The 62,708-nt window shown below is 42.2% G+C and overlaps 2 protein-coding genes across 8 annotated transcripts; one reads left to right on the top strand and one right to left on the bottom strand.

The window, feature by feature from the left end:
• Positions 1-8,055: 8,055 nt before the first annotated feature.
• Positions 8,056-37,201, bottom strand: LOC119740727 (D-glutamate cyclase, mitochondrial-like). 6 transcript variants are annotated; one of them, XM_038216119.1, is made up of 12 exons: positions 36,876-37,021; positions 36,138-36,139; positions 34,858-34,973; positions 34,068-34,224; positions 33,291-33,489; positions 29,573-29,723; positions 16,697-16,819; positions 14,553-14,744; positions 12,660-12,920; positions 10,651-10,908; positions 9,073-9,347; positions 8,056-8,231 (listed from the first exon to the last, which is right to left on the bottom strand). In XM_038216119.1, the coding sequence occupies exons 3-12, from the start codon at positions 34,964-34,966 to the stop codon at positions 8,088-8,090; spliced, it is 1,869 nt and encodes a 622-aa protein (XP_038072047.1). In that variant the 5' UTR covers positions 34,967-34,973; positions 36,138-36,139; positions 36,876-37,021; the 3' UTR covers positions 8,056-8,087. The 6 variants fall into 6 exon arrangements, with proteins under 6 accessions (XP_038072047.1, XP_038072043.1, XP_038072045.1 ...); XM_038216115.1 differs by lacking the exons at positions 36,138-36,139; positions 36,876-37,021 and adding an exon at positions 37,056-37,201; XM_038216117.1 differs by lacking the exons at positions 36,138-36,139; positions 36,876-37,021 and adding an exon at positions 37,085-37,201.
• Positions 37,202-40,216: 3,015 nt separating this feature from the next.
• LOC119740728 (lysocardiolipin acyltransferase 1-like) lies at positions 40,217-54,347 on the top strand. Of its 2 annotated transcripts, XM_038216121.1 has the most exons (7): positions 40,217-40,356; positions 42,826-43,088; positions 44,698-44,707; positions 46,536-46,724; positions 49,074-49,205; positions 52,878-53,009; positions 53,491-53,990. In XM_038216121.1, exons 2-7 carry the CDS (start codon positions 42,879-42,881, stop codon positions 53,988-53,990), a joined length of 1,173 nt encoding a protein of 390 aa, XP_038072049.1. In that variant the 5' UTR covers positions 40,217-40,356; positions 42,826-42,878. The 2 variants fall into 2 exon arrangements, with proteins under 2 accessions (XP_038072049.1, XP_038072050.1); XM_038216122.1 differs by lacking the exon at positions 40,217-40,356 and having other exon boundaries at positions 42,879-43,088; positions 53,491-54,347.
• Positions 54,348-62,708: the final 8,361 nt, after the last annotated feature.

The raw sequence follows: 62,708 nt of genomic DNA, 5'->3' as shown, positions 1-62,708 counted from the left end.
TTTTGGCCTTAGCGGGTCGGTTTTTTTTTCATCATCGGAACTTTTTCAAGGTGTCAAAATGCCACTTATAAACGGACGAGCCATCGGCTGATATCACGCTGCCTAGCTGCTGGGTCGTGGCCCACAGGGCTTCCCACACTCCGAGGACTCCAACAATAACTGCTTTATACCATATTCATAAATACCTCAGACAGTTTAGCTATTCCTATTGGTCGAGAGCCCGTCACGTGGCCGGTCTTAAACGGATGATAAAGACATGGCTAGCTGGTCTTAAACACTTTTCCAGTGTCACAATAAAATGTGGACTCCTAAAAATCCAGTGCCTCTTAACGTTTCATTGGTTGAACGTTCACAATCCTCACGTAGGCATGCGCAACACTACCAGTGAGTCAGAATTTTATGGATCAAAATTCCAAACGCAACGCCCCAGGTGCGTTCTGCGCGACATCGCGCAGAACATGCCACGCGCGCGTCAATCGCCATAAAAGGGTTGTTTACATCTTACTCGCCAGCTGAACACTCCATTATTTTGCCAGAGGGATGTTTCAAAAAGCATGAAGTGAACTTGTTGAACAAAATTGGGATTTTTTGAACGAATTATTCGATATTTTTTAACCGAAAAGGTATTTATGAATGAGAATAAATATGTGCTCGGTCGGTATTTATCACTCTGTTTAAGACCGCTTGGAGTCTGGGCGCTGATAATTACCCTCGCCTCCGGCTCGGGTAATTATCAGCACCCAGACTCTAAGTGGTCTTAAACAGAGTGATAAAAACCTCTCGAGCACACATTTATTCCCTTATTTCATTCTTTCATTCTACATGAGCTACAGAAACTTCATTAGGGTCAAAATAGTGAAGTCAACATCTCAATTCATATCAATTTACCAACTTACGTCAGAGGCGGATCTACAGTAACTTTTGCTGGGTTAGGGGTTGACAGGTGGGGGAGGGGGGTTCAGGCCCGTCAGATACAGGCCCGTGAGATACATAATAACTGCTGAAGAATAGCTTAAATTTTTTGTGTCAGAGCAGGGGAGGGGTTCGACCTCCCAAAACCTCCTCTTGATCCGCGCCTGCATGTTATTCACAGTAAAAATGCAAGTCAGTAAAAGCCCCATGTAACTGATTTTTTCCAATTCAATCCTTAATGTACATTCTTGTATTCCACTTGGCTTTGTTTTTCATTTTGTATTTCCAGTTGTAAGGGTGATGGGCTTTGTTATCTTGCGTTTTTTCCCCTATTTTGCGAATTACTATATTTGTTGGGAATGTTCACAATTAAAGAAACGTTATTTGAAAGATGCAAATAATGTTTATATTACAATGTACATCTTAATTTTTTTCCGGTATAATATGGCGTTTCTTACGTCTATTGGAAATTGCGCCATTAATAATGATAGTCATATTGATCGAACGAAACTCCGTTTTAATTATAATTAATTATGATTCATTGATTCATGACATAGACCTCTGTTTCGTTTTCAAAACTACCGTACATCTGCCGAGCAGATGTAAATATCAAACTAAAAAAACTAAAAAAAGTATAAAAGATGGAGGATAAAAAAAAATCCATAGAAATTCATGAAAAAATGCGAACCCCCCCCCCCCCCTGCTCCGACACTCCAATTTTGTTTGGAAATAATAATGTCCACCTTGCACCAAATACGTACAGAACCAGCTTGTTTCGGTGGTATAATTATGTACATTATTCTGAGATATTGTTAATAATCGTCGGATTTGAACAGCGACCCCATTTAAAATATGGTACAAGCCCCCCCCCCCCCCCACCCCCTTACCCCGCTTTATGACCTTACGGAGGCCGTAAGTGACCTTACGGATCCTCGATCCGCCCCTGAAGCCTGTTGTGATCCACGCTTGGCGGGTCATTTATATTCATGCAACCTGTGTCAAAATGCCACTTATAAACAGACGAGCCATCAGCTGACTATCACGCTGCCTAGCTGCTGCAGGGACGTGGCCTCCCTCACTCTGCCCCCCCCCCCCCCCCCCAGTCATCGGTCAAGCTCCCGCCCTGGTGGTCTTTCGACCACCGGCGCGGTCATCCTGGGGTGATCAACAATGAAAAATCGACAAGTCGATATCACAATTCATAATAATGTTAACCAACTTACGTCAGAGACGGATCTATAGGAACTTCTGCCGGGGGGGGGGGGGCTCAGACTCGTCAGATTCAGGCCCGTCAGACGCAAATAACCGCTACAGATTAGCTTTACTTTGCCTTGTAAGAGCAGGGGAGGGGTTCGAATCCCCCCCCCCCAAAAAAAAACACCTCTGGATCCGCGCCTGCATGTCAATGACACTTAATTCTATTAAGCCCAATTTGAAGGCATTTTAGAACTCAATCCTTAATGTACATTCTTGTGTTCCACTTGACTTTGTTTTCAATTTTGTATTTCCAGTTCTAAGGGTGAGGGGCTTTTTCCCCCTATTTTGCGACTCACTTTATTTGTTAGGAATGTTCACAATATTAAAGAAACGTTATTTAAAAGATGTATATTGTATAGGCCTATGGCGTTTCTTACGTCAATTGGAAATTGCGCCATTAATAATAGTAGTCATATTGATGGAACGAAACTTAATTTTATATAATATTTAATATTCATTAATTTATGACATAGACCTTTGTTTCGTTTGCAATACTACCGGAGACATGCCGAGCAGATGTAAATATCAAACTAAACCAAAGTAAAACATTAAATAGAGGCAAAAAAAATTCAAAAAGTTATGTGCTGGCCAAGCATTCAGGGATCGTCTGAGCCATAACAATGCCCCAGCCGATCCCTTAGGACTCTTCCGGGGTCTCGGCGTCCCCGACCAATACACACTTCCTTCCCTATCCATCCATGTAACCCCGGAGGGCCAGGCACCATGTAAAAGCAAAGAGCTAAGGGAGGAACGGGGCGGCCCCTAAGCCCTGATCCTCCGAGTGGACCACATGCCCTGAACCTGTACGAAGGCGCCAACCTGGAACTCGCGGACAGTACCAGCAGCAGTGCTTACCGATTAAGCTAAGGTACTGTTGGTATTTTACGACGGGAAATTAAACATCTTATAGTCAATGACTGAATGCGTACATTAAAAACCAAAACGACACCAGCGGGATTCGAACCCGGGCCCCCGCTAACCGTGGACGACGCATCTAACCACTGGGCCACTTGGCTACTTATAGCTTTCCTAAAAAACAATCTGTCTTAATAGGCCAGGCAACGTGAGAGATTACTGGGTCCATTTGCTTTGGCTACATGGACAAAAACAAGTCTACATTGTTGAGGAATTTGTATACCGTATACTGCAGCCAGACGGATCGTTATGTAACAATGAACAATGCAATGGTGTATTTTAAGAGCAGATGGGCAGACTTCATTTCTTCTCTTTCTATCTGGACAGATACACATTCTCACCTCCCTCTACTTCTACTTCGAATTCGAATTTATACCGGTATATATCTTATAAGAAAAAGTCATATATTTTTTTAATCATTATTTTTTTACAGATTGGTTCGCCAACACTGTCTCCATCGTCTTTCCGCAAACTTTCAAAATCTGGCCTGTATTCTGTTCGCTGTTCCCAGTAGTCCTTCATGAGCTGAAGTCAAACGGTTTTTTTTTATTGGGGGGGGGCGGGGTTAGCAAAAAATCTTGTTTAACAATAAAGGCAAGGCAGACAACAGTAGCAAAAGAGAGACGACATTTCGTCGAAAGACGCTGTAAACTCGTTGGGAGAGTAGGTGTACTGACTCTACAATGATAACATCAGTGACATAATTATGTACACGTTTATTGTATACACGAACGTGCATAATGTATCCTGTGTATAAGCAGGCTATTTGTGCAGGATGTGCACGAGAAAGATGCGCATTCCTGCTACCACTGTTTTTTCTTCATCATGTAACCTCTATGATGGTCACCCATATTCGTTTTGAGTCATTAGTTACATCGATGAGCAAATTATGCGCCGTTTATAGTGCATGTGAAAAACTAATTAGGTGTCCTTTAAAGACCATTTCATGGGATTGGGTCACACTGAAATTTGTGACATTGAAAAACGACCTTAGATTTAAAATTGAGGGTGGCATCCACCCACATTTGATTTATTTTCCATGGAAGCCTGGTTTACCAAAATATGCCATGCAATACTGCATAATTATTGGTTATAATAATACCCGTAAATTTTAGAAACGGTGAAGATTTATTTGATACACATGAAGGAATCCTATTGAACAACTTTGGTTGTAACCATTTTAAGGTGATATTAAATTGCAGATACCTTGGGGGAAGAATGCGCGTCTTGTCCTTTCTGAGTAAAAGTCGTCAGCAAATAATTAAAAATTCCACCGTTTCTGAAACATCGGGATTCTAACGCAACAAAAGGGGAATAGAAAGAAAAGCCGAGTACCGTCTTCCCGGTCAGATTAATAACAATTTCGTAAATCCTTGAACTATTTGATTTGATTTGATTTGATTTAATTTGTTGTGATTTGTTTCCATACAGAAGGATATAGCTTAAACAGGGATATGATAATTTGCGAGAAAGTATGCAAAGTAATAATCAACAACAAAAATGAGTCAGCAGACTGAATGATAATGGAATACTTCAAGATACAATATAAATTTATTTGCAAGTTACTGACATAAACAGATAAGCACTACGCTGGTAATTGGCACTAACAGCTACACTAATGCAAAATGTTAATTTCCTTCTAATAGTTAGTTAATTATGTTTGATCACATAGGACGTAAAATTATACGATGTTCACAAGATATACAAGGCTGCATTAAGAAAAATTGCACCTTAAAATAGTCTTCCAAAATTACAAAAATATAATTACTAACCAACTGACATCCGAGATGCATAGATTTGCTGATCGCAACAAGTCGTCCAAAATTCACTAAAAAAGATCAAAAACTTTATTCCCTGGAAGACTGGAATACTTACACCGACAATTATGATGAAAAAAATTATACATCAGTTATCTTATGTACAAATATAATGCTTTTATTTCAAATTATCCATAAACAACTGCAGGAATAAAGGCGAAGAAAATCGGCAATAATTCAATGGTAAATGTTCAAAAACGAATACAAATTGATACTTTTTTCTAAATGAGATTGAGAATGAGCTGCATTATCCAAATCGGAAAGGGCATAACATGCGTGATATACAAAATCAGCACATAATACGTTTAAAGTATTAATAGTTCCGTTTACAACGTAAAAACTACCGTAAAATTACCCAATTAATTTAATCAAACATAATAATTTGAATCAAATGAACAATTTGTATTTAACAAGTCGGATGCATATTTCATTCAAAATAATTGCACAATATCATTCAACTGTTGCTGTTCCAAAATACCGTAGGCATACGGAATAATTGTAATGTAAGGCCAAAAAAAAAAAAATTCGGTCTCTGGTCAGACCAAAGTTCCAGAATTGACGCGGCCTTGCGGCTTTTTTTTTTTTTTTTTAGCTTTTTTTTTTTTTCTTCAAGCTTGGATTGTACAGACAAGGTGGGTACTATTTTGCTTTTTTGGTGTCCTCATGTACATTGGTGTCCTCCATAATTTGCCTTGGTGCTTACGATCATTTGCCTTGGTGCAATTTCCCATTCCTTGGTGCTCTTTGGTAAAAAAAAATTGAGGTGCAGAAATAGAGGGCGCTGTTGGAGCTGCCGCGGAACATTTTGGAAAAAAAAAAAGATCGACGCGCATGCTTAAAATCGACGCGCGCGCTGACCAGAGACCCACTTATTTATTTTTTTGGCCTAAGCCACAACTTGTTGACCTGTTTCAATAATAGAATTACATTTTGGATTAAATGTAAATAGCTTTCAAAATACTTCCTTATCATTTAAAAGATACTGTATACATTGGTAATATTTTATCCCCATATTCAATACATATTTTTGTCATTAAATTTGCATTCTAAAAGTGTTCCCAAGTAATACTGCATCATAAGTCTTCCGTGTTTTTCTCCAAATGTTAAAGAGTATTTCAATCCAAACTAGAAAGCACTCAGAAAGTGCAACCTCTGCCAAGGCTAAACAATTCCCTGCCATATTTAGGCCATCAGCCTGGGGGTTTGGTCAGTATCAAATCAGGGCATAAATGATTATAGTGCGCATGCGCAAGGTTTACCGCCCCTAGAGTGGTAACAAGCATTTAATGGACATTTTGAAAAAAAGGGTGATAACACCCAAAAAGCTGCCACCGCTGCAATGCTATTACATATTTTCCGATTCTGGAGGTGTCTGCCTTGCCGAAAATCACTATGACGATTATTCCCCTCATTTGATACCAGTGGCCAAAATTTTGGACCGAGGCTGATGGCCTAATTGTTAGTACGTCCAACAGGAGCATTTTAAAAGGAGCTTTTAAAATATTCAATCATGTTCTGAAATCAAAGGACAGAAACACTCTGCATTAATATGTAGTGTTCACTTGTTGAATACGGAATTATCAAATGCATATGTGGGGAGGACTGCCCCAGTTTCATGGTCTATGGCATATTTGTTCATACAAAAAGATGAAAAATCCTTAAAATAAATCCTGCATCTGATCACGTCCAAATCTAATGGGTCCTTACTTGTACCAAGGGCCACCCCCAAAACAAATTTCATGAAAATCCGTCCATAAAAAACTTTTTGAGTTATCCTGTTAACAGACAAATCAATGCCGGTGAAAACGTAACCTTCTCGGCGGAGGTACTAAGCTGCTTAGAATGAGCAAGAATGTCCTACGCAATGCTGTCTTCACTTGGAATGAAAAGCTCCTGAATTTGACAAAATCAATTTAGTGGAACTTGTCCCCCTGTGCTCCACTTGCTACAGAATCATCACCACGTTATTGGACTGATCAGAGTGCCTCATAATGTACACTGATGTAACAACTGCATTTGGGAATAACACAAAACTGTGTGTTTAACAAACTTCCCTGTGTATGATCACAGCCTTGTCGAGATCTTGCCCAGAATTACACATGTAGTGTACTAATCCAGTCATCCAGTTTTTAACCAAGGGACATGCTATTGAAATTGACTGTGACAAAGACATTTCTTGTTCATTCCCCGTTCATCCCGGTTCTTGTGAACTTCCTTAGAATGAAATCATTATTTGAATTGTGATGGAACAGTAATATGATGGCAAGTGATAGACTTATCAGTGATTTGACTTGTGATAGGCTAGTTAAATGGCTGATGGAGTTGTGATTTTTCTGGTGAAGGAGTTGTGTTTTGACTAGGGACGGAGTTGTGTTTTGACTAGGGACGGAGTTGTGTTTTGACTAATGATGGAGTTATTCAATTAGTGATAGTCTAGTGACTAGACTAGTGATGGACTTGTGATTTGACTAGTGATAGCCTTGTGATATAGCTGGTGATGGACTTCTGATTTGACTTGTGATGGACTAGTGACATGTCTTGTGATGGACTCATGATTTGACTAGATATGTCCTTGTGATAGGACTGATGGAGTTGTGATTTTTCTGGTGATGGAGTTGTGTATTGACTAGTGATGGAGTTGTGTATTGACTAGTGATGGAGTTGTGTTTCGACTAGTGATAAAGTTGTGTTTCGACTAGTGACGGAGTTGTTTTTGACTAGTAATGGAGTTGTTAATCAATAAGTGATAGTCTAGTGACTAGACTAGTGATGGACTTGTGATTTGACTAGTGATAGCCTTGTGATATAGCTAGTCATGGACTTCTGATTTGACTTGTGATGGACTCGTGACATGGCTAGTGATAGACTTATGATTTGACTAGTCATGTCCTTGTGATTTAACTAGTGATAGTCTTGCGATATAGCTAGGATGGACTTGTGATTTGACTAGTGAAGGTCTTGCGATTTGACTGGCGATGGACTTGTGATTTGACTAGTGATGGACTTGTGATTTGACTAGTGATGGACTTGTGATTTGACAAGTGATTGCCTTGTGATTTAACTATGATGGACCTGTGATTTGTCTAGTGACTGACGTGTGATTTGACTTGTTATGGATTCAACTCCTACTCTCATTAGCATCATCATCACTTTTCACACTTCGTGCAAGCATGACTTCCGTTCTTTCTACTCTTCACCAATAACGCTGAGGAGTTGCTCGATCTTCTTGACGTGGACATCATCGAAGGACAGGCCATCAACGTGTAGCACGTCTGTTCCTGTCATATCAAAGAACTCGTGGCTGATCAGGATCTGCAACATCTGCCTCTCCTGTGCATTTGCATGATTTAAAAGGAATAGACATAATCCATGTTAAACAATGCCATAGTTTTAGTGGTACTTTCCTCCCCTCCCAGTTTTACATCCTACCAAAGTGGATTGGGATTTTCCATCCCGATCTGATCATATTGATTTTCCTCTGAATATTTGTTTTCTCTCTTTTTGTCCTCCCATATTCCTTCCAAGTCATCTGTGTACTTCAGGCATGTAATCAACACTGAGGGAGAGCTTTTAAGGAAAGCTGGATTTATTACCACAAATAAATATTGCTAATTATTATTTATATCAGGCTTCCAGTGGTAAAAATAAATCAGCGTACTGCATGCTTTCAAAGAAAAGTACCCGGATGACTGCAATAACATTATTATTGGACTATTTATTGCAGTCATCCGGGCATTTTCCCTGGTTCCCGCATGATCAAGAGCATAGAAAGTCACAGCTGTCAACCACTCAACAGAGCGTAGCGCGCGCGTACCGTGTTGAACATGGAGGATGCTGCGCACCTGCAGCGCGCAAAAGGCCAGGTATATGCGCACTGTTGTCAACAATTACACTGGCAGCTTCAAATAGTTTGACAAAAAAAGATGAAATGAAGACAGTGTCTTGAATTGTATTTCTTGCAGATCAAGTGAGTCTGATATAAATAATAATGATACTATTTGATGGCTTTTTTTCGGTGGATACAAGAATATATTGCACTTGCTATGACAATATTGCACGAGTCGAATATTGGTATAGCGAGTGCAATATATTCTTGTATCCACCTCAAAGCCATCCAATATTATATAATTATCATGGTAAGATATTTAATTCAAAGGTAAGTGACACATACCCTATCAACATCTGGGAGAGCACTTCTGAACCTCTGTCGCTCCTCGTCACTTGGGGGAAACCCAACAGCCCTTCTCCTGTACCTCTCATGGATAGGGCAAGTACTGACCAGGTACAGGCCCACAGCCACAGCATAGCCACCCCAGTTGGACACCCCAGCGGTCATGAGGAAGTCGGAGGCCACGGAGCAGGCAATGGTTTGGCCTCGAGGGATGTCGCGATGGACAATATCTCTGACTTTACCCATGCCGAGCTCGTTTCCGCCGTCCCCAATACCTGAGGATGAAAATAAGAATGAACTGTCAACTTACATGTTACACATTAGGGGAATATACTCTTGCTTATAATGTTAACAGTTGGCCCAATATTGCCTGAACTGACCTTGCCAATTTGACATGCCCTTAATTCTTGTTTCTATAGACTCTTGATTTTTTAATGAGAGGGGGGGGGGGGGGTTAAGAGCATTTAGAGCACTACATGAAGACTGCACACTCAGTAACATTTAATAATCACTCCTTACCAGAGTCATGACCTAACAGAGTTGACGTCAAGTCACACGGCAAATTGCCAGTCAATCACGCATCAATCACCAGTCAAATCACCAGTTCAATCACTAGTTCAATCAGAAGTCAGATCACAAGTCAAATCACAAGTCAAATCACAAGTTCAATCACTAGTTCAATCACAAGTCAAATCACTGGTCCAATCATAAGTCAAATCACCAGTCAAATCATAAGTCACATCACTGGTTCAGTCATAAGTCAAATCCCTAGTCAAATCACAATAGTCAGGTTACAGGCAGCAGAGGATGCAGGATGACAAAGATGCCTGCATTAGAAATCATCTGAAGAGATTCCTCACTTAATTTACAACTAGATGACAAAGGATACTTGTAACGATTTATAAGTGTTGGGATTACTTGTAATTGACTAGGACGTACGAGTGATGAGTTTAGAGTTTTCTCCCCATATTCAATTCAGCATTCATCAATGCAGTCTATGTAAAATGTACTGGCAGCCTTACAAAACAGTCACAGTCAGGGGTGTGAGTGACCACTGATAAAAATAGCTGAAAACAGCTCAAAAAGGTGTAAAAAAAGATGAACTTTGGAAATCTCCTGTACTTTTGTACACAGCAAGTGAGGGAAAACAGCTGAAATCATATTTAAAGCTGAGATTTCACACCCCTGTACAGTGTACAGAGATTTAACTCTTTCGCTACGGCGAGCCGCTGACAGCGGCACACAAAAATTGTACATGTCGTACGGCAAGCCGCTGGCAGCGGCTCAGTGACGTCACTGTGAATAAACAGGGTATCCCCATGACGTGTGCCTTATCTACATAATTTATATCGTATAACCTCTGACCCTAGTTTGAGCCGCTGCCAGCGGCTCTCCGTCTAGCCGGGGTCTGCTGCACGTTATTGTGAGCAGTTTGTTTACGAAGGTACACGGAGTCCACATCGACGCACGGCGGAATTTCCAGCCATTTATTACGGCCAAACGGGACAAAATTAAATTCCGTAGCGAAAGAGTTAAACAGCCCTTACGTGGGTAAAAGTGTCAAAGGAAGTGCACTACCTGATGTATGAACGGTGGGCATCTCAGCAGCTGCCTGGAACAGCCAATCAATGCCACCGACAAGACGTCCTACATCAATGGCCTTCATGGTGTAGTAGCCCCCGTCCTCTGCCTTCCCTGCCCTCTCAATTGCCAGAAGGTGATCGTAGCGTGGGGCGGTGGTGCCAGCCTTCAGGAGGAACTTCTTGGCCGTCTCCAGGGTGTCCTGTTCCCCTTCTGGTGGAAACTGAACCACGGATATGGGGCGTGCCAACACCTCTGCAGAGAGGGAAAACATCAACACCAATTCCCCTTAAAAAGAGTGCGGAAGCCATAACCTTTTGACCCCAAATTCAAATTTCAAGCTGCCATCATGCCCTGGAAATAAATCTGTCAAAAAAGTCAACTTATAGTTTCAATTTAAACAAAAATCACTCAGCAAACTATGGGTTTTTTTACAATTTTTGACTCCATGGTTTCCTTGAACTTTGAATTTTGTCCCAAATCCAATACTGACCTTTCTTTCAAGAGCAATCCTTCATACCAGAACACTCAAGCTAACATACCCAGTACAGAAAGCATTTTCTACATCTCCCTACAGTACCCAAAAACGGCATGCTAACTTCCCTTTCTGCAATGGCAGGCTTTTACCAAAGCTTCAAGATGTCCGGTAGTTCATACTCTACCATTAATGATTATTATTTATATCAGGCTTCCAGCGGTAAAAATAAATCAGCATATTGTAGGCTTTCATAAAAAGTTGACTGCAATAACATTGTTATTGCAGTCAATCCGGGCATTTTCGCAGGTTCCAGCTTGATCAAGAGCATAGAAAGTCACAGTTGTCAACCACTCAACAGAGCGTAGCGCGCGCGTACCGTCGAACACTGAACATGCTGCGCGCATGCAGCTCACAGAAGGCCAGGTATACGCGCACTGTTGTTAACAATTACAGTGGCAGCTTCAAAACGTTTGATGTAAACGAAAAAGATGTAATGGACAGTGTCTTGAATTGTGCTTCTTGCGGATCAAGTCAGCCTGATATAAATAATATTAATAATATTGGATGGCTTGTTTTCGGTGGATACAAGAATATATTGCACTCGCTATGACAATATTGCACTCGTCTTCGACTCGTGCAATATTGTCATAGCTCGTGCAATATATTCTTATATCCGCCTCAAAGCCATCCAATATTTTATAATTATTGATTACTAATATCTCCCCTAGAAATGGCAAAATGTTAAAGATGCATTCCCCATGCTATTTAGAGTTTCACCCTGAAAAATAGATATGTTTTTCCATTGCGATTTTCCTAGGAGTGTAGGAATATAAACGTTATTCACTTTTGAATGAGATATCAAATGAAAATATCCACCAACATTTAGTTATTGAATTATTTCTTTACAAAATTGGAATTATAGCAGCCCGGAAATAATCCGGATCTACCAGGGCGGGTTGATTTGTGAAATGAAAGCCCTTTTTTTTCAGAAGGTTGAAGATGCCGAAAAGTTGTTTTTTTCGTTAAAACAAAATATACAAATTGAAACTTTGGTAAAAGCAAACTCAATTTTTTGGAAGAGCACATACAGGGCACCTATCTTTTTACTGCTTCCTTCATGTGCATCACTTTGTTCTTTATCATGAGCGCCCACTTTGTTCCACTGCTGCTTCAAGAACTGCAGTAAACAGTGTAGCATTCGCCACTTCGTTTGCCTTGTTTGCCTTTCCAAATAAACCAAAATCCCTACCATGTGCATCACTTTGATCTTTATCATGAGCGCCAACTTTGTTCCACTGTTGCTTCAAGAACTGCAGTAAACAGTGTAGCATTTGCCACTTCGTTTGCCTTGTTTGCCTTTCCAAATAAACCAAAATCCCTACCATGTGCATCACTTTGTTCTTTATCATGAGCGCCCACTTTGTTCCAATGCTGCTTCAAGAACTGCAGTGAACAGTGTAGCATTGGCCACTTCATCCACCTTGTCTGCCCTTCCAAATAAACCAAAATCCCTACCATGTGCACTTACTTTGTTCCACTAAGGCTTCCAGTACCGTGGTCAGGGGTTCATACAGCGTCTTATCCACCACCAGGTCAACCTTCTTGCCGAGTGCTTGTAGCATCATCGCTATGGCAATAGCACCAGGCGGCCCGTCATCCTCATAGGGGTTCTTGTTATTCACAAAGCAAGGGAAACCAGTTGTCAAGGCAACCGATGAAGCATGGGACAGGGCCAGGACGGACTTCAGGAGATCGTCGGGGACAAGAAGATTGCCAATTTGCCTCTTACCTGTAAATTACGAAGTATGTTATTGGAAGGAAGTTGCATGTACATTTTTGATTAAATGATTGGAACTATGGCTCAAAACAAGTTATTTTTATACAATGGTCAAGGGGGCCATCTGAAGATGAAGGGATGGAAAGGTCTATATGAAGGGGAACACACAGTGTTATGGGAGTGATCATGCTCAAAATAATGTGGCCTACCGTATTCTGTCAAAATCAGATTTTTTTGGGCATAAGGTCAAAAATGAGATTTTTGTATATTGTTAAAATATGTTCTTTTTCCTTTAAATAGGTGGTTTAATTTTAAAACCGGTCATTCCTGGACACAGTTATGCTATTTTGAAGGTCACTGTGTCGAAAAGTAGAAAACGGAGCAAATGGCCACGAATGTCACAAAACAGTACTTTCTTTGACTGATATATACTTTAACAAATCACCAAAAATACTATATTTAGAGTTCAAATTAGGGTTTCAAACTGTTACAGTATATTTTAAACATGTTCAGGATTACAATATGCAAAAATTTGAAAAACAAAAAAAATCACCCCACAGCGTTTTTTTGCTGTATCTCAATTTCAACCTCTGCCCAGAAGTGTCTGTTTTTGACAGAACAGGTCACAAAAGAGCATGCATGTTCATTTACAAGGTTGGAACAATAATGGACTCCGTGCACACTGCACAAGGATCAACGGTTACAAAAGGAGAGTTGGGGGAGACCACATCCTTGGCACATGGTAAGAACTGACTCGAATGTAATCAATGCAATATTTGTTGCGTTACATGCATTTCTTAAACAATGAGTTGTTCATGTATGAATATTTGCTGACATTCTATGAATGAACACTTCAACAGCGACTCAGCCAAACCAAAATGTGGATGGCCTTGTGACTTCATTACTCGACATGTGTATCATCTGCTCAATTCGCCTCATGGCTGGGTTGATAGGGCTGTGTTTGCTCATTCCAACTTGGACTTGCTCAAATAGTCCATTTTGAAATGCACTCATTAACTTAAACATGCATCAACCTCAACTAGCCGACAATGGACTGGCATGAACCTGCGTTTTTTCAAAACTGACAAAGAGCTTATTCAAAAAAATATAAAGAACAGTGATATTTGACCAATTTCGAACAAGTAATTTGAGCTAATGTTTCTTCTGGAGCTCTCAAATCATGCTTGAAAATGGCTTTCAAGGAAATGTGTGGCATTCGACAAGTAATAAAATGTGACCCGCTCTGCAAAAATGAGTCTGTTGTTGCAAATATCACGTTTTGAATTAACTATAATTGGAATGAAATCAGCTTTTGTTAGGTATATCATGGAACTTCCTAGGATATTTGGTTGCATTGTTGTGCTTGTTTCATTCTGTCCATTTTTTACAAAGCTAGAAACGTCTCAATGGAGAAAAAAAGGATTTGAAAAATGACAGATATTCTGTAACTAACCAAGAAAAGCACCAAAACTCCTAATTTTGTTAGTTTTTTTTTACAATATTGACATTTCTTTGTAAGTCAATTCAACTAAAACTATCAAACAATCAAAATAAAACACGGATAACATTTTTAGGGTCGCAGCCTAAAAATAGGGTCGGTCAGGTAACCGGAAGCAGAAGTCTTATTTTTTTGGCCTTACCCACCTAAGTCCTCGGCAATGAAGCCCTCCAGCTGCTTGATTTTTTTCACGACAGCCTCGGATGTTACACTGGCCCAGTAAGGCTTCTCGCAGAGTGTGACTACTTTAACGTCAGCTGGGGAGTCATCTTGGCTCTGAAAAGGTGCGTCTGCAATGTACATGTTCCCTGGGAAATGGCTGAATGCTAGAGAAGGCTCTGCATATTAGCAAAGAGAAACGGAAATTACACAATAACATGTACTTACCGAACATACTAACATTCCACACGCACCAAACTTGCGCATGGAGAAGTGTTGACCCTTAGGTAATGTCAAACAAACCCAATAAGAGCTAAAAAGAAATTAATTGTCACCAGCATCTTTGGATAGGATGCTGGGTATGAGCAATTGATGTAAAATATAGGCACACCACCATGAACTTACCAACTTCCTAATAGTGATAGCCTTTTTGCTATCTTAAAAGGCTTATAGAGCACCACATAGCGACACCCTAGAATCCTTCCATTGGTTTTCATGTACAAACACATATGTACCTCATATAAGACAATAAATTCACAGTTTCGAACCTAACAAAAAGGTGGCTTGATAGGAGTTGGTAGCTGGATCTGTTAAAAGTGGATTCAAGACAGGCTTCAGACTTTTGTTTGTTTTTTTTCATTTTGCCAAAAGTAGGAGTTTTCTTCCTTTATTTGTTTTGAATTGAATCCTGCTATTTTTGTCAAAATTTATCAATTTTCCTTTCTGATTTGTGGCTCTAAAAGATTTTTTTTAAAAGGAAAGAAAGTCAGGAATTCTATTACATCTATTTCCTGCCACCCCCCCCCCCAATACTAATTCACAACAATAATGTAAGTGTGGAGCCAGCCTATAGAAAAATGGCAACACAGCAACCAATAATATGTGCAGTCCATGTATTTACCATGGAAGGGCAATATTTTCAGCAATGCAGCATGGGAAAAATTTAACATCTGCGAATACATGTATTTATCTCACAAGGTCCTGCAGTGTTTAGAATTTTTTGACCAACACATTTGGAGATGAAACACTTGTGTCTGAATAACAAAACAAAGTTTCCATATGTTGCTATATATACCAAACATAAACTGATAAACCGCAGGACAATGCAGACCGTGAAATGTAAACGTAGCCTAGACAGGCAAACCCTTGGAGGTGGAATGTATTGTGAATTGCTCCTATTTAAGTAGGAGTGTCTTTTGCAACACTTGTCAGCACAACTCACTCAAATTGTTAAAGCTATAGTCCATCATTTGCAGCCATCCGAAAAAGTAACTGGCGTAATTGTTGTTGAAAAACCTACTTGGTTGAAAGATAGTGAGGGGACTAAACTCCCTGTGAAATTATTCTTTCTGGCAAGCTGTCATTTTGAAGTAATCAACGAAAGAAGGCCTTTCCAACGGTGCTTCTTAAGACGCACCGTAGGAAATTTAAATTAGTAGTTCGTTTTGTTATTCAGCAAAGCGCGCAAGCATTGGCATGATGCACACGCACACGCGGTTGCTGTAATTCGTCGGATCATTGAGCAACATCGCGTAGCTGCAATCGGCTCAGTGAGAACGTGTCTCCGACGCTGAATTCAGGCCCAATTCAAAACATGATTCAGTAACTTTTGATTTGAAATTGAGATCCTAGAATGCTGTTTTTCTCGTTTAACAGCTGAGCTGAAACTTCATCAGGTTAGTTGTTCAGTACCCTTCTTTAGATTTTGAGCACTTTTGTTGCTTCAAACGAACAAAATGCACAAATTACAAACGATGGACTATATCTTTAACCCTTAACTTTGACTTTTTCGGAATACATGTAAATACACCATAATTAACTCACTGGCTGTCACTGGTACCATTTGTATTGCTCTAAATCATCAGTTTTTTCCAACTTTCGGAAAAAAATTGTCAATTTATAGAAGAGGAACAAGGAGCCCTTGGCCACTCAAAACTACGAAAAACCATAAACGATTTTGACATGATTTGCATATATTTGACCAGGAGCACTGATTCATTAAAACAAGGTTTCTGAGAGCATTCCTTTTGCTTCAGTACCATGTACCGGCAGGTCACATTTTGTCAATGCACAGGCATGGCGTCTTACTTTAAGTGTTATACCATTTTTTTTAAAAGCAGTTATCACTCACTTGCAGCCTTGACAGCTTCCACTACAGTAACGCCACAGGCCCAGAAGACAGGGATGTCTCCTTCCTCAAAAACCGTAGGATCCAGGTAGTCAGGCTTGTTTACGTCTGGTACCCCAATCAGCGCTACAGTGTATGAAAAGTTTGAGCACTTTCACTTCACAGTGGAAACAACTTTATAATGGACATCATTAAAATGGAGACACTCGGATGACAGCTGTCAAACTCAAATTGTCTTCCTTTACTCATCAAACTGATGAAGCCATAATATGCTTCCTCAGAATAGACCATTCCTGATACGGCCATACGCCCCACCCCCTTTGGTTTGTGTGCGTGTCTTACAATCACCGCCTTCGATTACTGCCCTCCCGCTCACCCCGTACTTTTGTCTTGGGTATAGATGCACATGCGCAATCTGTAGCAATAAACTAATCATCTTGGGTTACTCGAGGTCAAGCCATACCAAATAGACTGGATCGAGATGTCATTTGCAAATGGATTCGAGCCGGTGAAACAAGCCATGGTGGCCACAACGTGCTCTTCCGATGTGAACAATAAATGCCGGGTATGTTAAAAATTAACTTAACTTTCCTCCCGTCAAGTACTAGTGTGAAGTAAAGCTGCATGGGACACTTTTGATTCCCCGCTGCCACAGCGTTAGACTTAGCCGCCATGTTAGACTTAGCTGCCATGTTTTCGCATTGCACTGTGGGAGACTTAACCAAGTAACCGGCTCATCAGTGAGTCGGTTACTTGGGCCCAGCTCGAGTAAGCGCGAGAAGTCACGTGAGAGCTACATCGAACGCAGTCGGGCTTGCATGAGTAAGCACAAGGGAAGTAATCGAACGCGCTTGATGCCAAGAGCTGAATTTGACTATGCTTTATCCATAGAGCTATATTAAATTCATAGAGCTCTAACTCATGTACAAAGTGATGCCTGCTGGGTGCATCCATGTTTGTACACAAACCTATGGAGAACTAGAAAGTTTGTACGTCTAGTTGCATATCTGCATTTGTATTCCATACTGGTGCGTCATCGAAGCCAATACGCCCAAACCAAAACGCCTGATCAGCAAATGAGCGTTTCATTTTGCTCTACTCAAACAGTGCAACGTCTGTGCGTCCCTCCGCTGCAGATGCTTTTCGCCGTGATGTTTTTTTTAGCCGTCATGACGTGCTTAAGTTGTTTGCGTATCTTCTACTTGCGCGTTACATTTAGAGTATACATTTAAAATTTAATCCATCTATTTTGATTGTGTTAAAAACACGCACATAAATTCAAAATGTCTGCTCCCAGGGCGGCTTCAAAGCTTCTCCACGCGCAAGAATGAAGAGTTAGCGCTCTAGTAATTTAATATAGCTCTATGGCTATATCTTACATGTATGGTCACCTGGTCAAAAGTTGTGATCTTATTGGTCAATGCGTACTGTTTAATTGACAGGCAGGAAGGGGCCATTGAAAAGAGAAAAGGGCCTGCATGTTTACTATCAGTATCACCGTAGATGTCTTAAAGTCTCCTGTCAATTACAGTGGGTGATGTGGGTCATGGGTGTTAATCGCTGTCAATAGATCATAGGGTTGCAACCAAGCCCTCACATGTAAATCAAAAGTCCTTCAGTATCAAGGCAAGTCACGTCATTCAAAAGGCATTCCAGTGTCATTGTTTATCTCCTGTTACCCGCGACGTAGCTCATTTGCGACTGATTTGTGCAGAACTTGCGATTTGACTTGCGAAGCGCTGAACTTCAACTCTGCAAGGACTTAAGTTTTTACTGGGTGCGTCTACCCTAACCCTCCCGGTAATTTTGTCTAGAAACCCCGTCTGATGCAACAATTAACATGCAAAATCCCAAGGCCAAATTCAGTCTGTAATTGCCAACCACTGACAGGGTTAAATCCTCACATGAAATTTCATGACTTTCCATGAAATTCCAGGACAACAAATAGGACTTCCTGGACTTGCAGGGAGTTGTAATGGACTCGACTACGTCCCTGCATGACGCACATGTAATAAACGCAAGTTTATAACAGGTTGGTTTTTGGGAGTTCTAAGGAGGTGAAAAAAGCTTTGCATTTTCTGAATGGCCTTGAGATTAAAACAATCCCATTCCTAGGACTGGCAACATCCAAAGAACAATTCTGATTATTATGTCCCACAGACTTTTATACTTGTTTCACTGTTTTGCATCTGGCAAAGTTAGGGTTGATAAACTATTCATAAATAATTTGCATCTGGGTGATGTAAATCAATATTATGTTTTACCCTTCACCGAAGTATAAACACTGTGTACTCAGTGTGTTACCTCCCGAGTGAAAGTTTGAAAAAAAATCACCCAAACTTTCACTCGGGAGGTAACACACCGAGCAGTGATGTAGTGCCTTGATGCTGGGGCTTGGCCTTAAGGCTGCCTTAAGGCTGGATTTTAGGGCCTTGGCCTTGGCCTCGAGGCTTGAGGGCAAAAGCCTTGGCCTTGGCCTTGGCCTTGAGGGTTCAGGGACTTGCAATTTTGAGTCAAGGCTCTTCAAGGCCCATAGATTTTTGCATTTTCCAGATAAATCTGTTCGAAATTTTGCTGTTACCATTTTAATCGTATTACCATGGAGGAGGGAAGCACCCTATAGATTTGTGTGTTGGGCACACTTCCACTTTTGTAGCATCACATTTTGTTACCATTGTAGTAGATTTGCTGCAAAAATATTCCGTACACTTGTGGGGCTAATGAGATGATCACTTTAATGGCATATAACTATGGAATGGATCTGATTGGTTGTATATGGGTAATTCCACAAAGTTGGGTACAGAATGTGTGACATGAGGGTGAGTTTTTCAAAATAATGTGAAGAGCACTAAAATAACTTTTTTAGGTGCTGACATATATGTAGTGTCTAAAATAATAAACCATTTTGAGACATCTTGTCAAACGTTTTATTTTTAACAGTGTTGTTTATTAACAGATGCAAAGCAAGTTTCACATGTAACATGGACACCAAACATGAGGAATCACCTTTCCCATTGTTATTTTATAGAATTGATATGCTCCAAGTATAGAATGTATTTAAAAGGGCTTGATAAGTACATTAATTAAATTCATACATTTTTTGGCTAATCGTTATGAGATTATTGAAATCAGCTGTTGTTCACTCACATGAAATGGGCAAATTATATAAATTTGGCCCTTCATACATATTTTTTCTTGTATTGTCTGTTCCAAAAATGTTTGTCTACACCAAACGTGTAAAACACAAGGAAGCAAACCCACACGTTCAACTTATTTTGCCATGTTACCATTTCTTTTACACAAGACAGTATCCATGCAAAATAATTTTGTGGTTTCACATGTAACAATGACACCAAAATATTGGTGTCCTGTTACACGTGAAACTGATATATGGATTATAAGGTAATAAGCTTTAAACTTGATAAAAAATGAGTAAAACTTCATTTATATTAGTTAAAAATGAACAAATTTGAAACATCAGCTGAAGATGTGAGTGTGTTTAGCTTTGAGACTCCCATATTGGACAGGGTTGGGTTTCACATGTAACATGGATGCCAAATTATTGAACGTTCTGATTACATCTCAAGATGTGATGCCTAAACCATTTTGCCGTCCCCATCCTTCCCGTATCCCGTCCCTCCCCTCCCCTACCCCACCCCACCCTCCCCCACTCCATTCCCACCCTTCTAGTACCCATAACATATTGGACAGGGTTGGGTTTCACATGTAACATGGATGCCAAATTATCGAAAGTTCCGATTACATCTCAAGATGTGATGCCTAAACTATTTTGCGGTCCCCATCCTTCCCGTATCCCGTCCCTACCCTCCTCTACCCCACCCCACCCTCCCCCACTCCATTCCCATCCTTCTAGTACCCATTACATAACAGTGTTGTAGTCGAGTCCATCACAAGTCCCTGCAAGTCCATCATAAGTCCATCACAAACAATTCAGTCTTAATCAGGTAATAAACTTTAAACTTGTTAAAAAAATGAGTAAAACTTCATTTACCGGTATATTAATTAAAAATGAACAAATTTGAAACATCCGCTAAAGACGTGAGAGAGTTTAGCTTCGAGACTCCCATTATTGGACAGGGTTGGGTTTCACATGTAACATGGATGCCAAATTATCGAACGTTCTGATTACATCTCAAGATGTGATGCCTAAACCATTTTGCCGTCCCCATCCTTCCCGTATCCCGTCCCTACCCTCCCCTACCCCACCCCCCCCCCTCCCCACTCTACCCTCCCCTTCCCCACTCCATTCCCACCCTCTAGTACCCATTACATAACAGTGTTGTTGGATGCATTGTTCCTTGGATTAACCATTCCCAAATGGATGAATTTACTGAACATGCTGAAGCCTAAATCAATGCAAATTATGAATTTATTTCTTAGGGGAAGATTTTTTTTTAGTTTTGTACTATTCATTCTTATGTGTTTTGTTTCTTTTGTTTGAAAAAAATGTTGAAATATCTTAATTCAAACCAGAAAAAGAAAATCACATGATGCTCCACCCCCATTATGAGAATGGAATGGTCTGGCGGTATCCTGGCCTGTGACCAATCAATGTTGACACTTCCCCTCTTATTTTAGACTAACTTCAGTAAAAATCACCAACTTTCGAACCCCCTTCAAACAGATAAATGAAAAGGACCCCATTTTTAATAGATCAGACGTTGACCATCCAACGCAGGCAAAAGCACAGGCCAAAACACAAAATCGTACCACACCGTCGCATGGAAACCACGTCGTGATATTTCCATTACGATGTGCAATTTCAGTTAGGGTTTCGGGACACATATTTAGCGTCATTTGTGAAAGCTTAGCCTCTTCTAGTCCGAGTAACTTGGACCCAACTTATCGCCTTTTTTAACATTTTGGACATGGTCTGGCGATAGTGGGGTCCAAGCTAATACCGCGACCTGGACAACATCATCCTGTCACTGTCCCAAACCAACATTTTCCAACAAAAAACATCAGATTTCACCTTCAAAACGGCCTCCAAATTACTAGATATGCCACCTGAAGTACAAGTAGACATCGATGATTAAGATGGTTGTACTTAAGTTTACTTACGATCCGGAAGAAAAGTGAAATTTTCCGTTCATTTCGGAGAGCTCCCCTCGCGATCTTGAACACGTTAAATTTCCGATCGTGTTTAATGTTTGAACGACGCGATTTCTTCTACATGCCCAGTGTACATTCAATGGTCCCCGTATCCCGTGTGCGATTCCGTTACCGAGCGCGCGCGATGCACGATTATGATAATGAGTCACGTTTGTAAACACATACATGTGCATTTTGAACTGTAAAAGGGAATCGGGAACCAGCTTGAACTGGTACCCGCCATAAAAGCTGCGCTAGTTCCCGACTCCCTATTATCGTTTGAAATGCACATGTGTTTACAAACGTGATCCAGTCTACTCATTATCATAATCGATGCATCGCGCACGCTCGGTAACGGAATCGCACTCGGGATACGGGGACCATCGAATGTACGCTGGGCATGTAGAAGAAATCGCGTCGTTCAAACATTAAACACGATCGGAAATTTAACGTGTTCAAGATCGCGAGGGGAGCTCTCCGAAATGAACGGAAAATTTCACTTTTCTTCCGGATCGTAAGTAAACTTAAGTACAACCATCTTAATCATCGATGTCTACTTGTACTTCAGGTGGCATATCTAGTAATTTGGAGGCCGTTTGACCGTGCATGAACATGTTTTATGCCAAATCACGGAAATGGAATATCACGTCGTCACGCGGTTACCATTTTGTTTCGTATCCATTCCGTAGCTGAAGTGCAGGTTTTAGCGTGTCAACTATACTGCAACAATTGTTTGAGATGTTATTCATGTTTCAGCATACACAGGGAGTAGTTCTTCGGGATTACCAGGCACCGTGTTGATAAATCTGTAATCTAACCCTTGTTTGTCCTCCCCGAATGTGGTATACCTCGTAACTGACATCACACCGTAAAAAAATGACACCAAAACTATTGGCACCCACGATGGAAAAGTTGCCGAAAGCACGCGGGTTTCTTCTTGCAACAAAGCAAGGGTTGCATCCGGGTACTTTGATCGCAAGACGTTCATCCAGAAAATCTATAGAGGGCGCACGCGCGATCGCATTTAATTATCACGTCGTCACGTTTTTTAGTGGATGCGAAGTCAACTACCAGTGAGTAACCACGGTTGTTTTTTAAAAATCGTGTAGTTTTTTTCATGATTTCTGGTTGGATACGAATGGAATGCTACTGTTTCTCGTGGAAATCGTTATTTGGGTCTTCTAAATGACTCTGACATTTTACAATATGTCGGTAAATTTCGGTTTCACCTCGCAACATTGCTGACACGAAATGTTACGATGGGCGCTGAGACTTCCGTGATCGATACTTCAGAAATGCAAGACGCATGGAATAAATAACAATCAGGGAATCGTAAACGGTCTATTGGTTCAACTTTATTTGCAAAACATTATTTAAAATATACTCTTGGGAACACAGAATCGTACATTGAAGACCGAGTATGTTTCATGTCACAAAATATTCTTAAAATAAACATGGATACCATGATATTTTGGTGACGTAGTTTGGGTTTCGACCAATTGGAGGTCCCAAAAAAATTTTTTTTCTTGTTCGCCCATTCATCCTCAATAAATCGGGATCGATAAAAAATGTGATTAATTTGTCCAAAAAAAAAATAACAGCACTTTGTTTTCACTGGACCACTGTCACTGATGCATTGATTGTGTACCCAACTTCATGGAATGACCCATATGTCTCCCTGATAAGTGCTAAAGATTTGCATGTATCTGTTTTAGATAATGCTGATATTTCTGACCTTGTTGGGCCTGCAAATAAAAATTTCCCAAATCAGTTTCTTGGATCCCCCTCTTGGTACACTTGGGAGAATTGTGTGTCAATATAGAAGTAAATCATTATTGTGTTTAGTTGAACCATATTGAAGACCTGAACTTATACAGTGCAGTCATAAAACGGTGTAGGCCTATGCGAGCATGTTGATTGCAATTAAAGAAATGTTGTTCTTCGTAACGAGCAATTCGTGATGATAAGGGCGGATCCAGAGGGGCCAAAAGGGGCCATGCCCCCCCCCCCCCAAAAAAACAAACCATTTTTTTTATGTGACGTCGTAATAAAGTCGTAATAAAGGCAGGCAATGAGTGCACCACCATCTTTTCCTCAAAAAACATCGGTTAAATGGTCAGAAATTGCCTCAAATCGCACCACAGAGCATCCCAAATCCAACATTTTTTCGGGGCCCTTAAGCGGGCCCCGAAGCCGAAGCCGTAATTTTTTGACCCACTTTTTTTTGGGGGGACCCAAATTTCTTTGCCCCCCCCCCCCCCAAATTGTGTTCTGGATGCGCCCTTGCGTGATGATGTGTTACTCTATGTGACTATAATTAGTTCTGTAGTAATTCGTGTTTTCTCCCGAAATGAGTTCTACTACTGTTTATCAAGCCTCGTGTCTGTTCTTACAAGTTGTGAAAACGGCACACAAAATGTTGGTTGTTTACAAGTTTTAATGCCTTCAAAACTCACAAGTTCGTCATGCAACTGCTATCCAATGATTAACAAAGTTCTGGAAAGTCAGTAGGTATAAGCACACATCAATTGACTGAATAAAACTTGGTTGAGGAAACTTTCAACGTTGGAATAAGACTTGCACAAAGCAGAATGAAAACGATAAGTGAAAGGTCACCAACCTGTCACACTGCGCAAACGCAGCACAGCGAGAGTGAACTCCGGTGCCAATGGCAACCAAAACTTATTAACATACTTATTTGTATGGAACGCCTGTTGGAGCTAAAAGAACAAACACTTAATTATATACACATGTACATGTCACTACAGTAGCTCCCCTCTAGATTGTAAGAGATAAATGAAACAATCGATACAAGCAGTTGATAATAACAGTCAGTGACAGTCGAATTGTTCATATTTGGCTGGCCAGTGAACTCGTCGACCAGCTCTGGTGGCTCGTTGCGGAGGAGATGGCGTCTCTGGCAATGGGGGTTGTGCAACCGGCAAAACAGTTCTCGCGGGGGCGTTCTCGCGAATCTGTCGGGAAGACGACGTTTCTGTGGCTGGGGGGTGTGATTCTGGCAAAACAGTCCTTGCTGGCGTGCTCTCGCGAATCTGTTGGGAATGCGCGTTTGTCCAGTCGTCATCAAGATACGCCACTTTCAGACGATCCTTGGCAACCGCATCCCGTCGGCCGTTGAGGTCCAAAACAAAGTATTTGCTGGCGCGCTTGATGATGCGAAATGGTCCATCATACGGAGGTTGTAGGGGTGTTTTCACTGCATCATGACGAACAAAAACGTGTGTGCACTTGTCTAGGTCAGCTGGAATGTGTGATTGTCGCTGTTGTGGCCTGGGCGGAGTGGGACGAATGTCCTGCATGTGACAACGCAGCCTGTGAACATACACACTGGGGTCGAGCTCAGCATGATCATTGTTAGGCACAATAAACTCACCAGGAAGCCTGACTGTGGTACGTACACCATTTCTGCTGGAGAGAAACCGATATCTGACTTGATAGCGGCTCTGATGCCTAACAGGACGAGGGGAAGAGATTCCGTCCAACGTGGGTTAGCATGAGTCTTTAGCGATGCCTTGAGTTGTCTGTGTAGTCGCTCTACCATCCCATTTGCAGCAGGATGATATGATGTAGTGTGAATTCGTTGACAACCGAGCATGTCAGTGAGCATTCGAAAAAGTCGTGACTCGAACTGGCGTCCTCTGTCGGTGGTGATGGTAGCTGGTGCACCGAACCGAGAAACCCAGTGGGTAACGAATGCATGGGCCACAGTCTCAGCAGTCATGTCAGGAATGGGGATCGCCTCCGGCCAACGTGTAAATCTATCCACACACGTAAGCAGGTAGGACTGTCCGGCTGATGGTGGAAGGGGACCGACTAAATCGATGTGTACGTGTGAGAATCGTGCGTCGGGTGTGGAGAACGTACCAAGTGGCGACTTGATGTGGCGATGAATTTTGCATTGTTGGCACTTGCGACAAGTCTTAGCCCAAGCGCGAACGTCTTTGTTAATACCAGGCCACACGAACCGTGCAGTAAGTAACTGCTGTGTGGTCCTGATACTAGGGTGCGACAGTCCATGCAAAGCGTCAAAAACTGTTCGACGAAACTGGGCTGGGATGAAGGGTCGAGGCGTCCCTGTGGAGGTATCGCATAGAATGGTACCCTGCGATGTCTGGAGGGGGACGGCAGTTAGCTGGAGAGAGGTGTCGGGGAGATGTTTCAACTCGTCGTCATCGATCTGTGCTTTAGCGATGGCGTCGAAATTGATAGTCACGTTCGTTGGTAAGGCATTAACCTCCAGACGAGAGAGTGCATCTGCCGCTGCATTATCATGGCCGCTGATGTGTCTAATGTCCGAGGTATACTGGGATATGAGGTCAAGTTGTCGAATCTCTCGAGGAGAATGGCGGTCTAGTTTGGAGTGTAGGGCGTACGTAAGGGGCTTGTGATCAGTGTAAGCGCGGAATGTCCGTCCCTCCAGCATGTGTCGGAAATACTTGATGCCGAGGTATAGAGCTAAAAGCTCTCTACCAAAAGTACTGTAGCGGGTTTCCGCTGGTTGGAGGCGCTTGGAGAAAAACGACAGTGGTTGCCAAACACCCTTGACGTGTTGCTGGAGAACACCGCCCACGGCCTTGTCCGATGCGTCGACTAAGAGGCATAACGGTGCGTCAGTCTGTGGGTGGACTAGGAGTGTTGCGTCGGCCAATGCAGCTTTCACACGCTCGAAAGCTAGCTGCTCGTTCGGCCCTAACTGAATCGGCTCGTTTTTCTTCCTCCTGTTCTTGAGCAGGTCGGTCAGGGGCTGGAGAATGTCTGCACAGTGGGGAACAAAACGCCTGTAGAAATTGATGAGGCCAAGAAATTCCCGCAACTTACTCAACGATGCCGGTTCCGGGAAATCTCTGATGACTTGCACCTTGTCAGGCAAAGGACAGACTCCATGCTGGTTGACGAGATGACCGAGGAAGGAGAGGGATGGCACGCCGAACTGGCATTTGTGGGGGTTTATGACTATGCCATATTGCGAGAGGCGGTCGAACAGGAGTCGAAGGTGTTCTTTGTGTTCAGCCTCTGATGAGCTCGCTACCAGCAGATCGTCAATGTAGGCGAAGACAAATGGTAAACCACGGGTTACCTCGTCGACGAACCTTTGGAAAGTCTGTGCCGCATTACGGAGCCCAAAGGGCATGCGCACAAACTCGAATAATCCAAACGGTGTAGTGATGGCAGTCTTACGGATGTCTGTTGGTTCCACTGGTATTTGATGGTAGGCGCGTACCAAATCAATCTTGGAGAACAGCGTGCACCCGTGAAGGTTGGAGGAAAAATCCTGCAGGTGTGGAATTGGGTAGCAGTCCGGAATGGTGTTCTTATTGAGGGCGCGGTAATCACCACACGGACGCCAATCCCCGGGAGTTGACTTAGGTACCATGTGCAACGGAGAGGACCATTCGCTACTGGAAGGGCGAACAATTCCAAGGCTAAGCATATGGTCAAACTCAGCCTTGGCAAGTGGTAGTCTGTCAGGGGCAAGTCGACGGGGTCTAGCCGCAACCGGGGGGCCATGAGTTTCGATGTGGTGCGTGATGTTGTGCCGTACCTCCGTTTGCTTATACACAGGACGCACTACATCGGGATACCGGCTAAGGAGCTCGTCGTATTGTGATGAAGCTGCATTCACAAACATGGGGCTCGCGGACGGGGTACCAGACATTATTCCTTGTATGACAAGACTAGTTATGGAATCGACAAGTCGCTGGTTCTTTACATCGACTAGTAGGTTGAACTGCCGAAGAAAATCAGCTCCAATAATAGGGGTTGGCAAGTCGGCAACAATAAAAACCCAACGGAATACTCGGCGAAGTCCCAAATCTAAAGTCAGAGACTTCTCGCCGTAAGTTACAATAGGTGAGTGATTGACCGCTTGTAGCTGTATAGAAGTAGGTTGAGCTCGTGACTTGTGACTGCGTGGCAAAACACTCACCTCAGCGCCGGTGTCAACTAGGAAACGAGTGCCTGTGGCCTTGTCAGTTACATGGAAGAGGCGACTTGTTGTATCGCTGCCAGACCGACCTGTCGCCGCTAGTCGTTGGCTTGGCCGTTTTCCTGGTTCCGTTGTGGTTCTGTGCGTCGGGAACAAGGACTGGTGCATTTTCGTGCATTAGTTCCGTACTTCCAATGATACCAGCATTGGCGGTCGCCGGATGGCTGGTTATCGGCAGAAGGGGTTGGACTACGTTGTCTGGGTCGACTGCGGGAGGAAGAGCGGGGACGGCCTTGTCGCTGCATGCCCTGTAGCTGAAAAGTCAAGGCCTGCACTTGCCGAGTCAGGTCATCAACCTTTGCGTGCAGAGTGAGTACCTCAGGGGAGGCGTGTCGTTGCGGGGGGTGGAGGGGTGGTGAAGAAACCGTGGAAATTTGCGATGCCGGCGTAGAGTGGGCAGACACCTCAACAATTTTGTCAGCCAAATCTGCCAGTGCTCCAATTCCCACAGTGTCCGCTGTGGGGGCCAAAATGGACTGGACGGTGTGGGGAAGTCGCTGTACAAACAACTGTTTCAAAATCCTCTCCTCCAGCTTGTTGTCCCCCAAAAGCTGGTGCATGCGCCGCAACAACTGCGAGGGCTTGCGATCTCCCAATTCCTCTGAAGTAAGCAGCTGGTGTAATCGTTTCTGCTCAGAAACTGAAGTGCGGCGAATGAGTTCAGATTTCAGCTTATCGTAGCAGTCCGTGGATGGGGGTGTAATCAGGATATCCCGCACCTCTTGTGCGACCTCCGGTTGCAAAGATCCGATAACGTAGGCAAAACGAGTCTCCTGGGTAGTGATATGGCGGATGACAAACTGAGCCTCCACCTGGGTAAACCACAGGGTTGGGTCATTAGGCCAAAATGGAGGGAGTTTGAGGCTTACTGCAGCTTGCATCGGCATGACAGGCGGTTGAAATGGGTTAGAGGGAGGTGGAGTTGGAGGCGGTGTACCCTCTGTCCCATCAGGTTTAACTTCCACAGACATGGCTTGTGCAGAAGGTCACAATTGTTCAAAACAGGGTCACCAGTGTAGTAATTCGTGTTTTCTCCCGAAATGAGTTCTACTACTGTTTATCAAGCCTCGTGTCTGTTCTTACAAGTTGTGAAAACGGCACACAAAATGTTGGTTGTTTACAAGTTTTAATGCCTTCAAAACTCACAAGTTCGTCATGCAACTGCTATCCAATGATTAACAAAGTTCTGGAAAGTCAGTAGGTATAAGCACACATCAATTGACTGAATAAAACTTGGTTGAGGAAACTTTCAACGTTGGAATAAGACTTGCACAAAGCAGAATGAAAACGATAAGTGAAAGGTCACCAACCTGTCACACTGCGCAAACGCAGCACAGCGAGAGTGAACTCCGGTGCCAATGGCAACCAAAACTTATTAACATACTTATTTGTATGGAACGCCTGTTGGAGCTAAAAGAACAAACACTTAATTATATACACATGTACATGTCACTACAGTTCTATATCAGTGGTCATTTCATAAAACAGGGCCTTGGCCTTGGCCTTGGCCTTGAGGGTTAAGCCTTGGCCTTGGCCTCGAGGCTTGAGGGTCAAAGCCTTGGCCTTGGCCTTGGCCTTGGCCTTGAGGGTCAAAGCCTTGGCCTTGGCCTTGGCCTTGAGGGTCAAAGCCTTTGCTCCAACACTGACACCGAGTATACAGTGTTTATACGTCGGTGAAGGACAAAACCTAATATTGATATAGTTAATTAAAGCAAACTCCCTGAGAAGTAAATGAAACAGAATTTAAGGGATGCACTTACCCGGATCACCGATATGCACAGGTGCGCCGTGGTATTTGGTCAAAGGGAGGGTCACTTTGAAGGCCTTCTCCACCAGATCACGTGGGATTGGTCTCATAGACATGTCCATCTGGCATTTGAATGGCCCGACAGGATGGCACTTTACACTGGTCTAATAGATGCAATAAAACAACAATGAGCAAGTTCAGGCAGGAACTATGGTAATCAGATCTGAATATTTTTGCTCAAACCGTCGCCTGTCAACTATGGGTTCCATGCATAAGTACTCCCTCAACGGTAAGAAAGAGAGAGTTGGGGGAGACCACTGGGAGAGACATTCAAACGCATTGCTGAAGACGTCCGACGCTCATGCGAAGACGCCATGGGTTTGTGTGCATTCAGAATAAAATTAGACGCGCTACGGTACTTCTTGCGATTCGCGCACAAACCAGTGTCGAAAAGTGGCCTCTCTTGTTCTAGCATATCACATGTAGTTGGACTAGTCTAGTCGACTAATCGGGGCCGGCTTGCCAAGGTCAGTAGCATGGCTGGTTACAACAGCCGCTTGTACCATATTGTACAGCAGGGAGTCAATTAGACCGGAAGTTTTCATAATGAGGTACTGCCTATCATTTGACTTCAGACGTTGGCATATTGCTATAAGTATACAAATACGTCAAGAATCAACTACATTGTAGTAATTGACCGATGATCTCCAATTGTGCAATTATTCTTGCAAACCAGTCTCGAGATATTTACAGATTGCTTTTAATGGATGAAATGATTATGTTCATAGTTTAGCTCTAGATTGTAAAGACAACCCCAAGCGTTTTTGGTCTTTTGTAAACGGTAAGAGGAAGCACCAATCAAATACAACTTTTAATTGCAACAACCAAACCTTCTGTGATCCAAGTGCAATTGCTAATGCTTTCAATGTGAATTTCCAAAGTAACTTTTCTCCACAGCAATCTTCCTACCATCTTCCAGACTTCGAATCCTGTGCTGCCCATCCTGGTATTAGCCCTCTCCATAATTTTCATGTTTCTCAAGCAGATGTTATGAAGGCCATCGATAAACTTAATCCATCCAAACCCCCCGGCTTGGATGGCATATCTCCAAAAATTCTGAAACTAGCCAGCACTTCAATCGTTCCAACATTAACTGACATATTTAATCTTAGTCTTTCAACAAGTGTAGTTCCCCAAACCTGGAAACAGGCAAATGTTGTTCCTTTGTTTAAACATGGTGACAAATCTCACATTGTTAATTATAGACCTATTTCCCTTACTTCAGTTCCATGTAAAATGCTTGAAGGTTTTATAAGCAAGAAACTACTTGACCATTCTTCTCAGCATCATATCATCCCCGACTCCCAACATGGATTTCAACCCAGACGTTCCTGTACTACTCAGTTAACCACCCTCTTTGACACCTGGTCCCGAGCTCTTGATGTTTCCAATCCTCCTCGAATTGATGCAATCTTTCTTGACTGGTCTAAAGCCTTCGACAAGTGCGACCATTCAATCCTCCTTCATAAGTTACACCAATATGGAATTTGCGGTAACACACTTTCATGGATCAGTAATTTTCTTTCCAACAGAGAACAGCGAGTCATCTTTTCGGGCGCTAGATCTGACTGGATACCAGTAACTTCAGGAGTTCCCCAAGGCTCAGTCCTTGGTCCTATATTATTTAATTTCTTCACAGCTGACTTACCAAACCATGTTCAATCTTCTCTTCCTCAATATGCTGATGACACCGTTTTGTACAGGATTATTAGAAGTAATGATGACAGTGCCATTGTGCAGAATGACCTCAACTCTATTTCCAGATGGTGTTCTGATAATCAGATGCAACTGAACTCCACCAAGTGCAAAGTTATGCATGTCACCCGCTCCAGAAAGCAATTGCTAACCCCTTACTTTTTTGCAGATTCCGATGAACCTCTTGATGTTGTCACGTCTTATAAATATCTTGGTGTTATCCTTTCGAACGACCTAACCTGGACCAAACATGTAAATTCTGTTCGTGCCAAGTGTTCTAGACTTGCTGGCTTCATACGGCGCACTGTAAAATCAAAAAATGCTGAAGTTCTTCTCAAATTATATCGTTCACTCTGCAGGCCCATCTTGGAATACGCCGCGCCGGTTTGGCTACCTCACCAGAAGAACCACATCCAATGCCTTGAGGCAATTCAACGTCGCTTCACTAAATCTTGCTTCCATTACAATGTTGCTATTTCTCTTTCCTATGAACAACGCCTGTCCAAACTTCACTTGCCTCCCCTCTACAACAGACTTGTATACCTCAGTGCTTCCTTTGTCATTAAATGTCTCTACAATCAAATTTCTGTTCCTTCACATTCTCTTCCACAGGTCAACACTAGGAAAACCCACACCCTCCTCTTCAAACATCAGTACAGCCGGACAAACTGCGTCAAATTTTCTTTGTTCACCCTCTTTCCCAGGTTTTTTAATTCACTTTCCACCGATGTCCGAGACCTTTGCCTAGAACGTTCCTCCAAACCTCTCATCAATTCTTTACGTGATCATCTGTTCAGTCTAGACCCCATCTCTCATGCATTGTAGAGCTTTCCTCCCCAGATATTTTTATCCTGACTTCATGTTTTCACAAATCAAGTTTCTCCGGCTCAACAGACTCCCTTTCACTGCATATTATTATTAAATATTATTATAATAATGATTTGGACATAGCATGTATGCCAGCTTTTATTTTATTTATTTGTTTATTTTATTTAATTTAATCTTATTTTATTTTATTTCATTTCATTTTATTTCATTTTACATGTATTTTTATTTTATTTTATTTTATTTTATTCTATTTATTTTTTTCATTTCATTTTATTTTATTTCATTTATATTTATATTCTATATAATTTATTTATATATTTATTTATTTATTTATTTATTTACTTATTTACTTATTTATTTATTTATTTATTTATTTATTTATTTATTTATTTATTTATTTATTTATTTATTTATTTATTTATTTATTTATTTATTTATTTATTTATTTACTCTTATTTTAATTTGTAATTGTATTTTTAATTATATTTTGCATAACTGCTTAATTTTTATAAATATTTTATTTAATGAATTTTATCCTAAATGTATTAATCACTGTTATCCAATTAGTTTGGAGAGCCCCTCGACAGAAACTTGTTTCTTTTGGGTAATCCTGCGGGAGCTTTTTGGGTGTTGTTTTCTGTTATGTTTTCTGTTATGTTTACTACTCAGTGTTATTTGTATATGTAATTGTTTTGTCTATGATTCACTGTTTGTAATATCCCGGAAAATGAAATAAATAAATAAATAAATAAATAAACTCGGCACACACGTAGCGAGATTTAATCTGAACACATTCACAGAATTCACAGAAAGTGTATTTTTTAAATTATTGAATTTCCAAGTTAGCACACTTTTACCGCAGCAAGCTGTACTAATTTTCCATGTATGGTAAATGGGGAAATGCGATTTCCATGGTGACCAGCCACAAATAATGTCGCACAGCACGGTTGCCCTAAAGTCAATTTCCATAAATTTGGTACCAAACGTGCATTGCACTTGAAGCTAGAAAGTCATGAAAGCTTACAAGGAGAAACGCGCGTTTGGTGAAAATATTGCTAGAAAAGTACAGGGAATAATCCCCCCCCCCCCCCCCCCCGCCGTTTTAGGGTTAAAGACCCTTTTAATGCTCCAAAACACTCAATCCTTACCGTGAATACACTGATACGGGTATTGTGTTCCAGATTTCTCAGGGGCACGCCTGCAGCCAGAAAAGATTGGTCAAAGGTGAAGCTGCAACCTTGATAGAAGAAGACATAGTCCCGAAGGAACTCCTTGAAACCCATGATGTTCTTGACGGTGTGGGTTACTTCCCCATTTTCAATGATGTTGTACGCTGGCAGATCTGTTCTGTATAGATTAGGAAGACATCAACTACAATAAACACTACGTTTAAGACCAGTTAGGAGTCTGGACGCTGATATTAGCCCAAGCCAGGTCGGGTCATTATCAGCATCCAGACTCCAAACCAGTCTTAAAAATTGCGTTTAAAACCAGCCAAGCACATATTTTTTTCCATTCATAAATACCTTTACTGTCAAACAGTCAAAACAAGTCAAAAATTAATTGTAAGTGTGAATTATGAAATAGGGACTCATTGGTAGTATTGCGCATGCCTAACCGAGGATTGTGAACATTCAACCAATTAAAGGCAAAAAGGGACCGGATTTCATAGGAGTCCAAATTTCATGTGACACTGGGAAAGTGCATAAGACCAGCCAGCCGGTGTTTTATCAACTGGTTAAGACTGGCCATATCATGGGCTCTCGACAAATAGGAATGGGTAAAAACTGTTTTAGATAATCAAATGAATATCTGATTAATCTGATCAAGTTATGAACTTAACACAGCAACGATTACGAAAACCGGCTATTTCGGAAATCTCTATATATCCACAATTAAGAAAGATTTAGGACATCTTTAATCACCTGACATCGGAATCCGTTTGAGTTAGACCTGGAGCAGTGAACTGGCCGACCTCGGATTGAAATAGGACAGGCAGGGGACCCGAGTTGGCAGCACAGAACTTGGCAAAGTCCTCCGCCAGTGACTTGTCCAGTGCTAGCAAATTGGTCTGTACTCGACCTGAAATTGACAGGTGGTGAAAATTGAACAAAGTAACAATTGTCGACTTTAACTTCTTTCATTTAACCCTCCTACTGTTTGAACAGTCACAGACAGTCAAAAATTCTACCCACTTCCCCTACCAACAGTCAGCTCATATTTCAAGAAAGCACTTTGACAAGCCAAATTCATCAAAGGTTTTGCCCTTCACCGACGTATAAACACTGTATACTCAGTGTGTTACCTCCTGAATATAGTTGGAAAAATCACTCGGGTGGAACTCGAACCCACGACCTCCTGCTTTCTAGTGCAGGTGTCTTACCACTCGACCACCGAGCTAACAGGATCGGTTGGCTGGTTCGAATTTGATGCACATAGCAGCGGGTGCCGCATTAACTATTCATAAGGTACCGCATTAACTGTTCATAAGTCAAATTCAGTCAACACACAAAAACCCTACCCCTTAAACGTCTAGTTAGGTATCTTGTAATTTTCAGGGGAAATTTGGAGTGTTTGGCCGATATGGCTGCAGGATTTTCCTCAAGGTCAATGGTCACGAACCATTGAACATTTGATTTACAATAGTGTACCACCTCCAGTGGACCATCAAAAGGAACAAATAGCAGCGACATAATTCACAACCATAAGACTGACCTTGGCACATTCCTGAGGTACTCTCCTTGAAGAATTTTCCTGATCGAAAGAGTTTCCGGGCTACTTCAGGCTCAGCCTGGGCAAGATCTTCTCTGCTAGGGACCGGCATGTCTAATCTGTTACATGGGGTAAAAAATCACTTGAAATGGGTGCTAAAGAATTTAGATCTTTCATTTTCAAATGTCAGTGCAGGTCCTGATCCAGATCCAGAAATCACATGAGCTTTGGCAACCAGATACATGTATTTCAAGTAGGGCTGTCCTATTTCGAAAAATTGAGTATTTGATTATTCGAAACTGCTTGACTGAATATTCGAATATTCGAAACTCGCCGATCAACTTTAAACACGCCAGATGCATCTGCATGCCCTACCCTTCAGAAGTTCAGTGATCGGTGATGCGCCGCTGAAATATTTTGCAGTAATTATTTTATAACTGTCACTCTAGCCTGTGATGAAAGGATGAGAACAGTGAACAGCTGTCTACAAAAAAAGTTGCTGTCGCAGTCAACAAACAGTGGCATCTGACAATTAAAACATCCCAACTTTACGATTAAAACAACATCACAATATTCGAACAGGTAAAAAGCTATTGGAATGTTCGGTTGATGATCTATTATTCAAATATTCGGTATAGTCGGGACAGTCACAGCCCTATTTTCAAGTTATGGCCTGCATGCTTCCATGTCCTGATGACCTATGAACCTGAGCCAATGGTACACTGCACTTACCCAATTCTGAGAAATAATGCAACTAATTGCAAGAGCCCTTACATGTACAGTCACATAAACCTGTACTCGTTGAGAATACACACGTGTATGCTGAAAGCTTTGGTATTTAAAACACAACTATAGTTATGGGACACAATTTAGTATCACAATCAGACAACTGTTGCCAACCTGTTGGCAATGGTTGGTGGTCTATCCATGAACAGTTTAGAAAAAAAATCTGAGGAAGGGGCCTACAGATAGAAAGCCTGATGTTTTGAATAGTAAGGTGGGCTACTACGAAATACCTTCTTCCCTGGTTTCCTTGATCATCACTACAAAGCTTTAGTATGGATTATAAAGACCACGGATGCAGGCAGCAAAAGATTGGCAATCCTCTTTGGGCAAGCCCGAGACTGAGGCTCTAGTAATACCATGAAGGTAGGGAACACATTGTAATAACGTCAACAATAACATCAGCATTGATCAATCAAGGAATGGGAATGTGAAAGGCCGGACACCTTGAATTTGGGGCTCAGACAACTCGACCAGTTTTTTTGCCAACTCGACTCGACATCTCAACCTGTCGGACAACTGGACCATCTGTGCGTCAAATGGAAAGACAAGTTTTTTGTTGAGACAAGACGACTAAAAAAAAAATTTGTAGGCAAGCCATTGGGACTAGTGGTACATTCTGCGGAAGTGATGGATTGGGGTGGGGCTCGGTCGAAATTCTATTTTGATAACTTGGTAAACGGTCAAACCACACACAATCATCTGCCCATGGGTGAATATCTCAAATTAAAAAGTGTATTCCACAAATGAAATTCCCAACTTCATTTTCCTGTGTGCTGGTTCAAAACTAGCTGGAGTTACCCAGCCCTGAATTTTATCATTGGGTTGTCATGTATGACAACCCAATGATAAAATTCAGGGCTGGGTAACTCCAGCTAGTTCAAAACCAAAAATAAAGTTGTAAAACAGCCCCAACATGCCCAAACAAAGTTAATATATGAAGGCTACTTTTGTACTATTAACTTCTAGAATTCTATCTAATTCTATGTCATGAAGGCAGTCATCTGGCAGTCTGGGCCCAAATTAAATGGGGCTTCGACACAATGTACATGTAGCTCAACGTACATGTCATACGGTCCACCAAATAAACAGGTCAGGCGAGATTTGCGACAGCAAACATGGCAAAAGACTGCTGAGTGCTCAGCAAAGCGACCTAACGTTACGCGTTAGTACGTTAGTTTCCTTCCTCCAGCTGCAGGCTGGTATACGTATAATAAACACGTAGAATAGTTTAGTACGTAAATGCGCCGATTATTAATGGTGACTCGAGTCGAGGATACTGCCGTTTACCGACGTCAACTTTGCCTGCCGTGTGCACAAATTCAGCATGCATGGCATGCGTTGACGTCGAGGGCAAAAAAAACAACAGCTCTACAATATTTAATTCACGAAGTACTCAAATTCCGTTGTTTTCGAACAATTTATGACAGGCTAGGCGGGCACGTACGTAGATCCGCCCCCTTAGCAGCTGGGCACATATCGTGAACATAGGCCTACAACAAGGCCAAGGGCAGGTGCACTAGTCCGGCGCGGCAGCGCATGCAGCAGTGCAGTGGCATGCATGCAGTACTAACCTCAATAATTTTTTGTTAATGAGTGAGCCCGCCCTCTGTCAGGTTATCTTCTGAGTAAAATCGAGCGAAGGTTTATTTGGACGCTATCCGTGTGACACGGAGGAGGAGGAGATTAATGGGGAGGGGTGCAGTCACGTCACGTCCTGCTAAGGGATCGGGGTGGGGTAGGGCAAGCCTCTGGGAAATTTTGAAATTCAGGTTTTTCTCCGGCATTCTATAAGGCAATTTGAAAATAGATTTAGGAACGTTAGCATATTCCTGCATTTATTATATTTGTCCCCATTTTTGTATCATAACATCAGTCAGCGGCTGAACGGGTTGCCCCCCAGGATCCACCACTCAGCGACGGAGCCATCATCGACCATGAGTTGAAGAGGCTAAACATTGACGATATCGCTGCATGCAAGCATTGCAAGAAACAAGACAGAATTTCTTCAGATGGCACCTACGGCTGGCTGGCAGCGTATCCATAAAAAAACCTCCACAGCACGGCGTCGGATTTGCAGTATGAGAAATTCTTCCCTCCCCTCAATATTACGGACACCAATATGCAGCACTTTTCTTCCACTAGGCGGTCTCCGGCGGAGGGGCTACGGCGGCACGGCGCGCACCTGACTTGGTTAGGTCCCTGGTTCGAATCCTGCTATGTCCATTTTGCCAGCGACCATTTTTTTTTTATTGAAGGGGGAGGAGAACGAAAACGTAAGTGTCTTGCTGTGATTCTGTGAAATGACTGAATTAATGGCTTCAGCCACCTACGCCTTTCGTCAGATGCTGAGTGACGCGCCATGCTCCATTCGTGCAAAATAATGGCGAGGAACGTCACAGGAGGGTGTTAATTAATGCTGGGAATCAGCAGTAGTGTGGCAGTGTGGCAGGTTGACCACAGTTCTTGTTGCTGAATAAAATAAGAGTTTCTCCTGAAGTTGGAAATCCTGTCCCCTTTTCTTGCGTTTTGCTGGATTCGGAGGAAAAGAGCCGATATTGATCTCGCTACAATATTGAACCGCCGACGCAGAGGCAATTAAAGGACGCATATCTGTTCCGCCTTTCAAACTCCTCTTGGCCTCCTGAGCATTTACTCTCCAAGCCTCTGCTCTTCTACATGATCAAGGACCAACTACGAGGATCTGGATTCTGCCATCAGAAGCTTAGAGTACCTGCCACAGAGCACCTGTATACCTAGTACAGGACTTCCGAAAACTCTTAGGTGCAGGGTCTGACCACGACTCTTGACCGACCTGCATCTGAAACTTCGCGAAAATGAAGGAGAATGGCAAAAGCTGCGATAACTCTGTTCGTTCCACAACACGTTCTTCTTCACGAAGCCAGTGTCATACAGAGTTGAGGCATATCCTAGGTCTCGTCACTGGCACCAGCTAGCTGGGCCTTTTTTTTTCATCACAAGAATTACGACCGTCAATGAACTTCGTTCACATCACTCGCAGCTATCACAGCGCTGACTGTTATGCCGACCACTATTTTGGTCGGCATCATCATCATCATTGGTCGACTCGACTGTAGCTTCACTACTTGTGTCGGGCACGATGACGGACAACTTCATCCCATGGTCGGCAGCTTCATCCCAAACGAATCCACCATTCAAAGCAGAATTCAGAAAGGACGTCCACGCATCAAGACAGCCAAAACGTCAGTCTCTGATTTATTTGAGCGCTTTTAGTGATTCAATAGAGCAAGCGCTCATGAATATTCCTCACTGACCCTCAGCCAGTGCTGAAGAGAGAGATTAATCACATTCACGAATCACATTCTACACCGAAGCCATATGGACACGTTTGGTAAGCGGGTCATGGAAGCCGAGCGAGCAGCTCTTGTTAAATACCAGAGGGGACCCATCTGAGAAGATATGCTTACATTACTCAGAAACTATAGGCACGGAGCAATGCTCAACGAACCGCAACTCGGACGCGGTGCCAACAACTGTATACTAGCTAAATGTAATAGCATCCAAGTCTCTACTGACTGTGGCAACATTCGTGGCATGTATACGAAGGCATAAAGAATAATGCCTTTTGGCCCATCACCAGCAAGGTTGTGCCACTCAAGTGGCAATGTCATCACAGACCGATAAAACAGATGGAAAGCCTTTAGATGGGTCGAGCCCTAATTGGGAGCTCTACTCACAGGAGAAAATGACACTGGTGATGCAGGTGCGAGCAGTGCTATAGCGGGAGCGAGAACCTGCCTATTTATAGAAGAGCTTGACGACCCGGACCTGCCTTCCATAGTGGAACCCAGCAAGGCTATCGGCTCCCTTGCTTGTGGCAAATCTCCAGGAAAAGACAGTTTATCCGGCCTGAATTCATCAAGGCTGGTAAGACTATATCGCCCTCGATCCTTTCTCATCTCCATGAGCTTTCATATGCCAGTGTTAGAAAGCCGGAAGGAACAGTGCCCAAGTATTTTAAATGCGCGATGTTGGGCGTAGCCCGGGGTCTCATCCTAGGGAGACAAGTGTGTGTGTGTGTGGGGGGGGGGGCTGGATGTTACAGTGGAGGGGCGCCCAATTTCATCCGTGCTATGGGGGGGGGGGGCTGGACACCATCTTTCCATGGAGGCGCTTTTCAAAACCGATATCACGGTCAATGTCAGACAATATATAGCGCTATTGGCTTTCTAGGGGAAGTTAAAATAAACAGCCACTTGCGAAAAACAGGGTTTGGGTGAAGAACACAAAAATCGTGGAAAAGGGGCATTTTAATGTTCAACCCGCTAATCATGGTAACTCTTTTCTCCGGTATCAATGTCTTATTTCTCCTTATGATGTGTGTATTGCTTTTGTTCAACAGGGATACGTATACACATGAGACCTATTGTGCATTCATTTTTATGAACATAATAAATCAAACATGCAGCAGCTCATGGCGTCTGAGCAATCAGATTGATCTATAATTAACCATACGGTCGCCGCGATTTTTGCGACTGAAAATTAATAAACTGAAACAGTGCCCTCTAAGAGTTTTTCTGACAATAGAGGGCGTGTGTATATTTATTAGCGCAAGTTCTTTATGTCATGTATGTCTAGCTAGCCAGCGATATAGCATGCATGCAGCTAGCACCACAGTAGTCGACTTAATTGCTTGCTATAAAGCTTCATCTGACGTCTGATGAGCTAAGTGCTATAGTGAGTGATAATATAGATCTGTTCCTGGACGATATTGTGAATATTTATTCCTGTGCTCATCCGATTTATTTGTAACGACGCTTTCTCAACATTTCTCATAAAGTCTCATACTAGCTCATCATACGTACGTGTAGGCCGACGTGAGTAACGTCCTCCAGAGTAGACTCTTTGTTTCATTCTTTTCATTCTAATTTCTATTCTTTCAATTCATTTTTTATTGTGACCACTAAATACCACATCTCATGAATGAGGTTTGTGTAGTTGAGGACACCTCCGTTTATCTATTCCTTCCTCCTCCTTTTTCGTCGCTCCCCAAAATCTGCAACCTCATGTAGCCCAGGTTGGACGAAGTCTTCATTGCATTAGGACTAACGTCCAGGATGAGAATTCTCATACATACAGACATAAGACCACCCAAAATTTGGACCAGATTTTTGTTACGTTTTACCTCGTTACAGAAGCTTATTTCACGCCTACATTTTCTATGTGTCCTTACCTATTGGGCCGCTGGGTTCAGGAATTCCATATGTGATGCTGACCGACATTAATCAGGAAAATAAACTCTACAGCAGCGTTAAACTTGTACGTGTTTGTAGTCTCTTTTCATCAGTTTATTCCCAGATTCGTACGTCATGTACAATGTACGTGCGTACGAAAGCGCGCGCACGCACGCTAGCGCTCTCATTTGTTTAGTTTTGGTTGGAACAGTGACGTCACTCTAGCCAACCGACGTCACGAAAACGCTCAACCAATGACCAAAGCCGAAACATGTTTCTGGTAACTGGCGCGAAAACACGCTCGGTCATTGGATTAGCGACCGCGCCTTCAAGTAAGTGCGCGTGCGTATGAGGATGGTTACTAAGCAAATCGCGCGTGCGCACTGCATATTCACGCTGCATAGTCTGGCTCCCAGACCAGACGTGATATGGGCGCCGAGAATAATTGTCAGGTCTAGGGAACAAGACTACACGCTGCACGGCCGTACGTCATGTACGACTAGAATAGACTCGGCGGTGAGAAACTGATGAAAAGAGTCTACAAACACGTTCAAGTTTAACGTTGCTTTAGAGTTTATTTTCCTGATTAAGGTCGGTCAGCATCGCATATGGAATTCCTGAACCCAGCGGCCCAATAGATAAGGACACATAGAATACTACAACGTAAAAATTGGCTTCTCCAACAAGGTAAAAATATTGAAAATATTGGTCATAAATTGTTTCGCCCCGTTTTGAGCACTTCATACCCTGGACTCCCTCCGTTACGTAGGGAGGAAAGGGAGTCCACCTGGGCTACAACCTCATGCAACATTCTATTGAACATATTTTGTAAAATGTAGAACAGTTACTTGGGACTCTTGGGAGAAAATGCAGCTTTCTTACCTGATTTTCCAGTAACGAGCATGCAAATCAACACCATGCTTAAGGTTACAATAAACTGCTGCACCGTCATGACCATGGTCCCTGACTATTTCTGACTATTACTATTACTTGACTGTAACTCTCCCCACGGCTTGAAATTACATAAGAGTCTATAGTAGCAGCTGCATCCACTTCAATTAATAGAGTCGTGAATAATTTTAAGCCTTACATGTAGTTAAGTGATTTGGACACGGCCACATATTTTGATCTTGGAACCAGGGGCATAAAAAAAATCCCTTGTCTAGAGATTTCATTGAAATTTGTGTATCAAGAAGCTTACAATTCTACTTTTCAAAACACACTTCGTCACAAAAAAATAGCATTGGAGACCAATCCAAAAGGTAGGCTTTCATTTGAAGTGATCCGGAACTAGGAAAAACCATGACTCATGCCTAAGTTGTAGTTGTCGCTAATAACGCCCGACCACCTAGCAGGGGCAGCGGAACCGGGGGCAGGGGGGGGGGACACTTGCACCTCCCCCAGATTTACCCAAGGGCCCCTTTTGCGGACATAAATGTTCCCAATCAAGCATAAATGTGCCCCCTTGAGATGAAAACAAAACTGGCCCTAAACGTTTGGGATAATTTGTTTTCAGAAACCATTTCCCAAAATGGTATGAAGAGAGCTGTTATGAACGAGGAATATGAAAACACAGACCCAAATGTAAACTCTAACAATGCGCCCTGAAAACCCCCCCCCCCCCCCCCCCCCCCCCCCCCCCCCCCCCCCCCCCCCCCCCCCCCCCCCACTATTTAATTTTACGGAGGTCAAGTGTCCGGTGAAAAAAAAAACATTTCAACCTTTCAGCACATAGGCCTATGTGCACAAAAAAAATACTGAACAAGTGCCCCTTCTTGGTGATCCCCCCCCCCCCCCCCCCCCCCCAGTTTGAAAACTGTTCTGCCACCGCTGCACCATAGCGTCCTCAAGCACTAAATATCATGTTTACCAATTTGCTTTTACTGGAAAATATCTGATTTCTGACTTCATGAAAATTGTACTTCTTTCGGACTATTTTTTGAGTTTTTGATTTGTCCCGGTATCCCAACAGGACCAGTGTCAACTTCATCTTGCCGCAGGGTCAGCAGCCCCTCTGCATCAGCCATGACAACTCCAAGTACACTGCCGCTGCTGCCACCACTCACCCCCATGGGCGTCTGCAAGGGTGCGGTTTGCATAACAGCCATGGCGTTGACAGCCACCGTGGGCTCGGTCTTCATGATGGGGCCCATTCTACCCCTCATGGTCATCCGGCCACGGCTGTTCCGCTGGGTCACAGACTGGATGATGAACCTGTGGCTGCTGCTGCCGGTGGTAAGTTTACTGGTTTATGAGCATGCTGGTACTTATAATATTCGTGGACCTCCTAATTGCAAAGAATTCAATTTGCTAATCACAGGAAATGTGTCTGAATCAGTTAGGTCAGAATCAACAACTAATAAGTATTAAGTTATGTTAAAATTATTATTATTAAAGGTACAGTCCATCAATTGTAATTTGTGCATTTTGTTCGTTTGAAGCAACAAACGTGCTCAAAATCTAAAGAAGAGTGCTGAACAACTAACCTGATTAAGTTTCAGCTCAGCTTCAGCTGTATATTCCGAGGAAAACAGCATTCTAGGATCTCGATTTCAAATCAAAAGTTGCTGAAGCACGTCTTGAATTGGGCCTGAATTCAGCATCCGAGACACGTTCTCACTGAGCCGATTGCAGATACTCGATGTCGGGCACCGATCCGACGAATTATAGCAACCGCGCTCGCGTGTGCATCGTGTCAACGCTTGCGCCCGCTTCGCCGAATTAAAAAAAACCGAACTACTAACGGAAATTTCCAATGATGCGTCTTTAGACGCACCGTTGGAAAGGCCTTCTTTTAATGATTTCTTCAAAATGACAGCTTGCCAGAAAGAATAATTTCACAGGGAGTTTAGTCCCCTCACTATCTTTCAACCAAGTATGTTTTTCAACAATAATTACGTCAGTTACCTTCGGATAGCTGCAAATGATGGACTATAGCTTTAATCATCCTGCTATCTAAACAGTGACAGACAGTCAATCCTCTTCCCCTGCAATGCGTTTTACACAGGCTAGTCACCAACAGTCAGATTGTATTTCAAGCAAGCACTGTGACTAGTCAAATTCAGTCAACAGACAAAAGCAGGAAAGTGGTTGGCACAGCCAGCTTATCAATCACCTACAGTCAAAGCATAGCTGTATACATATCAAGTTATAAACAGTCACAAGCCAGTCAGTCCTACTTTATGTAGGCTGGGAGCTCTTAACTGTTGAGAACAGTTTACTTGATTGATTTTGACTGAAGGAAGGCACAGAATGTGTGTTTGCATAGGAGGGTTAATGTAATTTTTTGAAGAAAAAGGGGGAAAAGGAAAAAAAAAAAAAACCTTTTTCAGGTAATAAGAAAATAAATGCCGGAGTATTTTGATACACCACAATTTTCCAGCATACATAAATTTGGTGAAAATGCAGATGTACATCCCATTGGCAAACTTTGACTGTAAGGATACAGTCTAATAAATCCATAACACATTAATAATCAGCCCAGAAAACAAAGTGAGAGATCATGTCGGACAGATTTTCATCTCTTGTACGTGTATAATGAAGTCTTTCAAGTACTTTCTTAAACTAGTGAGAGTTTGCGGTCACACCATTGGAAGAATCTCTTTTGAGAAGATGTGTAGTTCTGAAAAGAACCGGTTGGCCATTAAACTCAACGTCCCGATCAATATGCTCTGATTGTCTTCTCCTGATTGAAGACAATGAGAGCAAAAAGAGATTCCTCCGGATGGTGTTACCCCAAACCCTGACCAGTTTATACTACCGCCATGCAAAGTAACAAATCTTATTCGAATACTTTCTCCTTTTTTTCTTCTTCATGTCTCCTAACTGGATCGTGTTCTATCAGGCACTTATGGGTAAGTTGGTTGAGATTTTTTATTATCCCAAATAGGGATTACAGTGAACAAGCACTCAAGGAATTTCTTTGTCATTGATTATCGTAGATATTTTTTCTTTTCCTACAAATCTATTATAATTAAGCCCTGATTAGACATTTAAACCACAATTATTCATTGTAACATGGACTTTTTGCGTCAGGGTGATATCAATCAAATTAGGTTTTTGCCCTTCATCGACGTTTAAACACTGTATACTCAGTGTGTTACCTCCCGAGTAAAAAAACAATTATTCATGTTAGGCTCCCCCCCAAAAAAGTTCTGCTTCCGATTACATGGCATAAGAAAATAAAGTAGATAGGTACGGACTTTTTTTTTTTTTTTTTTTTTTTGCCAATTTTTTTTGTGTACGATCATATGGAAGCGTCTGCATGAAGTGAAGGGTAAAAGGTAGAAATTGATAGTTTTGGGTGTTTTTCTCATTTTTTCCATAAAAAAATTAGGGTAGGAGTTGTCAGAATAGGGTAGGTAGGGAAACCGGAAGCAGAACTATCATTTTTTTGGCCTTTACTATGCACATGTTTCATTGACTCCATCAGTGATCACTATTAGTGGTTATGAAATCACCTCACACATAAATGTCAACCTGAATCGCGTTGACCTCAAAGTTATGTGTATACACGAGTAAAGGTAATGGACACAGGACACTATTTGAAAACATTCAAAAAGGAAAATGCCAAAATATTAGGAAATATCCTACTTGATTACAGCAAATAATGTCCTGTGAAATCATTGTGCATGCATGTAGTACCCGTGTGCCATCATTTTCAAGAAAAAGAGGAATTACGATGCACTTCATTTTCCTCTTGAAACCCTCGTGTTAAACAGTCCCCAATTGACCAAATTTAGTTTAGTTTGCAATCCGTTTCATATCCGTGAATGAGAATTACTTTCCCCGAGTGACAGACTCGGGATCACACCACAAGAGGGTGCAAGTCAAAATGTATTAACCCTAACCCCCTAGGCCCTCTGGCTGGGATTCAGCCTCAATCCTCGAAAATCATCCGTTATTTCTTGAATTTAGTCTGTGGAGGGTGACCACTGCCTCAATCCTCCAAAATCCTCTGCCAATTACTGCTATAGTTTGAGGCAGTGCGAATGGCATTTAGAAGCAGTGCGGATGAAATACGAGAAAAACACAGTGCTGATTTATGCATGGCTGAACATAACCAATGCAGGATATGGCCTACTGGCTTGACGTAATGCATCCTCCACAAAAAAGCGATACATCTTTGCCATTCATCCTCGATCCTATAAAGTCATCGAAAAACGGCAGGAGGATTTTGGAGGATTGAGGAGGGTTAGGGTTTATAATGAGCATTTTGGAAGGGAGGGCTTTCAACGGAAACTATGCTTGCATCAAGAAAAACGAAGATGCATTTATTTCTACGGATTTTGTTTTTCTACTGATTTGAAATTTTGAGGGGTTAGTTTTCATTCATTGCATAGCCTGTTTCATATTTGTTGAATTGTTCCTTAAAAATTAAAAAGCACTTTTGCTAATGGTGTCCTTTACCTGTAAGCTCAACCCATTGATTGACTCTTCTCAAAAGCATACCTGCATGGCTTCCTATGCATTCTATACATGTAAAGGCATGCTTTTCCTGAACAACTGTCACAAGTTGTAGTTGACTACGATAGGTTGGACATGAGGTAGAAGACAAAGAAAGAACCACTGCGCCAACCTGACACATACATAAAGACTGTCAATGTAAGGGCTTACATAACATGTATGCCAAGTCATTCTCATTTTCAGAATGCTGGATCTGTTTTTTCCTTTTGATAAAAGAGTTATTCATGGGGGTTACAATCATGACCTCCGGCGACACGCTGCAGTCAGACGAGGGCAGCATAATCCTGATGAATCACCGCACGCGGCTAGACTGGTTCTTCTTCTGGGCGGTGCTCCATCGTCAGAGCACGCTGCGGACAGAGAAGATCATTCTAAAGAATGACCCCAAGGTCGTCCCTGGCTTTGGTAAGTCAGACTGAATGTTTTAATGTTTCAAAATCAAATTTAATACAAATATCTTAATTAATTTGGGTTTTTTTTATGTTTTTAATCCAACCATTTTAGATGTTTTGGTTGCAAATAATAATAATAATAATAATAATATAATAATAATTACCTTGGATTGGACATTTGGGAGACATTCCCATAGACTTGTGCACACAATTTTTCAAACTTATGTGCCCTAACCCAATATTCCCATGACCTTTTTCCACAAATTTTGGTATGTTTACTAATTAGACCATGAGCAATAAGTATTTAACCTACCGGTAATTGTGACAGAAAAGTTTTGCCTCTAAAGGGGGCTGTGACATTAGGGAGACATGAAAAAGGTCTCCCCAGGTAATGACTGATGTCTGCCACCGTTCAAAGAAATAACGATAACATGTCTCCTTAATGGTACATTTAGTGGAATAAGACCGAGTCTTTTTCAAAAGATAATAACATTCAGCAACCAAGAAGTGTATGATCCAATAAATCATGCAGGCTGTTCTATAAATTCAGGGTCCAAAGTGTGACATTTTTCCTTTCCCTGTTAATTAAAACTTTGTAATTTGCCATTCGAGTAAAATTGATAATGACTTCAGACTATTTTTTTTGGGGGTAGGTAATTTGCTATTCATCATCATTCTTGGAGGATTAACCCTAATCCCCTAGGGTATTTTGGCTAGGGACCTTGCTGAACGCAGCAACATGCAACACTTGTCTAAATCACAAGCCTGATCATAGATCAGTGCAGGATCTTGCTACAATCACACGGCAACACTGCCCCAGAGTCTGTTGTCACCAGATGCAGCAGATGGCATTGTTCCAATGGGACTAGCTCTCATTGTTTCAGAATAGGCTGTTTTGTGTTGATGGCTCAGAGGATAATAGTACAAGAAAAAGGCAAAACTAAAAATAACCAGCAGCCTGTACGAGATCGTCTGTCATGTACATGTATGTCATGTCTGTGCTGTTCCGTTAGCCGACCTCAGCGTCTCGAAAGTCCACCTCGTTCCAATGGTAGATAACTGGGGAGATCGCGTGAGTGACCCTTTGAGCATATGGGAACGAGGTTGGGTTTAGCAAAAACATTGAAGCAGACTTAATTAGCCAGTTCGGTATTCCAAAATAGTCTGGTGCACAGTAAGATTCGACAATTTTTTTTTCGGGATAACTGCAGCAGATAAATGCACACTACAGTCCTTCTGATTTGAGGCATGCGATCACACCCCCACACCATCGCACACCTAAAAGCTTCCCGAGAAGTGTGAATAATTGCACGCCTGAATTTCCCTGGACCACAGATCACACACCTAGAAAACCACACACCTAGAAAAAACACACACCTAGAAAAATCCAGGTGTGCCTTTTTCCACACGCCTGTGATTTTCAAATCAGTAGGACTGCACTAGGCTATGAGTGGCGTGGTATAAACCAAATCTGCATTCTGTGCAATTTTTTGTGCAACCGAAAAGAGATGGAACTTTCGTTTGCATAAAAGTTTTGAAACACAATACACCTAAAAACACTTTAAAAATCCTGTCCAAAGGCTTATTGCAAAATGTTATACTTAAGAACATGATGATCTCTTGAATTTTGCTGGTACCCCACTATGCTTTTGCACGTATACGATGACATATTTATCCCGAAGGAAAAATTGGCAAATCTTGATGTGCACATGCACAGTTGGAATACCGAACTCACTCATTACAAGTCGGAAAGGTCAGATTTTTTTTGTTTCGGTCAAACACGCGCAGGCACACATACTGGAATTTGTATCCTTGTGGAGACATTTCTTTGTTCTCATGTTGAAAAGTTTTCGAGTTTGAAAGTGTAGTTTCAAAATGTTCTTATTTTAACTAGAATTAATTTCCTTGGCTGAATTTCGGAACTAACATCCCTTTTCTAAAACTCTTCCATTTGTGACACATCAACATACCTTGGAAATTCCTAGTTTTTGAGTAAAGTCCATATATCTATTTCTTGATAACCTTGTAGAGACGTATTCATCTATAGAAATTGCCCTGTGGAGACGTATATTTGTTCCCTATTGTGTGCATGTCTCCAGAGGGCACAGTGTATCAGATCAGGGCAGTACAACACGGTTTGGTACATCATTGGTGCTCACTCAGCGGTGAAACCAGGCTTGAATTGAATTGAGAACGAGTCTTGTAATATGCTCAATAATTTCTGAAAAATCAATGTAAAGGTTATTGCTGAATGAGCGCGACAAACATAATCTTGCTAAATATTTTGTAAAGAACTGACATGAAAGGTCAGGTTGACATAAGGTAAACAAACTAAAAATGCTGCATTTTTCCCCTCTTGCAGGCTGGGCCATGCAAGTAGCCTGTTACATCTTCCTTAAGCGACGATGGGAAACGGACAAGCCATGGCTGCTGTCAATGCTGGAATACTTTGGATTGCTACAATACAAGGGCCAATTCTTGATCTTTCCTGAAGGTATGCCTGTGATGTTCGATATGAAAATGCTTGATCCATTTCCCGGATTGTAAGGGAAATCTTTCATGTTTTATGGTAGCAGACCAGTAAATAAACTTCCATAGACCCCAATGGTAAATGCTCCCACTTCAAAAATTCGGGAAAAATACTCACAACTCTCCAAGGTGTTCGAGACACACATCAAATTAAAGCTTATTTCATCATCTTTTATTTTCTTTTCAAATTTCGGGGGCTCAACTGATGACTTTTAGGAGAAATGTCCATCTGAAGATGATCACCCCTGAAAATAGTCCTGAAGCCCATCGCCATTTTGAAAAACGATGCTTACACTCCATTGCAAAATAGAGCGCTTTTAGGGTCGATATTACATCCAAATTACACAGAACTGCAAGCTCCCAGTCCTGTGCACGGCTTCCACCCATATTTTTTACAAACCCTCAAGTTCATGGCCCACAGCATGCCCAAATACTGAAGATTTTGAGGGCATGCAAATCGTGATTTGGCCGGCGTAGGCAATTTCGGACCGATTTACTGGTCTGCACCCTTATACCCAACCACCCAGGCCCTCTATGCTAAGAACCATCGGCACATAGTTCATGAAATTATTTGTCCACTGTTAGACTATTGGCTTCGTGCGCTAACACGAGAGGGCATTTTGTATTCCACTTTTGAGAGCCCCTTGAACGGGACACACGTACAGCACGGAGTCACACCACTAATTTTATTCTAAATGTGCGCATCGCCATAGCGTCTTTGCGTGAGCATTAGGCGTTGTCGCCAAACTCTCTACTTCTTGCCGGTGAGTTGGTACTTGTGCATGGAGCCCATACTTGATTGATTACAGTATTCAGAAAATGTAATATTTGTGGTGTTATAATATTATTACCTGATCATTAATTTTGCAATCGTAAGGTAAAGGTAAAACGGGGGACGAACCTGTGTTCACAGGAACGGAGTGTCCATCTCTCATTCATTAGCGATTGGGCCAGACTAATATGCTGCTGTGGGGGGATCGCCACACCTGCCCCACAGCGCGTCTGTTACCTTCCCAGCATTGAATAATGCCGGTACCCATTTAACACCTGGGTTGAGAGGAGTACATGTAATTGAGGTAAAGCGCCTTACTCAAGGGCACAACACACATGGCCACGGTGGGGCTCGAACCCACAACCTCACGATCATGAATCCTGTGCTCCACCGCTAGACCACACGTGCCCTAATGCCCACAGTAGACTTTTAAACTTTCAGTTATGCAGTATTAAGGAAACTGCACTGTACTAGCACTAACTGTGGCATGCTCTTCTGATGTCATTTCATTTTAATGCCATTTGATGTACGTACAGGAAATGGTGACAGGAAAGTCAGTCAGTAATGCACAAAGCACATATACTGAAATTTGTATCCTTGTGGAGACATCTCTTTGTTCTCGTGTACTAAAGTTTTCGAGTTTGAAAGTACAGTTTCAAAATGCTCTTATTGTAACCAGAATTAATTTCCTTGGCTGAAATTCGGACCTAACATCCCTTTTCTTAAACTCTACCATTTGCGACGGATCAAGATACCTTTGGAATTCCTAGTTTTTTAGTAAAATCCATTTATCTAATTCGTGAAAACCTTGTGGAGACGTATTCATATATAGAAATTGCCCTGTGGAGACGTATACAATCTTTTGTTCCCTATTGTGTGCATTGTCTCCAGAGGGCACGGTGTATCAGATCCATGTACTGGTACACACATACCCAATTTATGCAGCACCTCAAACTTTGTGCTAAGAGAGGATGTACATGTATGTACATGGTGTGAATGTCAATGATGATTAGATCATTGTGTGGTAGGATTGTCTTGTGAAATCTACAAGAAATTAGCAAAGAATCCATTAAGACAGTTGTGTGTTGAGTACTGGATGCATTGTTGTTTTTTTATCTGCCCAAAGATATAGGTGTAGCAACTCTGAATAGAGAGAAGTAATATGAGGAACCCTTGCAATACATTGTGTACATGTACATGAAAAACAATCTTCAAAACTGTGACTCGGGGTTTCCTGAAACATGATAGTTGATATCTCTGTTTATACATTGATTCATTCTGAAAGTAAGACTAAATAAAACTGAAAGTATTTGTTGACAAACCCTTAGCCCTGTACGCATGTACATGTACATGTACATGTACATACTGTGTGAGAACAACAAGCAGTTGAGAAAATGATATTAAAGCAGTAGATGTTTGCTGCAGTTGATATAGATAGATCACATGCAGGTTACTTATGTCAAGTGGTTTGGTTTTTGTGTATCCGTGCCCAGCTTTGTGTATTCCTACTGCAGAAATTTTCTTTGACAAGACTTAAAGGGAATGTACATCATTGTTTTTGGCTGTAATTTTCAGAAATGAACTATTTGAGTGGATTTATATAATAGATCAAATATTGTTACACTGACATGTTGAAAGTTGTGTGTTCGAAAATGCTGGAAAAACCAAGAAAAAACAAAAATGTTCAAGTAGTCTGGTTCCCTGACTCCACTAAAGATAAAATGGATCAATTTATAGATGCCGGAAAATTGTAAGGTAAGGGAACCAGTCTAGCTGGCCTCCACCTGTTCGTGAACATGTAACCAATAGCAAACAAAATTTGGACTGAAAAAAAAATGGTAAATTTGGAGCAGTAGTGGAAAGATAGTCAGGTTTTTCCAACGGTGGTCGTCCGACCACCGTTGGAAATGTATACAAAAATATCAATTTTTTTGAAAATGACTTCACACCAGGTGCCATAATTTTACAGGATGCTTTAGACTGTCATTTACCAACATCCTAGTAAGGTATTTCGTAAAAACTTAATAGTTTTATTTTTCGATGTTTGCAAATGTTGTATATTCCCTTTAAGTTGCATTTCTTTTTATTGAAACGTTGTATTTAGAAAAGAAATTATTGTCGCTTATGCAATAAAACTGAGAGAAAAACACCTGTTTTTTCAGAGGCAAGATTCACTTTTCCTGCCTTTCCTTATGATATGGGCACTGACCAATTAGATCATGACTTTTGATACGGAACCAAATAGCTCAGTCAAACTTAATCACACGCGCTGTGAGAATGTACACAAACCAAGGACGGGCACAGCTAAATCAGAAGAAAAAAAATGTCTTTAAACCCCTTGCCAAAACCAAGCTGTTCCTATGGGCTCCGTGCGCCAACAAAAGAGGGTGCGTTTTTACCTCTTTTGAGAGCTCTGCGGACGGGACACACAGCGTGCGCGTACTGCACTGTACTGGCAAATGTCAAAAGTTATAGCCACCGCATCTTCGCGTGAGCATCAGGCATCGTCCGCACGCGAATACGTTCGAATACAACTTGCGATGTTCTCCGAGACTAATCCCCGTCTCCAATAACTTTGGATACATTGGAAATACGCAGTGGATGGATCAGGAACCAGTCTCGGTCACCCCCAACTCTCCTTTTCTGGCCGTTGATGGGGTACTTGTGCACGGATTCCATAATTGATAAACTGCAATCTACTAAAACTGTTTACAGTGTAACAAAATAAAACAAGATTTGTCACAATGTTTGTCTTTAATCAAAATTAATTTAAGATTAAGCAGCACTCTCAAAATTGGTCCCTGTTTTGTTGTGCCAGCTGTTTAATAAATCCAAGAGTCCATAACATTGTGTTTTCAATCGCAGGCACAAACTTTGACGGCAAGGGCAAAGCTAGTAGTGACAGATTCGCCCAGAAGAACAGCCTCCCCGAGTACAAATATTGCATGCATCCCCGCACCACAGGGCTGGTATTCCTGACACAGGAACTAAGACAAAGTAAGTCTCATAATTAGAAGCCATTTGTTAAGGGCCCGTCTTAATTCATATCCGAGACGAGTTCTGGACAAGTTGCAGGTAAAATCATTCACTTTGTCCGGATGAAGCTCTGCATTTGTCCCGGACATGTTCCAAGGGAAATTTTCATTAGCAACTGCTTGACTCACCAATGCTGATGACTTCATTGCGGGAAGATTGTGGGGAAGTTGCTCAGAATCCTGCAACTTATACCAGAAACAATGTCCGCAACTTGTCCGGAATTCGTCCCAGGTATGAATTGAGTTGGGCCCTTATTTACCGGCATGTTCACTGTATGCAGTAAAAAGCCTGGTTGGCATTGGCATGTCTACTTAACAGGTTCATCATAAGACGTGTTGGTTGCATGAGCCTATTTTAGCATAGAACATCTTTAGTGTTCTTTCTGTACACCTTCTCGCAAAAAGTCATAACTCCTTTGTTTCCCCACTCTCTCGCTGAGCAGAGAACCTCCTGGATACCGTGTACGACGTGACGGTCACCTACCCAGACAGTATTCCCGAGCATGGCGAGCTGGACTTGGTACTTGGGAACCTACCCTCAAGGGTCAATTTCCACATCCGACGGCTCCCCCAGGCCAGTCTTCCCGCCAGCAAAGAGGGCCTAGAGGCCTGGTGTCTAGAACGCTGGCAGGCGAAGGAGGCAGCCCTAGGGGCCTTCTACACTGGCAGCAAAGACTATCTCGTCTTTCCGGGGGGCGAGGGGGACGGAAGCGAGATGCACACGCAAGGGTCCGACAGGGGGACGTTGTACATCGTCCTGCTGTACTGGATTGCCTTTCTTGTAGCTGCGTTTACTCTTCTCTGGTACTCCATCATAGCCAGGTGGTACTTCTTGCTGATCACTGCCTTCTTTATATATCAATTGGTGGTCAGAGGAGGGGTAGAGACTAGCATCATCAAATCATGTCGGTGGTTTTATGTGCAAAAGGACAGACGATCGTAGCTGCTGTGAGAGGTTTGTGTAATGCAATTTTGTGACAAGGTTTGGTTTATTTGCTAATAATGGTTTAGTTCCCCGAGTCTGTGCCATCAATACATTGGAAACAGCATTACGTGTGCTCGTCTTTGTTTTTTTTACCAGACTAATGTAAGGGGTCGAAAATAGTGCATTAGTAGTCAAAGATATGTATATGCTTCTTTCTTGAATCCTGTCAACAGGTGAAAAAAAATCCCTCATGGGAGGTGGGGTTTTTTTGGGGGGGAGGGGGAGATTTGAATGCTGAAATTGTACTCTTTCCAAACCTATTCACATTGCTTTTATATAACCACGATACACAAGAACATAACTAGAATAAGGCCCCAAAAAAAATAAGTCAGTCTCTGGTCAGCGCACGTGTCGATTTTAATCATCCGCGTCAATTTTTTTTTTTCCAAAATGTTCCGCGGTAGCTCCAACAGCGCCCTCTATTGCCGCACCTCCTCAATTTTTTTTTTACCAAAGAGCACCAAGGAATGGGAAATTGCACCAAGGCAAATGATCAAGAGCACCAAGGCAAATTATGGAGGACACCAATGTACATGAGGACACCAAAAAAGCAAAATAGTACCCCACCTTGTCTGTACAATCCAAGCTTGAAAAAAAAAAAAAGCCGCGTCGCCGCATCAATTCCGGAACTTTTGTCTGACCAGAGACCGAATATTTTTTTTTTTGGCCTAACCTGACAATGGTAAAAACAAATTACTAAAACAACAGTTTCATGACCATATTGCTCTGTACTGTTGAATCATACTCGGTTAAACAATGGACTGGTTTCAAAGACTGTATCTGTAGTGTGAGTAATGCAGCTGTAGGTGTAATAGTAACAGTACTTAAATTTGTGTATACCTGTAACAGCAGATGTGGGCTATAGACCTTGCTTTTGTTTGCAAACAGTAAGCACCATTTTGTATGGGCTGCTACAAGGGCATTTTTATGCCATGGGCTGCAACAGATTTTGCAAAAAGTGTGCATATTGACACCAGCATTTTATTATTAAAGGGAAGATACAACATTTGCAAACATCACAAAACGAAATGATCAAATTATCACCAAATACCTTACTGGTGTGCTGACATTTTCAAGAAAAATTGTATTTTTCCAATGCTGGTCGGCCAACCAGCATTGGAGAAAACTTGCTTTTTTTTTTACAAAACTCCTAATTTTTCATATTTAGTTATTCCGCATTTTCTTTGGAATTGATTACACACCTGTGAAGAGGTACAAGCCTGCTAGACTGATTCTCTGACCGTACAATTCCCCAAAGTCTATAAATTGCTCCGTTTCATCTGAAGTGGGGTCAGTGAACCAGACTGCAAGAACTCTAAATCCATTTATTTCTGAAAATTGCAGCAAAATCATATGTTGTACATTCCTTTCAAGTTAAGTCTTTGGTAGAATTTGTTGGTTGTTTTGTATTTTCAACAATCCAATTTTTGCCAAGTGCCAACCACTGGCTTGCAAAGAAAGCTTAAGGTCTATAGTTTATATAAGAATAATAATAATTTGGGAGGCTAAATCATCCTTACTCGCAGCTGGTATGCTGAATTGCAAAGGACGCGGCTACAACGTGGTCGGGCCGCTGGCACGTAAAGGCGCCTATGGCTGCCGGCCACATCAACCCATATATGACCACGGAGCACAGGCTGAGATCGAAAGTGTTTGATTTTTCCGGAGGGAGGAAAACCGGAGGGCCCGGAGAAAAACCCTCGTGGCACAGGAGAGAACCGACGCACAACTCTACTCACATGTGATCCGCGGCCAGGATTCGAACCGTGGTCACCTTGGTGAGAGGCGAGCGCTTTACGCACAAGCCACCCATGCCACATATGTGATACCCTAATTGCAAATGCAACTCAATTTAGTCTAAGGAGAACAGAAACCCCATGTTTATAAAACCAAAGAAGGAAAGGATGGCTAAATAACGTGCTGCGATTAAAATGTTACATATTTAAATGATGGATTGGCTGAACCGCTGAACCTTTAGTATGACAATGGATTTCTAAGTTGTATTTATTGCCTTTTGCAGCTAGATGGGAAGATTGCTTTGATGGAATAGGTTGTGCAGAGTTATGGGACAGTTTGCTCAGCAAATGAAGATTTCATGTTGCCAAAACTGTCCAACAATAAGCCAGTTCAGTATCTCAATGAATCAATCCAGGTCAAAGGTCATTCGGGGAAAAAAAAAATCGCTGACGTGATGATACGCGATGTTACGCAGATGCCCATTCCGGTTGTAATTAGCGCAAGAGCGTCATGCGCCGGTGCGTCGTGCGCCCGTGCGCGCGTTCATATGCCTTCCATTATCCCGAATGACCCGTGACCCACATCATTGTGCGCATGCATAGTTGAAATACCAAACTGGCTTACTCAGTGCAAGGTATGTGTATAGTGCACATTTCCGGTCTGACAGCCACCCGTAAACATGGTAAATCGGTCTGTGTGGTTCATATTTGCGAAACCAATTGCAATTTTGGAAACCATACATATGTATTTTATTTATTGCAAGTTGCCAAAAGCAAATTTATTCTACCCACATTAGGCCATTAGGCCAAAAAAAAAAAGTCTCCGGTTTCTGGTATGCGCGCGGCGTCGCCGTAGCCATGCGCGCGCGTCGCCGTAGCCATGCGCGCGGCAAAATTTTAAAAAAAAATTTCAATGAAAGATGATGTCTCAAAACTGCCAAGCTCACTGGTTTGACTGGAATCCTGCTGCTGCACAATTTTAACGTGTTTTTAGATTGGGTTATGGTCGAGAATAAGCTTTATGTGGCCTCTCTGGACTCCCATATATTTGCACTGAGTTTAGTCGGGCACCATTTGCAGTCATCAACCGACATTTGAAGCAAAAAAATCAGGTTAAAAAAAAAAAAAAGCTGCGTCGTCGCACCACTTTTTGGGCAAGCTCCATACCAGAAACCGAGCCTTTTTTTATTTTTGGCCTTAAGAGGGTCTAAACTTTTGAAAGAACTGTTTGTACAAAATTCTGCTAACCAGGTTTGGAAACAAAAATGCCGAATACCAGTATTAAATACATACCGTCGTTACCTGTAGATGCATTGTACATAGAGGACACATGTATACATTCCAAGGGATAACAATGTACTTACTAATGTAGTATTCACCATAGTGTTAATAGTAACAAGTGTAATGTTTAATTTGAAGATGCAACACATTTTGTCTGAATCCGATTTGATTGAGACATGATGTTTATTGTGCATTTAACTTGTTCTGAAATTTGAAATGAAAACTAGTATTAAACCGCAATGGTATGTGTGCCATGGGGTAACTGTAAGTGAAACTTTGTTGATTCATGGATATGGGTAAAATAGAACATCTGCCTGTTGTGCAACAAACAAACAACTCAAAACCAGACTAAGTATATGTAAAAAGAAAGCACAAGTAATTTTTTTAGAAAATAGAATTATTCCGAGTTCTCTAAAACCAGTGAAGCATGTTAAGTTCTCAATTTTTGTCATGAAATGGCATGTGGATATTGTTTTGTTTTTCTTTTTTGCTTATTTATTTTAAGATAACATTGAATATGTCCAGTGATTAATAAAAAGTTAATCAGAGGAGCCAAACACAGATTTGCAGCTTTGTTTATGATTTAAGATGTCAGCAATAGTAATTAACGATCTCAGGAAGCGGCCTGCGTTGCCATTGTAATATTTCTGGCTGCTTACGTTTGGAAATATTGAATTGTTTATATTGAATAATTGAACCACATGTACTGCAGAATATTAAGTTTGCCAATAAAAAATATGAATGTCCCTTTGCTGTTTCCCACATGAATAAAGATATTCGCAGCTCAAATCTGATAAAAAAAATTATAAATTTAAGAAGAATACATATGTCATTGTACTTTATGGTGAGACAAGTTGTTGCGACTGTATGAAAGTTGGGATTTGTATTTCATCCATAATGATATTCTTTAAAGTGTTGTTTTCAAGTTGCCCTCATGTGGGATCTCACAAACAACAATGATGTAAAATTTAATGAAATTGTGTATAAACTGTGAACATGTATAATGTGTAACTCTAATTGCTGCTTGTATAAGAGATAAGTATTCGAATAAAACATTTAATTCTGAGTGTATGTTAATATTATGATATTCGTTGAAACTGCCTCGAGTCTGTCGGTGAGTTGTGCATCCTGATACAGCATATAATAAATTAAAGCCTAAACAGTGTTAATAATCGTCGGATTTAAACGGTGCCCCAATTGAAAGTATGGTGCGAGCCAGCCCCCCCCCCCCCCCCCCCCAGTGGCGTAGCCAGGAATTTTTCAGTGGGGGGGGGGGGGGGGCTGGAACATTTCATTGGGGGCTTCATGTAGATCAATGATAATTTTTTTAGAAACTCAAAATCTCAGTGGGGGGCGACGGGGGGGGGGGGGGGGGGCCACAAGGTTTCATGGGGGGGGCTGTCGCCCCCCACGCCCCCCCCCCCCCCCCCCCCCCCCCGTGGCTACGCCACTTCCCCCCCCCCCCCCTTCCCCAGCCCACGGATTTTCGGAGGCCAAAATGTCCGGAGAAAAAAAACACTGACTGTCTACATTTCAGATTTTTGTTGCTGATGAACTCTCCCCGCCCCCCCCCCCCCGCGACAATTCCTGCTTCCGCCCCTGTCGCCTGTCATCGGACATTTTTCAAGGTGACAAAATGCCACTGTCTTTATAAACGGATAAATGCCCTGAGGTTGGTAAAATAGGCGCTAAGAATGTCGGTAAAAGAAAACAAATATCCAGCACGGCGGCACTGAACTATTTTTCAGAGATCAGCGAAATACTGCATCGTCACACACACATTTCATAAAGTATGACCCTTTTTTAAGTTGGTATATGGCCTACGTGCTAAATGCTCACTATTCAGAACGAATTAGGAGCGTTCCGCTCTTAATTCAAAATCTAAAATTAATCGATTTGAGGCCATAACTTTGGCTTCAAATAATTTATCCCAGCTGGACACTGAGGCTGGTCAGGTAGGGGTCAAAAGGTGGCCCTCCAGGTTTGACCGCTAGACAAAATGTTTTATTACCTTGGCTTGTCAAACTGAAGGGCGGTTTGACTATATATACCCTGGTTTTACGAGCAAAGTTCATGATTGATGAGCAGCCAAAGGGTGAAGTTATACCCAATTTATTTCGTTAGCATAGAAATTCTAAAAATTTTATTTTCCGGCTTTCATGAGCTTAGTTCTGCGTTCGTGATTTTTAATTATGCCTCGCACTATGTCCAAACGACAAGCTGCCTCTGGGCCGGCGGATGGAGCGAAACGGTCTCGGGGACGGCCCCGATCGTCCTCCCAACCTACACGCCGGTCGCCGGTGGAAGTGCGACTGCGAGTTCGGGCGAGATGGACGCGGCAGCCCCGGCTGGCACCGCGGTTCCCGTGGCTACAGGCGGTCAGGGGAGTATCAACGAGGTGAGTTGGTTGCCGCCGCCATCCACCGTCAGTCGGCCCGGAGGAAGCTCGTCCAATGCGGAGTTGGGTAAGTCCATTGTGACCATTTCTTCCCCATTTCCATCCCTGTCTGTAAGTTCGGCCCCGATCACTTCTTCAATTGCATCGTCCTCTTTTGCTAATGATGTCACTTTAACTAGTGTGTGTGATGATCTTGGGTCTGGAGTGCCACAACATTTGCAGGAAAAATTTTTGAAAGGGGAGTTTGTTGAGTTTGGCGCACTTTTGAAGCTGATAATTCTTTGGATGATACTGTTTTTATGATCGGGTCCAATGAGTCGCCGGCTGGGTAGATTCGTCCTCATAAGCAGGCTCCTAGAATATTGTCAATCGAACAGTGGATATCTGCCTTTCTAGTTTTTGCATCGTTATATTTGGTGCGACACCCTACGCATGCCCGCAAGTTGCTAAAATATACGGATACCATCCGCTCTGCTGCTTTCCGACATGCTGGCTATGTCGGAAAGCGGCAAGCGCGTATGTCATCTCGTCCTGGGCCAGCATAGATGCTGAACTGTGGCTTACTCTTCTCGGCGCGCCGGCTGTTAGTCAGCCGCATATTTTTCGTCCCTTCCAGCAACGTGACCGTACCGGTCTCGGGTTTGGTTTCGGCACTCCTGGGGAGTTTCGATTAATTCATAATCTGTCTTCTCCAGTTGGAAACTCAGTAAATGACTTTATTGACCCAGCAATCATTGTCGTTAATTACACAAGTTTTGATGACGCCATAACCATGCTATCTAACTTAGATCAGGGTGCTTAGCTTCTTGCCAAATCGGATATCAAATCTGCATTTCGTTTGCTCCCCATTCACCCTGACGATTTTGAGTTGTTAGGTTTTTCTCACGACTGCATGATCTTTTATGATAAGTGTATGCCTATGGGTTGTTCTATATGTGTTACCTTCGGGCGTTTTAGTACGTTCCTTGAATATTGTACTCGTAAGGTAGCACAATCGCCACGTATTCTGCATTATCTTGATGATTTCTTGTTTATGGGACCAAGCACATCTCCCGAGTGCGCACGTTCCCTCAAGGCTTTTCAAGTAATTTGTGATCAGTTTGGGGTCCCGTTAGCAGTTGATAAAACTGAGGGTCCCACCACTTGCCTAACGTTTCTGGGGCTCGAAATTGATACACTAGCCCAACAGGTACGAATTCCACCTGACAAACTGGTTGCAATCAACCACAAGCTTTGCAGTTCGCTTAGAGCAAGAGAAAAATTACCCTACAAACATGATCTCCAATCATTGCTGGGCAGTTTGAATTTCCTTTGTAGTGCTGTATTGCCGTGTAAGGCTTTTCTTCGCCGGTTACATGATTTAACTATTAAAGGGTGTATCCAAGCCTCATCATAGAATTCGTATTTCGCATGGTGCTCGGGCTGATTTGCAGGTTTGGCAGCAGTTTTTGCTGCATTTTAATGGCACGGTTTTCTTTCCAGCGTCAATTTGGCTCAATAACGACCTTTTACACCTGTACACCGATGCGTCTGCAGAGATTGGGTTTGGGGCTTTTTTGGATGGGAGTTGGACTCATGGTAAATGGCCCGAGTTTATCAAATCGAGACGTTTTTCGATAGCATTTCTCGAGTTGTTTCCCATCACTCTTGCATTAGGGGCCTACTGTTGTTGGGTGAGCATTTGCGCATCAATCGAGTGATTTTTTGGTGCGATAACCAGGCTGTAGTTAGTATCATCAATAGACAAACGTTTAAGTGCCCGGTAATTATGCAACTGGTGCGTACATTGGTGGTTCAGTGTTTGACATGTAATGTTCAGTTCAAATCTCGCCATGTGCCATGCCGTGCTAATGGCGTTGCTGACGCTCTTTCCCGTTTCCAGATGACACGTTTTCGTCATCTCGCCCCCAATGCAGACTGCGATATGACTCCCTTGCCTGCCAACCTGTGGAGCAGTTACGTAGCATTGGAGTCTTTTTCGATGGTTTAGCGATCGTCACAATTTTGATTCCGAGCGATGTCCGTCTTTACAACAATTTGTGCAGTTCATTGCATTTTTGTCTGTTTCTGGCTTACCGCCGTTATATTAGGATCCCACCAAATCTGTTTAATTAATGTCATGTGCAGCAGATTTAAACAATTTGGTACATTAAATTTTTTGTTTTTTTGTTTTCTACCCTACATGAGATTACCCGGGCAAGCCAACAGTCAGGACTGTCGGGGATTCGTTTGTGACCAGGGCATCTCGTGTGGCGAACGTTTCTCCCTGGGGGATGAGATCAAACGGCTGGCCCACATCCACTGGATGGGTCGACGGGGATTGCAGTTTCACCAATTCAATGAACTATATTAACTCAAGCATGGCACATCGCCACACAGATGCCGGACTTCATCATTCTACACGTTGGGTCATGATGACCTCGGCCTTGTTCACAAGCAGTTGCTGACTTTTATAGCCCGTGGCCCGTCAATGCCCGTCAATGCCTTGTTGCCGTCCGCGAGATGTTCCCCCGTGCGGTGATTTTCTTCTCAGAGCTCCTGCCACGATTAGTTTACCCCACTGCCTTGAAACAGAGCGCCGTTGAGCGGTCCCGGCGGTCCATCAATCGCGTTATCTATGCCCTTTTCCGGAACACTCCCGGAGGGGTCATTTGGCATCCTGAAATACAGTGATCCCGTTCTGAGTTGTTTGTTGCTGATGGGGTCCACTTGACAGATGAGGGATACGCATTCCTTATTGCCAATTTTTATAATTACCTTTTTGGTTATTGTTAAAGTATTATTTACCGATTCTAACTGAGGTTCTTTGGCGGCGGTCATGTTGGAAGTCCCAACATGTCCGTTTGGCGGGAATTGCATTCCAAGACCCCCAATAGGCCTCAGGTGCTTACCAAAATCAATACTTCATTTGCTGCAGGGCATGGATGGGATAAACAATTCCTAAATCCGGTGGTGGTTACTGTACACATTTTGAGCGGCAAACTTATGAAGGGGGTCAATTACAATTTGTACAAGGAATGCGACTTGATTAATATTGCTAATTGCATTAAACGAGAACAGTCTTCTTTAACAATATATGATATGTACTTGCACTGAAGTTTTGTCAATGAATTGAGCTGTTTCGCGAGCCAGCTTCGGCCGGAAACAAAGTATGCTGCAAATATTATGCTGAAAAATTTCGCGAGTTAGCATCGACCGGACACAAAGTATTGCAAATGGTATGCTGAAAAGTTTCGCGAGTTAGCATCGACCGGAAACAAC

This window comes from Patiria miniata, unplaced genomic scaffold, assembly GCF_015706575.1.
Source record: "Patiria miniata isolate m_02_andy unplaced genomic scaffold, ASM1570657v1 HiC_scaffold_5, whole genome shotgun sequence".
Classification (NCBI taxonomy): domain Eukaryota; kingdom Metazoa; phylum Echinodermata; class Asteroidea; order Valvatida; family Asterinidae; genus Patiria; species Patiria miniata.
The sequence above is the reverse complement of the archived record's forward strand: the minus strand, read 5'-3'. Positions and strand labels throughout refer to the sequence as shown.

Excerpts from the sequence above, each read along its gene's own strand:
- LOC119740728 (XM_038216122.1), top strand. The coding sequence starts at position 42,879 with ATGACAACTCCAAGTACACTGCCGCTGCTGCCACCACTCACCCCCATG. Across the intron at positions 46,725-49,073 it reads CAAGGTCGTCCCTGGCTTTG|GCTGGGCCATGCAAGTAGCC; the intron begins GTAAGTCAGACT and ends CCCCTCTTGCAG. Across the intron at positions 49,206-52,877 it reads ATTCTTGATCTTTCCTGAAG|GCACAAACTTTGACGGCAAG; the intron begins GTATGCCTGTGA and ends TTTCAATCGCAG.
- LOC119740727 (XM_038216115.1), bottom strand. The coding sequence starts at position 37,126 with ATGTTCACGATATGTGCCCAGCTGCTAAGGGGGCGGATCTACGTACGT. Across the intron at positions 14,745-16,696 it reads GGAAGCTGTCAAGGCTGCAA|AGCCTTCTCTAGCATTCAGC; the intron begins GTGAGTGATAAC and ends GCTAATATGCAG. Across the intron at positions 12,921-14,552 it reads CTTCATTGCCGAGGACTTAG|GTAAGAGGCAAATTGGCAAT; the intron begins GTGGGTAAGGCC and ends CGTAATTTACAG.